Source organism: Chiloscyllium plagiosum, chromosome 9, assembly GCF_004010195.1.
Source record: "Chiloscyllium plagiosum isolate BGI_BamShark_2017 chromosome 9, ASM401019v2, whole genome shotgun sequence".
Lineage (NCBI taxonomy): Eukaryota > Metazoa > Chordata > Chondrichthyes > Orectolobiformes > Hemiscylliidae > Chiloscyllium > Chiloscyllium plagiosum.
In genome coordinates, this window is record NC_057718.1 from 41291530 (window position 1) to 41361842 (window position 70313).

Genomic DNA, 70313 nt, shown 5'->3' on the forward strand with positions numbered 1-70313 from the left:
TATCACCCTCACCTTAACCTCCTTCCACCTATCGCATTTCTCCCAAGTCCCTCCTCCCTACCTTTTATCTTAGCCTGCTTGGCACACTTTCCTCATTCCTGAAGAAGGGCTCATGCCCGAAACATCGATTCTCCTGCTCCTTGGATGCTGCCTGACCTGCTGCGCTTTTCCAGCAACACATTTTCAGCTCTGATCTCTGGCATCTGCAGTCCTCACTTTCTCCTAGTGTCAACTCTTTCCAAATCAGGAAAGCCAACTGTCAACAACCAGGATTGACAGTTACCAAACGGTACTGAATCCCAGTGACAACTGTTTGAACGAGTCCAATCACCAACTATGGAGGGATGGGTGTTTGATCAGACGTGGGGGTTGGTAGGGAGTGATCCCTGATACTGTAGCAAGGGTAATGTCTGATCCCAAACCCTGACAACATTTTAGTGATGGCATTACCATGGGCATCAGGTGTAAATGCTATAGAAAATGTGCAGAGTTGGCTGATTATGAGTAGATAGCAAGTATGGCTGATATGACTATATTGATACAATTATTCATATAGCATAAGGAAAGGCAAAATCTCCAACCCCAGCCCTGCTCCAACAGCATTACATTTAAAGGATCATCAACAAACTGCTTGATAGTTCCTGACTGATTTCAACTGATTCTTACTGATGGAAGTTTTGGAAGTTTTTGAATGCTATTTCAATTTGGTAAATTCTTTAGTGAGCGGTCTTCAAATTGTGAAGAACTTGACAAAGCAAAGATGAACAAGCTGTTCAAAGACAGAAGGGACAGAGTAGTTCTCAGAAAGTAGTTTTATCCAGTGACAAACACAGTGAACGTTGGAGAACTCAGCAGGTCTGACAGTATGTGTGGAGAACCAGAGGTAACGTTTCGAATCTGCTATGGCTATTCTTCAGGCTTGTTGCAAGAGCCAGTGTGACGTTGAACACTGATCTCCACTGCCATGGTAGCAGAAAGCTTGAACATGTAGGACAGCAACCTGGATTTATTTTTGCAATGAAGTCCAACAACCTCTCAAGTTTAAATATCTCCCTTTAAGAAGAACAGGCTTTCCCTAAGTAATGCAAGCCACTTCGAGATTTTGCACACACTATTCAGCCATGCAGCAAATCAACAAGTCAACAATCAGCTTAATTTGGCTGCCTGTTGCAATTATTTATATGAGCAAGCAACACAAAGTTTGAATGGATTTGCATCACCTAAGGTTTAAAATAATTTATTTTATTGTTTCAGCCATACATATTCAATGTGCAAAATATTTTACTTAGAATTAAAATTCTCAACTTGTTCCAGTAATGTAGTTTTTAAGGCTTGTTTTCAAAATTGTTTAAAATAGCAAAAATAAGCATTAGCTATTTTAAAGTGTTATTGCAGCAACATTACTATGCATTTTATAAACTAGGTGTGAGGTGATTCTAAATTTTTCATTCTATTTTGTATTTTGCCTTTTGTGGGAAAATTTGTCTTTTTTTTCTAAATTTTTTGTCCAAACGAGGCCAAGTAAACTGAAGGGCTACTTTCATTCAAGATAATACCATAGTTTAGATAAGTTGAGAAAACATTGAATAACAAAAATATGTTGTTGAACCAATGCCTGCCATTCAGAATTTATCATGCGTTATGATCTTAGTAGACACTGATAACTTGTAGAAAGAGATTTGAACGTCCAGTTACTGGTTGAAAGAATGATATAGCAAGATTGCAAGATTTTAAAATACTTGTTGTAACGAATGCACGATTGACGAAAAGCTCCATTGACTAAACACTTTGGGCCGTATTTTCCCAAAGGAATGGTTAAATGTGAATTCTGTGAAGTTTTATGGAGGTTTTCTCTCTGTAAACTCCCATGACTTACGCAATTCTCTGCAGCTCAGCTCATTATGTATGTACTACACCTCCACCACCTCACTCTTGCGTTGTCTTGTACTCAACAGTGCATGCTGGGCTGGGACCTTCAGCGTAATATTTAAAGTCCTGCTGTGCACCAGGTTCCACATTGCAAGCCAGGAATTGCCTTTTACAAAGGATGTAATGACAAGAATTGTTGCTGGAGATAGCCAACTGGGGTAGGTTGGCACCTCGATTTGCTGACAGGGGCCAGGGGATCCAAATGGATATGATAGAGAGGAGGGTCATCATCTTTCTTTGGGACTGTCAGTTGAGCCCACGGCATCGGACTTAGCCAGCCTGTCTTGAAGTTGTCACCCAAGTCAATGCTGTGTCTGTGGACTGCAGGGACGACCAGCAGAGCAGGAAGAAGTTTAATCACCTTCTACACTCCATAAGGGTAAATGCCACCATCTTGTCTCAGCTATCTGATACTCACTCGATCTTTGCTACTGCACACAACTCCCACCAAGTCTCACCATTGACTGCATCTTCCTTCACTCATGCTAACCCACCCCATCCTCCCAATTACTAACCTGGGGTAAGGAACTTGATCTCACTCCAAGTGGCCCTATCTTACAGTGAGACTGGGTAATGCCAGTAGGAACCCAGCTGGAGGGTAAAGCACATACAGCCTACCCAGAACTCTCCTCACAGAACTTAGCAAAGCTGTTTGCCTCTTCACCTTGAGTGAAATCTCAAACACTGTGGAAGTTCCAGTCGGGGAGCGTGACACTGTGCCTGAATAGGGCACAGTCAGGATGTCTGCGCCTTCTAGCCACAGATGCTGTCATGGTCTCTTACCCAAAACTCCAAGGAAAGCAGATTCCACTATAGGGAAAGCTTCCTCCACTCCTGCTGCATACTCCATGACCATACCTGGATGTAGTGGGAGTGAAAAGAAAACTTTCTGAGAGCACATAGTTGGAATGAGTGTATCTTCATTATGAATACATAATTGCATCTGAATATATGTTCAGTTTTCATTAACTGCTGTATGAGCTAGTGCCATTTTAGCTTCAGTTTAAAGAATGAAGCTATATAGGTTAGCAATCCTTAGTGTCCCATAATGTTTGAACCTTATCTGAAGGATAACCGTCAGCATTGAATGACAGACAATCAGATTTTGCAATGGCTTCCATTAGTTTGTAACTATTCAACAATAGTAAAAGTGTGAAAAGATTAAACAGTAAGTTGCATTTGCGTTTGGGAGTAAACAGGGGATGCTAGTCTCTGCATTATGGAAATATCTGCAGATAGAGAAAGATGACTTCACCCAACTCAGTTCCATTGAAAATGGTTGACAAAGGAGCCCAGTCAGGGTTTGCTGTGCTATTGCTGCTGGATCAAGATGAACATCCTTATATCCTTACTCAGTGAACTCCTGCAGCTCTCACAGATCCTCATTGTTCATCTCATACATTCAGCATGTCCTCCACTTGTCCAGGACAGAGCATGTAAGGGTTAACCAGCTTTTTTTCTCTCTCTCTCTCGCTTTCTCTCTCTCTCTCTCTGTACTCTCCTCCAATGAATCCCCATAACATGGCAAGCTTCAGAAATTAATGTTGAGAAGATATCTTATCGCTCTTGTTAGGCCTGTGGAAGAATGAGTTGCATTGCATATACATAGGGGATTATGATATGATTGTCCATACGGAGTACTGCACCACTGCCTGTCTCTTATCTGCACAGCATTTCATGGAAAGTGAATGACTGTTGGTGAGTCCACTTTTGCCTTGTTATGTGGGCATCCTTGACTGGAGACTGCGAATTAGGAGGCAACTCCACATCACTGAATTGTTTCTGGCCCTGGGCTTCAGACGCATCTGTTCCTCATCAATTTCTGTGGACACGTTTAGTGCAGCAAACACAAACTCAGCAGCTGCTTCTGCGCCTGGATGAATTCGGATCTGGTCCAATGAACCTATATGGACAATATCAGAAATACAACACCTCCTCAGAAATGGGATCATTTAGCAGCCATGGCACACACAAATTCAGTTTAAGTAGTGTCCTCAAGACATTCGGATATGGGAGGCCTCCAACAATAGAGTCATGGAGTTGTACAGCATGGAAACAGACCCTTTGGCCCAACTTGTCAATGCTGACTAGTTATTCCCAAACTTAACTGGTCCCATTTGTCTGTGTTAGTCCATATCCGTATAAACCTTTCCTATTCTGGTGCCTGTCCAAATAAAAAGGGCAATAGACTATCAACATGGCCCTTTCACATTGTTGCCTTGATTCAGATGTTCAAGCCATTTGACGCACATACAGTAAGAGATTGAATGTGCGGCAGGAGGAGAACTTCTTACCCAACCCTCACCTCCAACCTCCTTTATTCCAAAAACAGTAGCATTGCATATAGAATAATGGTGTGGACATTTCATAACCCAAGCTGTGAGGTGAGTTGCTCCTGAATCTGGTGCAGGTATAAAACAATAGTATTTGTCTGTGAATTGTGGGACTTGTGTAAAAAAATGACCAGTGACCTGTCATTACTTCTGCTTCACAGCAATTGCTAGGATTAATTTGGAATGTTCATTGACATTGTCTAGATTTTTTGTGGCAAGGACTTTTTGTTGACGCAGTTTGCTCAATCCATGATGTTCACATGCAGAATTCCATGATAACAGATACAATTACCTTGCACTGTGTAAGTGCCTGACTAATGCTATTGCCCCTTGAAGGGTCTCGCATCACTCATAAATAGAGTCCATGTCCTCTGAAATTTAAGAAAGAACACCCATTCTAGAGATTTTCCATTTCCGTGGCCAATTGACAATTTGGATGAGGGTGGAAGGTAACACAGGTAACATTTCATAGGATCAGTTGCAGGCTCAGCTTGTCAAACCACCCCAAACCTTCACCTTCCTTCCTTGCATTCCTTGTCAACCCCATCAGATTTGAACTTCCTCATCTTCCCACATAACCCTTTAACTGCTCGTTTCTCTATTTAACCTCCGGGTCCCAGGCATCCAGCTTAGTTTTGCTAAACATTGTTATGCTCTGCCCCTCATTGAAACCAGGATAATGGTAATTGATGATGTCAACCCTCTGAGTACTTCATGTTCTGCTGTACTCTAATGTCTCCTATGCTTATACATTGCCTACACCTCCCAATCACAATTATTTCCTCTGCATCCCAGCATGCTGCTCCAACCCCCAATATTGCTTTCTCTAAATTGCTCACCACAGCAGTGGCCTCTTATAAACCGTCTCCCCTCCATTTTCACTGAACAAACCCTCTGGGGTGACTGCGGGTATCCCTCCCCACCACACCAACCAATTTGGAATGACAAATGACAAGAGCCCTGAATGATATCTGTGCAGTTCCTCAGCTGATTTACTGGACAGGTTGCACTGGACCTGTAAGACTGTAATGATATGCATCCCTTGACTCTGATCAGTGTAGGCACCCTAATGACTGTGTGAAAATCACTGGGCTGAGATTAGATGATGCCCTTGACTAATTGTGGTGGGATCCCGTAACTGACAATAGTTGTCCTAGATTCAGTTAAAGACTACTACCATTAGACATTGAGGCATGGCAATTTGGTTGAAGAATATACAGTGTGTTTGTCACTCATGGTGCTGGTGTGATATTGTTGTAATATAGCGTCATACAGCTACATGTCTGGTCTCTTGCCTGATCAATGTTGACAACCTGCCAGACTTTGTGTCTGTGCTAAACAGGACAACAAAACTGCTATGAGTCTGTAAGTTCTGAATGAGGCAGCAGAACAACACAAAAAGTCAAGATGGAGACTGTGAGCATCCAGGTCAGTGCAAAGACGGTGGGCACCAAGAAAGCAAACTTAGCAAATGAAGTTTAATGTAGATAAATGTGAGGCTATCCACTTTCATACCAAAAATGGAAATGCAGATGATTACCTGAGTAGCAATTAATTGGGAAAGAAGGAGGTATAATAAGACCTGGGTTTGTTTGTACACCTGCCTCTGAAAATAAGCAGGTAGGTGCAGCAGCCATAAAGAAGCCAATCAGTGTATTGGCTTTCATAGCGAGAGGATTCAAGTACAGGAACAGTGATGTCAGAGCAAATTACTGCAGTTGGGATTCTGTACTGGAAACAACAAATGCTAGAGATCACAGTGGATCAGACAGCATCCATGGAGAGAGAGAGAGAGAGAGCAAGTTTGAGTTTCGAGTCTTGATGACTCTTCATCAGAGCTGATGTGAAGTGGAGAGGCGGACAACATTTATGCTATAATTACAGGGCAGGTGTGGTGGTGATGGGGTGTAGAGTGCTGGTGGAGAAAATATATTAATAGTTCAGATTAAATGATTGAAATGTGAGAATGGCAGAACAATGCAGTGTGTAACTGCCAGATTTGAAAGAGAAGACAGTCCCACTGGTGTGTGGTGGCATGTTCCCTAGTGGGACTGCTTCTTCTTTGAGGTCTGGCAGTTAGACAAACCACGATTCTGCCATTCTCCCATTCCAATCACTTAATCTGAACTGTCAACAGCTTTTCTCCACCACTTGAGTCCCAACTATAGCAAAAATGTTGTCCCCCTCCACACTTCATCTAGACTCGAAACGTTAGCTATTTCTGTCTCCATGGATGCTGCCGGGCTCACTGTGATCTCTGCCATTTGTTGTTTTCAGTGTAGGAGTAATGTTGCCTTGCTGAAATTGTACAGGTCCTTGGTGAGACCACGTCCAGAGTATTGTGTGCAGTTTTGGTCTCCTTATCTGAGGAAACTTGTTCTGGCTATGGAAGGAGTGCAACAAATGTTCACCAATATGTTTCCTGAGTTAGCAGAACTGATGCATGGAGAGACATGGATCATAATATTATATTCACTGGAGTTTTGAAGAACGAGTTGGGAAGGATCACATGGAAACCTATAAAATTCTAACAGGATAACACAGGAAAAATGTTCTCAATGACAATGGATTCCAGAGCAGGGTCACAGTCTAGGGATTGGGGTTAGGCCAATTAGGGTTGAGATAAGAATATCTTCACCCAGAGAGTGATGAGCCTGTGGAGTTTTCTGCCACAGAAAGTGGAAGAGGCAAAAATAGCAAATGTTTTCAAGAAGGAGTTAGATGTAGATCTTGGGTCTAAATGGATCAAAGGGTATGGGGAGAAAACCGGAAAAATGGACTGAATTGGATGATCAATCATGATCATATTAAAGCCTAGATACAATGGTGAAGTGGTGACTGTATTATGAGTGAATCTGAGATGTGCTATGATAATGTTGTGTGACTGGACCTTGTCAGATGCTAACCTTCTTGGATGATCACTGGGTGGTCACTGCCTTTGGAGCATGCCCTGAGATTTTGGGGTGGGGACAAGGAAGAAGCTGGAGAGGGCATCGGTGGCTGAGTGACCAGGTACCTGCATAGATTTTCATGTTGGGAACTGTTACAGTCTAGTGTTTGTATACTATGAAAATAGAAAATTGCTATGAACAAGGCAAGATTAACATGAAAACCTTATTTGCAAATCTTTTCCTAACATTTAGAATCTCATTCTCCTGTTTTGCCGTATTTTCCCAACTCCCTCATCAATGCTCAAGACATTCTGGGTCTGGGAAGTTCCCACACTATTTTCATGTTGTAGGCCATTGATTCTTTAAAGCTCAGAGAGGAAATTTCCCCTTTTATGGTTATCATACATCATATTCTCCATGGAATTAAAGTCCTTACAGTAGACAATAGGTGCAGGAGTAGGCCATTCTGCCCTTCGAGCCTGCACCACCATTCAATATGATCATGGCTGATCATCCTTAATCAGTATCCTGTTCCTGCCTTATCTCCATAACCCTTGATTCCACAATCCTTGAGAGCTCTAACCAACTCTTTCTTAAATAAATCCAGAGATTGGGCCTCCACTGCCCTCTGGGGCAGAGCATTCCACACAGCCACCACTCTCTGGGTGAAGAAGTTTCTCCTCATCTCTGTCCTAAATGGTTTACCCCGTATTTCTAAGCTGTGTCCTCTGGTTCGGTACTCACCCATCAGTGGAAAATGTTTCCTGCCTCCAGAGAGTCCAATCCTTTAATAATCTTATATGTCTCAATCAGATCCCCTCTCAGTCTTCTAAACTCAAGGTTATACAAGCCCAGTCACTCCAGTCTTTCAGCGTAAGGTAGTCCCGCCATTCCAGGAATTGACCTCGTGAACCTACGCTGCACTCCCTCAATAGCCAGAATGTCTTTCCTCAAATTTGGAGACCAGAACTGCACACAATACTCCAGGTGCGGTCTCACCAGGGCCCTGTACAGCTGCAGAAGGACCTCTTTGCTTCTAGAACAGCTGCAGAAGATCCTCTTTGCTTCTTAACAATGCACAGTTCTTCCTAGCTCTTAGTGGGCTCCAATATCCCCAATTTTATGAGTAATAATTATTAAGCGACCATCTTCAGATGCATTCCTCAGTTTTTAGAAAGTTCCTAAAATCCTCTGCCAACTATGAAGTCCAATAATTATTTATTTCCCAGACATGTCAGAATGAATCTCCCAGAACCTTTTGATGTCTGCAGGATGCTTCTCTTTCACAAGAGACCACTTCCCTCCAGCATTTGGCTATAGTTGTTCACAACCTAAAGCAGTGTCTTCTTTCTGCTGGCTATGTTATGTTCATTGATATCTGGGGAAAATTGTAAACTCATCTCAAAAATGATCATCTCTTCCCTCTTGCTGATCTCAATGCAAAGCAATTACCAGGTAGAATAGTTCATCAGTTATTCTTCCATCCTCTTTCATTTTAACTTAGAAGTAAATGGACAGTTTAACAGCAGAACTATTGTTATGATCCAAAAATAGATTGCTACATTTATGTCACAATCTGGCTAGGCACCAGTATCTTTTTACTTTAAAATAGACAAAGATCTAGTTACTTACTTCAAGTGAAGCCACAAGATTCCATGTTTCTGAACAAATGAGCAAAATGTTTATTTACAAAGTTAGAACAGTAACAAAATCTACTGGAGGAATACAAATTATGTTCTGACATTGAGAATTAACATGAGGTAAATTTGGGTAACAGGCCTGCTGTGGTTAAATATCCCATAGAGCTTTTCAAATAACAAATACAATCAAGACAGATCTCATGGATTCCTCAGCAACCCCTGGACATTAGTAACAGTGTGGATGATCAAGGTTCATTCAAACATTACAAGGGATTCCATTTTCTTCTCTATTAACTTTGAAAGTCCCTCAAAAGTCATTCCATTATCAACTTTGGTATTCATTCATGGGATGTGGGCTTTGCTGGCTAGCCAGCATTTATTGCCCACCCCTTGCTGCTCTTAAGAAGGTGGTGGTGAGCTGCTACATGGTGTAGGTTGCACCACAATGCCCTTAGAGAGGGAAATCCAGAATTTTGTCTTAATGATAGTGAAGGAACAATGATATATTTCCAAGTCAGGATGGTGAGTGGCTTAGTGTGGAATTTGTATGTGGTAATGTTCCCATTTATCTGCTGCCTTTATCCTTCTAGATTAAAATTGTCATGGGTGTGGAAGATTCTATCTAAGGATCTTTCTGAGTGCATCTTGTAGATGAAAGAAGTGGATGTTTGTGGATGTGGTGCCAATCAACTGGGCTTCTTTGTCCTAGGTGGTGTCAAGCCTTTTGTGTCATTGGAGATACACCCATCCAGGCAAATTGGGAGTATTCCATCACACTCCTGACTTGTGCCTTGTGGACAGACTTTGGGGAGTCAGGAGGTGAGTTACTCGTTGCTGTACTCCCAGTCTCTGAACTGCTCTTGTACTCACTGTGTTTATGTGGTGAGTTAATTTGAACTTCTGGTCAATGGCAATCTCAGGATGTTGATTGTGGAGGATTCAGTGATGATAACACCATTGCATATTAATAGGCAGTGGCTAGATTGTCTCTTATTGAAGATGATCATTGCCTGGCATTTGTATGACATGAATGTTACTACCTCAACAATTACTCATATTCCAGTACTTCGCTCTCCTTCACTCCACCAAATCCTGGATTCTGAACCTACTTATCAAATCTTATTTGTAGACACAACAGTTTTACACAGACAGCTAGCTGCTTCAAGTAAATGCTGCTTGTGAGCTTTGCCATTTCCATCTCAGCTGCACCATAATTTTAATTGCTCGTAGGATCCTTCTGACCCCCTCTCAGATTTTCTGAGCTGTAACTCCAACACTTAGCTGCATTACTATGTTCTAGCACTTCCTGACTCCAATTCTGTCTATTCATTGTTAATCCAGAGGTTGATGCTGATGTCTGCAAGCGTAAGTGTCTTACACCTCAATCTGCATAAAATAATCTAAGCCTTCTTTTGGTCTCTAACCATCAAACCACTCAGTCTTACTGTCAGGAAGACAGTAGAACAGACCCCATAATCTCTGCATTTACTCTAAATTAGAAGCTAAAATATTCTAAAATATAAATTCTATAAATGCAATTTGAATTTGTTCATGTAATCATGGTATTATATTGCACAAGAGGCTACTTAGTCCACGTCATTGTAGTTTATCCAAATAATTCTGCTCCTTGGCCCTTTCCCCACACTTTTTAATGACCTATTTCTTTTTGATTTTCTATCCACTTCTCTTTGAAAATGTACTATACATTTTACCTCCATTACTGGAAGAGTTTTCTTGTCCTTCCTACTACTTACATTAAAAATATTTTCATGATACATCCACTTGATTTTTTTTTAAAGTAATGATCTTAAATGTATCAGCTCCAGCTCCCAAATAGCAGGAACTGTTTCATTTAAATGGCTTTATCAAATCACTTTGGCATTTTGAACACTTCTGCCAGCTCTCAATCTTCTTTGTTATTCCATTTACCCAACTTACCCAAAGTCTCTCATCCATCACTCTTGTAAACCTTTTTAAAATCCTCTTTATAATTTTGACATAGTTCCTGAAGCCAGCTGTCTAAAACTGGATGCCATTGTCTTACTGTGGTCTAATCACATACCAAGAGAAGTATATGGTGTTATGTTGCATGGTAGCATCTCCAGGATGCTATCGAGATAACAAGTAAGAATAAGATAAATCAACCATCATATTTTGAAATGATAACAATTGGCCTTTGTATTACAGTCATAGAGTCATCCAGCACAGAAACTGACCCTTCGGTCCAACCAGTTCATGCCGACCATAATCCCAAACTAAACTAGTCCCACCTGCCTGTGCTTGGACCATATCGTTCTAACCATTTCCTATTCATGTACATATTCAAATGTCTTTTAAGCATTGTAACTGTGCGCACACCCACCACATCCTCTGAAAGTTCATTCCACATAGGAACCACACTGTGTAAAAGGTTGCCCCTCATGTCTTCTTAAAATCTTTCTCCTCTCACCTTAAAAATATACTCACTATCCTTGAAATCCCCTACCTTAGGGAAAAGACACCTGCCATTCACCTTATCTAAACCCTCATGATTTTATAAACCTCTATAAGGTCACTCCTCAATCTCCTTTGTTCTAGTGAAAAAGGTCCCTGCCTTTTCTTATAACTCAAACTTTCCATTCCCAGCAACATCTTGGTAAATCGTTTCTGAACCCTCTCTAACTTAATAATATCCTTCCTATGTCAGGCCAACCAGAACGGAACACGATACTCCAGAAGAGACCTCTCCAACATCCTGTACAATCACAACATGATGTCCCAACGCCCATACGCAAAGGTCTAAGCAATAAGGCAAGTGTGCTAAACACCTTCTTAACCACCCTGTCTACATGTGAAGCAAACTTCAAATAATTATGTACATGATACTAGATCTGTCTTTTCTACAGCACTACTCAAGGTCCTACTTTTAATTGAATATGTCCTGCCCTTATTTGTTTTACGAAAATGCAATACGTCACATTTATTCAAATTAAACTCCTGCTGCCACGCCTCAACCCAATGATCCAATTGACCAAGATCTCTTTGTAATCTTAAATATCCATCTTCGCTGTCCAATATTCCAAAAAATTTAGTGTAATCTGCAAATGTACTAACCTTCTATATTCTCATCTCAATAATTTATATAAACAACAAACAAAAGTTGACACAACACTGATCCCTGTGGAACACAGTTGTTAATCGGCCTCCAGGCAGAAAACCACCATTCACCACCACCGTCCGTCTCCTGCCATTAAGCTAATTTTGTATCCAATTGCAAAGCTCACCGAACCCCATGTGATCTAACTTTACTAATTAGTCTACCATGTGGAACCTTTTCAAAGGCTTTCCCTAAGGTCCAAGTAAACAATATCCACTGCTTTGCCCTCATAAATCTTCCTGGTTACTTACTGAAAAAACTCAATTAAGTTTGTGAGACACAATTTATCTTGCACAAAACCATGCTGACTATCCTTAATTCTTCCTCGCCTCTCCAAGTGCATAGAAAACCTAAATTTCAGAATCATCTCCAACAACTTATCCACCACTGAAGTCAGACTCACAGATCTTTCATAACCAGATGTCTCCTTACATCCCTTCTTCAATAAAGACACAACATTAGCCACTCTCCAGTCACCTCACCCATAGTTATAGATGACAAAATATTTTTGTTAGGGGCCCCACAATGTCCTTCCTAACTTCCCACAACAGCTTGAGATACATTAGATCAGGTGCCGGAGATTTATCCACTTTTATATTTCCTAAGACCTTCAACAGTTCCTCTTGAGTAATGTGAACTGTTTTCATAACCTCAATACTAATTCCCCTGAGTTCTATAGCTTTCATTTCTTTCTCCACAGTAAAAACTGATGCGATATACTCGTTTAATATCTCTCCCATCTCCTGAAGTTCAAGATAATTTCTTTAGTCTTTAAGGGGCCCAACTTTCTCTCTAGTTGCTCTCTTGCTCTTAATGTACTTGTAGAAACTCTTCAGGTTATCCTTAACCTTATCTGTCAAATTTATCTCATATCCCCTTTCCCTTCCTGACCTCCCTCTTAAGAACGTCCCTACACTCTCTATACTGTTAAGAGATTCATTTGAACCCGGTTGTCTACAGAGGAACCTCGATTATCTGAAGGACATGGGCGGGAGTATTTTGTTTGGTTAATCGAATGCTGGATAATCGAATGCCGGATAACGATTTTGCCTGTCCTCGGATGCTGCCTGAATTGCTGTGCTCTTCCAGCACCACTGATCCAGGATAACATAGTGTAGCCAAGTATTAGGACCTTGCGATTTTGTTCAGGTCATCCAAAATTTGGATAATCAAATGTTGGATAATTGAGGTTCCTCTGTATATCTCATAGGTAATTCTTTTTTATCCTTGACTAGAGCACAAAATTTTTATTAATCCAACTGGGTTTCCAAAAATAATCTCTGATGATATGTCCATGACATTCACTTGCATATTTTAAACTGCAAGATTTTGTTTTTATATTATATCAAATATGTACTGACAGATAATATATTGTACTACATTGTAAATCTATTGCTTTTCCCAGTGTCGGAAGTGGTATTTTCAGGTTACTGTTTACTTTAAAAAATCAAAATTGGAAGAGCAAAAGTAATAACCTGAAAGAGAACGCCCAAAGTGGCAGAGCTGAAATGAGAACTATTAAAGAACTTATGCTGGAATGAGACTGTACATTTGTCCACAGAGGCTGTTTGTGGCTGTCAGTTGTGCCAAATTTCATTCACTTTACTTACAGAAGTCTGATGACATTTTCACTTGCAGCATAATCATTTCCTTCTTTTAAAACAACCAAAACAGCATAGACTACAGGATCCCTCTGACAGCAATATATTACGTCTATCACTTGTCATCGACCAGATGAACATATTGTCAGACCTTCTGTTCCTCGTTTGTCAATGTTGCTTTTAAGTTGGGATTTTGATTCAAGTAGCTTTGTAGGTATTTTGTCCTGTAATCTTTTCCATAGAATAAAAAAAACTATCCTGAAATTTATGAATGCTAAACTAACCTCTAAATGGATTAGTGTAGGGTAGAACATTTAGTTTTTGTTAAGCAACATACAATATAACTAGAGTTCAGAATATATTGATGGAATAGAGAACGGGAAGAGGAATAATTATTTAAATATAGCCAACGCCAGAGATACTCATTTCTATGCTTTCAAAATAGAAGACTCCATCCTCTTGAGCCATGATACATTTGTATTACTGGAAACTTAGCTTCATAATTCTATTCTGCTGGAGAGTTTGGCAGCATCAAATAGAGCTGAAAATGTGTTGCTGGAACAGCGCAGCAGGTCAGGCAGCATCCAGAGAACAGGAGAATCGACGTTTCGGGCAAAAGCCCTTCTTCAGGAATGAGGAAAGTGTGTCCAGCAGGCTAAGATAAAAGGTAAGGAGGAGGGAGTGGCGCAAGTCTTGCACCTCCTGCGGTTGCAGGGGAAGGTGGCGCAAGTCTTGCACCTCCTGCGGTTGCAGGGGAAGGTGGCGCAAGTCTTGCACCTCCTGCGGTTGCAGGGGAAGGTGGCGCAAGTCTTGCACCTCCTGCGGTTGCAGGGGAAGGTGGCGCAAGTCTTGCACCTCCTGCGGTTGCAGGGGAAGGTGGCGCAAGTCTTGCACCTCCTGCGGTTGCAGGGGAAGGTGGCGCAAGTCTTGCACCTCCTGCGGTTGCAGGGGAAGGTGGCGCAAGTCTTGCACCTCCTGCGGTTGCAGGGGAAGGTGCGGGGAGTGGAGGTTGGGTTGGTGGGGGGTGTGGATCTGATGAGGGAGTCACGGAGGGAGTGGTCTTTACGGAATGCTGATGGGGAGGGGAGGGAAATATATCCTTGGTGCTGGGGTCTGTTTGGAGGTGGCGGAAGTGACGGCGGATGATGCGCTGTACATGGAGATTGGTGGGGTGGTAGGTGAGGACCAGTGGGGTTCTGTCCTGGTGGCGGTTGGAGGGGTGGGGCTCAAGGGCGGAGGAGCGGGAAGTGGAAGAGATGCGGAGGAGGGCATCGTCGACCACGTCGGGGGGGAAATTGCGGTCCTTGAAGAAGGAGGCCATCTGGGTTGTACGTTTTTGGAACTGGTCCTCCTGGGACACACTTTCCTCATTCCTGAAGAAGGGCTTATGCCCGAAACGTTGATTCTCCTGTTCCCTGAATGCTGCCTGACCTGCTGCGCTGTTCCAGCAACACATTTTCAGCTCTGATCTCCAGCATCTGCAGACCTCACTTTCTCCTCCAGCATCAAATAGATACTACTGTATACTTGCAACTTTTTGCCATTACCTGCCCATTTGTGTGAAAGTCCACAAACATGTTGATGGAATAATTCTGGTGGAGTTCAATGTGCAACTAAAAACCATATTCCAATATGCTTATGAGAAGTAATCATGCTCAGTATGTTCAAGTCCTTAGGTAACCTTTTCAGTATTAGATCAATAACAGGATGTCGATGACACACCCAGCTAATCTATTCTGAATGTCAAGTTGATATGTCAACATGAATACAACAGTAAGAACAAATATTGTATGTAAAAATGAACAGACACTGCTTTGTTCTTCTTCAGAGAACAAAATATTCCACCAAATTATTTCTTGTGGCTACAGATATGTCTAGGCAAAGATTTTAATTTGATCGCATAAAGACCTTTCCAAAACTGAATCTTAGATGAGGCCATCAACCATATTGAAGGCTTTCTTTGACATTGAGTTTGACTATGAGAACTATAGTGCCACAGACTGGAAGCATGGAGCTTATGAGGATTTAAAAGTAGAATTTTGGAAGAATAATATGGGTGTGGGATAGGATTAGTTTGAGCAGTAAGTTATATAGGAGAAATATAATTGTTCTGTCTGAGATCCAGCAGTGAGTCATATAGACATTAATGGCAATCCTTACTGCCAATGCACAACTGAAAAAGGGATTATTCTAAAATGTCTTATTTATATTTTCAGAAGGAATGGGGTGGCATTTTTGAATATTTTGACTGCTTCCATTCCAGTTTGATTTGTTTTGGACAAATATATTGTTAGCAGTCCAAAAATAGCAACAAAGAACTAACGGCTTTGTCACTCTTTCTTTTACCAGAATGAACCTTTGAATATATTTAAGTTGCATTTTTTTTGCCAAAGAAAATTCTGTTTCTTGAATCTATTCAATGCCTCTTTCTCACAGAATGTAATAAAGTATTACTGGGAGGCTTTGAAAATGTGTATTGCTGTGCTGTTTTGTCCCAATCTGCCACTGTTCTGGCATGGACTGAACTTTGTAAAAAGAATCAAGAAACCCAGGAATCAGGAGACCGTGAGGACATTCTCTCAAAAAGCCATAATATAAAGTATACCATAATATCCTCTTTCACTATGAAGGATGAATAGAATTTTAAGAAAGTACCTGTTTTTTTTATCTTAATGACCACTACCTTGTCTTTTACCAATAGCTTCTGGGTACATTTGATAGACAAAATACATATTGTAGTTCTTCCAGCATTTATTAAAATATCATAGCCATGAAAGGCATTTGGCTTATTGTTCAAAAGCTAGTCACAGATATGGAAACAATCTAATGTGTAACAATTGTGACTTGCACTGATTACATGTGGAAAGACGACATTCAACAATGTTTTTATTTATTGTCCTTTTTCATGATTTCCTAGATTTTTAGCCTAAAAGACCTCTAATTTCCATGTTATCCTCATTGGGAAGGAAGCTATGCTGGGACAGGACATGCAATGTCAATTCTCTTAGTAATGAAGCCAGGTTTACACTGTCGTAATTACAATGCTCCACTTCTACAGCATGTGAACAGAAATGAGAGGTTATACAATGTTATGCCCTCAAGAGAACCACAAACCTTCTTCACACATCTTTGTTTATAGAATCTCATAGAATTCTGGGGCACTACAATGGCTCAGTGCTTAGCACTGCTGTCTCACAATGCCAAAAACCCAGCATCGGGCGACTGTCTATGTGGAGTTTACACATTTTCCCCGTATTTGCATGGGTTTCCTCCCAAAGACCAAAGATGAACAGGTTAGGTTGAATGGCCATGCTAAAATGCCCATAGTGTCCAGGGATGTGTAGGTTAGGTGGATTAGCTGGATTATGTAGGATTGCAAGGATGGGTTGGGGTGGAATGTCAGTGTGGACACAATGGGCTGAATGGCCTGCTTCCACACTGTAGGGGGTCTATGATTTTTAATTATGCTCAGGAACAAAGTTGTTATATGACACAATATCTCATTGCTGCTACAACTCTTCATGTCTCAAAAGTCAAGTGACATTTCTTCCCAACATTCTCAGTTTCCCTTTCTTAACCTACACCTTGCCCATTTTTACCCATTTTTCTGTTTCTCCTGTGTTTTTTTTCTAATCCTCTCTATCTGTGTTGTCTCTCAAGGTCTTTATTGAATTTTTTGTCTTCTTCCACCCCCTCCCACACCCCAGGGGCTCTCCTTTGGCTTTCTTCCTTCCTCCTAATATTAAGGTCAAACTCACAGCTTGCAACTCAATTATGGCTATGTGCTGTGTTTACAAACTTGTGGCAATCAAAAGTGAAACCAAAACCAATAAAATAATACATCCAAAAAAAGGACAGTTTTTTTGCACTTTAGATGTCCTTTAGCAAAGATATTATGCCATTTCTGCTATGTTGCAATTTACTTCACAATGAAATATTAGAACAAAAAGACATAACACCTGCAAGTGTAATGTTCTAAGTATTGAAAAGTTCACAGAAGCAGGTGAAATTCAATACATTGTACAAATATTCTACATGGGTCCACAGAAATATTCTCTGTGGTACTATTGTGTGTGTGTGTGTGTGAGATATATGTAGCTGGCTTCTGAACAAATTTGAAATGAAAACTACTTGTGTTAGAGGACCCATGTCGGTTAATTTGGAAATCTAAATTCATGAAAACATAATAACTCTGAAATGCTGATACCTTCAAAAGGCTCTCATTTCTAAGACTACAAAATGGAAAAAGGAGAGAATAGAAAATTTGATGAGCAAGAGAGGTGGGTGAGATGGGGTGAGGGGCAAGCTCAGATCCTTAGTCCATTCCATTAGTTTCAAATGAAGATTTTAGCATACCTGAAGATACTCCCAGGCTGCCCCTTAGTCTTTGTCCACTGCGCCCTGGTAGGCCCAGCAGAACTTGCACCCACTGAAATCTGGCATGGTCACTCCTAGTGGCCTTCTGAAAGTAGGGAGGTCAGGTAAGATGGCAAGGTTGAGGGTGTTCACTATTAAAATTAGGTATAACAGTTTATCCAGAGAAAGAGATTTAGGGTTGGCAGTGATGTAGTGGAATTACAGAACAGTGAATTGAGATGAAGTCTGAATTCATTGAAGGTGACCCAGGATTTATCCACCAAAAGGGCAAAAACCTTAAGTGCAATCCTTTGGAAAACTCTAGACTCACAACATGTACATAGGGCAAAGCAGTCAGCAAAAAAAGTCTGGGTTGGTTTTCTACTTTTTTCCTTATGATTAGTTCACGATTACAGGAATTGTCTGGTAATACTTCCAATTATTTGAATGGAAGTTACATTTGATGGTTTTGATAACATGTGATTGATTTATAACACTAGCCTTAATAGCTGCAGAATTGAATATCTACCTCCTCCATTCAAATAAAACTGTGTTGCTTGGTATTAATAGGCTGGATTACCAGGGTTCATAGGCCACAATCTGGATCCTCCAGCCAACAAAACAAAAGTCACATACTTTATCAGCTGTATTCAATTTAAAGCAACAGCCAAGAGACAAAAACAAATTGTAACCCAGTCTTCTGCTTTTCCATTATTTTTCCTTCACCAGTTGTCTTTCCTTATTGCTATTTGTAGATCGGATAGCATAATTAATTTAAAAAGTGTGATGAATCAAATACTGTAATCATGTATTGAGCCTCTGTTAATTCAGTTCTCTTTTCAATGCACCTCCAGTTGCTGATGTATTTCCGAAATTTCTTCTGAAATTTTTCCAGAGGTTCTGTATCTGTTACACTCACAGCCAAGTATCCGGAAAAACATGCCAGTTAGTCCTAGACAGTGTTTGATTTCCTGCTTCTTTGTCTGTTATTAATGTGAATGTATCTTTCCTATATTCTGTTCCACTCACTGGGTGGAATTTGCTGTGTGTCTGTTCCACTTGTAGCTAACATAGTGCTGCCTACTTTTATGGAAACTTACTATTTGAGTCTGGTAATGACAGCCATAAGTTTGGTAACATTCTTTCATTCCAGTCTAAAGTACAGTTCTGTGAACTGGAAATTATTTCAGTTGTGCAATCCTAAGGCCTCATAGCCATTTATTAATATTAAATTTGCAGATTATTTATTAAAAATTTCCCACTTAAACCATATTAGCAATTTACCCACTCACCTTGACTCCATCCTCTCCACTTGCACAGACCTTCCCACCTACATCCTCTGATGCCCTCGCCATAATAAAAATTTCCAGTTCTTTGGCCCTAACTGCCTCCAATTCACCATGGATATCCAATCCCTCTATACCTCCATTCCCCACCAGGATGGTCTGAGAGCTCTCAGCTTCTTCCTTGACCTGAGGTCTGAACAATCGCCAACCACCCCCACTCTCCTCTGCCTGGCTGAACTTGTTTTCTCACTGAACATTTTCTCCGTTAATTCATCTCACTTCTGCCAAGTCAAAGGAGTGGCTATTGGCACCCAAATGAGTGCCAGTTATTCGTTGCCACTTTATGGTGTATATAGAATGATCCTTGTCCAATCTTACACTGGGCCCCTCCCATAACTCTTTTCTTGGTACATCAAAGACTGCTTCGGTGCTGCTTCATGTACCAGCCAGGACCTTGAAAACTTCATTCATTTTGTCTCTAGTTCCCACCCCTCTATTACTTTCAAATCATCCTTTTCCAACACTTCCCTTCCTTTCCTTGATCTCTCTGTCTCCATTTTGGGGAATACACTGCTATCCACTACAATGCCACGGACTCCCATAGCTACCTTCATTACAGCTTGTCACATCCCATGTCGTGCAAGGACTCCATTCCATTCTCCCAGTTCCTTCACGTGCATTGCATCTGTTCAGATGATGTCACTTTGCAAAATAGCACTGCTGTCATGGCTTCCTTCTTCTATAACCTTGGTTTCCCACCCACTGTGGTTGACAGGGCCCTCAACCGCACCATGCCTCCTCCCTTGCCCCTTTCCATCACTCACAACGTGATCGTGTTCCCCTTGTCCTCACCTTTCATCCCACCAGCCTCTGCATTCAAGGATTCATTCTCTGCCATGACAGACAACTCCAGCACAATGCCACCACCAAACACATCTTCACCTCACTCTCCCATCTGCATTTCACAGGGATCGTTCCCTTCCGGACACCCTAATGCATTCTGCAAGCGCCAACACCATCTTCTCCTCTCCAAGGACCTTCCCATGTAAGGCAGAAGGTGCAACACCTGCCCTTTCACCTCCTCCCTGCTCACCATCCAAGAGCCTAAACAGTCTTTCCAGGTGAAGCAGCATTTCACCTGCAACTCCTCTGATCTTGTGTATTGTATCTGCTGCACCCAATATGGCCTACTCTACATTGGAGAAACCAAACACAGACTGAGTGATCATTTTGTGGAACACCTTCAGTCAGTGCACAAGCATGACCCCAACCTTCCTGTAGCCAATCATTTTAACAAAGCATCCTGCTCACATGCTCACATTCGGTCCTCAGCATGCTGCAGTGTTCCAGTGAGTCACAGTGCAAACTGGAGGAACAACATCTCCTCTTCAAAAAACACACTTTACATCCTTCTGGATTTAATATTGAGTTCAACACCTTTAAATCGTGAACCAACTTCCATTTCTTCCCTTTCTTTTAGCTTGTTGTCAGATCCTCCACTGCACCCTCCCCTGGAACCACCACCACTTCCTGTCCTTTCAAGTCTGGTGGAAGACACACCATTGTTCTGCCATTCTCATACTGTGATCAATTAATCTGACCTACCAACGCCTTTTCTCCACTAGCACCCTACACCCATTACCCCCACCCCACCACACCCCCCAGACTATACATAAATGTTGTCCCGCTCCACACTTCTTTTCAGCTCTGATGACGAGTCACCTAGACTCGAAAGTTAGCTCGCTCTGTCTCCATGGATGCTGTCTGACCTGCTGTGATCGTCACCATTTGTTGTTTTCCGTTCACTGTCAATTTATTAGATGTTTTAGCTTGACAATCAACTTTTTTACTGACTACACCTTCATTTTCATGTATCATTTAAATGGAATTATAAATATCATATAAAAGAATGCCTTTGCCCCTTTCTTTCCTGTTTATTACCATGAGGGTCAGAAATTCCTTTATTAACAAGAGTCGGAGGATGCCTGTTTTATTCAGTGATTAAGAACCCTTTAATACAATTCAAAGTTGCAAAGTCACACACTCTTGCAGTATTGTTAGTGGCTCATTATTTCCAGAGAAAACAGGGAGTTTCCCATTTTTTATAAAACTGGGAGTACCACCTGCTCTTTCTAAGTAGCACCTCGGCTTCTTCATCTTCACTCCTATGCCTTTGTGTTTTTTTCATTTTGTGTATCAGGTTGGTGTTAAAGACAATTCATCATACAATAAACATATTAAAAGCTGTTCTAGGTTTGACCACTGCAATGCTTTAAAAAGCATAAACTTTTGTTCTGAACATTTTTAACCCCATGTATTGTAGTGTTATGGTATCATCATATATCACCTCTCTATTCCAACTCAATGATAAAGTAGGTTACTGTAAGTTCAAGAAGGGAATGAATAACTCATAAAATTGGTATAATAAAGGTAATTATTGAAACGTTTTAAATATATATTTAATTATACCCATGGTGTCCTGTCTGACAGGCAGAAACTAGGTAAAATGAAGACCAATGTAGTAGGGTGACAACCTATACCTTAATTAGGACCAAGTGATGATTGACGTAAAATTGAATGTCTCAGTCAACCAAGACTGCCACTTTCAACATGCTCTTGATCTATTCAATATGTTAATTAAGGTTCCAAAATCTGTTGTCAGACCTGTCTGGGAAACTAGGCTGCACTATGTAGACATTGGGCCTATTTCACTAAGATTTCAAAGATGTAATGAAGACTAACCGACAGTTGCCACCAAGGGGTAAAGTTTAAAATCACATCATGCCAGGTTATTGACCAACAGGTTTATTTGGAAGCACAAGCTTTCGGAACACTGTTCCTTCATCAGGTAGCTATTTGATGATGGAGCAGCAGTCGGACAGCTTATGCTTCCAAATAAACCTGTTGGACTCTAACCTGGCGTTGTGCGATTTTTAACTTTGTCCACCCCAGTCCAGCACTGGCTCCTTCACATCATGACCAAGGGGCAAGTTTATATACATATACTTACTTTTAAAAATTACTTTGGTGTTAAGTTGGAATGTTCTTTTAAGATTCAAACACTGTTGAAGGCTTTGATCAAATCCTCTCTCACTGCCCTTTCTACCTGGAACTTGACTACAGAGGCCACTAGTGCAGATGCAAAGGATATAAAATTTGATTTTCCAGTCGAACAAGCAGAGGGTGCAACAAATACTGGCAGCTCATGCGATTGCTTAGCTGCTGCTCGAGGCAAATATTTCTTGAGATCCTCAGGCTTTCATCTTCATGCACGAAGCTAAATCATTGCAGGTAATGAGCATCTGAAAATTGACCGAAATGAATTTCCAGTATCTAGCATTAATAGGGCACAACGTTATGTGTCACAAAGCTGGTCCTTTTCTCTAAAAGCTGGTTTCTCAAGGATACTGTGTCTTTGGTTTTTTTCAGAGGGGCCGTAAAACAGGCCGGGCTCCGAAACGACTGGTTTGGCACAGAGATGAAAAGGGTGTTGTAAGGCCTTTTTGTTTAAACATAAACAGATGAAACTTTAGGCCAAAGTTTTCCCGATTTAGAAGTGACCTGTATCATGAAAGGCAAGTGGTCAGTTCTGGCAGCTGAATTCTTGTTGTTAGTCAGTTCAGTTCAGCAGTGGGCTGTGTGGAAAAAGGCTGCTAGATTCTCTCACCTTCTGCCCTCCTAACTTTGACCTGTAAGCCTCTATTTCAGTTTTACTCAATGTTTAAGAGGTTTGTTTATTGGGACTGTTGTGTATTTTTGGAACAGCATAATTAAGTCTAGTTTGGATAGACTGAGTTCTGTGGATGAGGTAAAAACAATGACTGCAGATGCTGGAAACCAGATTCTGGATTAGTGGTGCTGGAAGAGCACGGCAGTTCAGGCAGCATCCAAGGAGCTTCGAAATCAACGTTTCGGGCAAAAGCCCTTCATCAGGAATAAAGGCAGTGAGCCTGGAGCGTGGAGAGATAAGCTAGAGGAGGGGCCCTAAAGGAGCCTTCCACATCCATCAAAGTTTTACTTGCACATCCACTATAACCATTTATTGTATCCGTTGCTCCCGATGCGGTCTCCTCTACATTGGGGAGATTAGGCGCCTCCTAGCAGAGCGCTTTAGGAACACCTCCGGGACACCCACACCAATCAACCACACCGCCCCGTGGCCCAACATTTCAACTCCCCCTCCCACTCTGCCGAGGACATGGAGGTCCTGGGCCTCCTTCACCGCCGCTCCCTCACCACCAGACGCCTGGAGGAAGAACACCTCATCTTCCGCCTCGGAACACTTCAACCCCAGGGCAACAATCTGAACTTCAACAGCTACCACATTTCCCCTTCCCCCACCTCATCCTAGCTTCTAACCTCCAGAAACTCGATCCCCTGACCTGTCCGGACTTGTCCGGCCTGCCCAGCTCCTTTTCCACCTATCCACTCCACCCTCTCCTCCCTGACCTATCACCTACATCCCCTCCCCCACTCACCCATTGTACTCTATGCCCAGTGATAAGGGCAGTGTCCTGCTCCTCAGAGCCTCAGGCAGATGCAGTAAGGGATCACCTCCCCAGGGACAGAGCCCAAGAAGTACTATCCACTCTATGCACAGAGCTCCAACATAAAGTACATCCATACAGGTTAACCTGTTCCGGGAATACCTTTGCATTAAGATATAATGCCCTCTGTCCTACCTGTTCTCCTCCCATGTTGACTAAAAGCTCAGTCCCATCAGGGTTGAAGGCTACATAGGTGGCTACAAGCACACGGAGGCGATTGTTATAATCAGGCTGTTTCACTGGGAGATGACCTGCAGCGAGGGCGGGGGGGGGGAAAAGAGAGAGAGAGAATTAGTCAGAAACTACAGAATACTGAAATGTCTTTATAGCCAGAGAATCTCAATTAAGCTGAATCTAGTCAGTGACAATACTTAACTGCAAGAGAAGCTATTCAACTATAAGAGGATTAAATAGCCTCTTTCAAGATCCAAACATGTATTTTCTGGCACAAATATTGTTGAAGTGATCACAGAAATGGAGAATTAGGGTCATGGATATCTCTGTTCAGAACAGATAGTTACACATTTCCCCAGCGGTTCAAGTTTCAACCATAACTTTGATATAAATGTGATGAAAAATCTTTAAAGATACATAGCAGAAGAATGTAGTATGATCAGACACAAAGGGGCATTTCTGTTGGATTAACAGATTAGCTGAAGGCTTTATCTTTTAGTGATACTGGTACACATTGCACATCCTCTCAGTTACCTTTCACTGGTACCACTAACAAACCCATGAGCAAATCCCTGCTCTAATAATAGCCTGTTCAAGAAAACAATTAGCATCTTGTAAAGATGACCTATACACAATGGTTAGCACAAATGTTTGTCTTCTATATATTCTCACACACAAAAATCCCAATAAATCTCTATCCTTTAAGAATTAAAAACCCATGACTTTTGACTACTCAATCCCTGGCACCTGCTTATCATGTGTTCCTTATACAATCTGAGAAACATTAGGGGAAATATACTATTAAAGATGCATTATGAAGTTTTCATTCAAGACTCATTTTAATCAAAATCTAACCATGGAATGAGTTACAAGTAGTGTGTGCGTTTTGGACATTGGGGACACTGATGAGAACAGAAATAGAAACTATTGGAAAAACTCTGCAGGTCTGGCAACATCTGTAGAGAGAAAAACACAATTAACGTTTCATGTCCAGTGATCCTTTCACTTGACAAAGCTTCACATCAGATTTTATGAAGGCAATTCAATCACAAGTGTTGAAACTGCCTGAGTATCACAGACCTCAATTTCTATAATGAAGAACATACCATCTCTCCATTGTCTACACCCTTAATCAGTTCAGTTCAAAGCCAGAAACTTGATTTTGTTCTGGATTGGGTGAGGATTCCACAATGTACATTATCAGAATCCAGCAGATACATGACAAAGGCTGCTAACACAACATGAGCAATTAAGAGAAAAAAAAAATCACAAACTTGTAAAATAGAAGTGGCCAAATCTTTGAGGCCTGTAAACATATCTGAGCACATGCATCAAAACAGAACACTGCATACCTGCCACATAATACTGAACAGCTCCATCCGGCACAGATTTGTACCTGTCACAAAATGTGTGCAATCCAGGAGTTGAGTTCTGCTTTGCTGCTTTTCTATCAAAAAGCAAAGTAATAAATGGTTACACATAACCTAGGCCAAAAACTTCAGGCAACAATGAGAACAAATTAGTTAAAAGAAACTGCAGCAATCCTCCATTCAGTTGAGAAAAATTGCTTTAACCTGAATCTTACTTTATGCAAATCTACTGATCATGAACTGTGTGATTTGAATACTGTAGTGTGACATGGCCTTATATGCTGATGATAAATAGAAGGGAGCAGATCTGTCCATGATACCAGAGTGCAATACCCTCTGACAACCAGAACATAGGAGATGGCAATGACGTCAGACACAAAAGAGAGAGAGAACAAGATGAACTATTTCACGGTTTCTCTTGCTCGTGACCCTCTACCCTCCATGCTTGAAGCCAACCTAGGATATATTTTCTTTCTCATCAAGTCAGACCTGAAGAACAACCAATCCAAATGTTAATGTGGCATTCATTAATTTCACCATCGTCAAACAGTTTTGGGGCTTCAGTGTGGTAGTAGCTGCAGAATTTGTTTTGTAGCTGTGAATGACAGATTCAACACAAGTTTAAGGATTCACATCCCAACCCAGGACTAAGTAGCTTGCCTGTGATAACTGGTTTAAACGTTCTGGGTCAAGAAGAACAGAAAATTGTTAAAGGTCTTCAGTGAGACAAGCCCTGGGCTCAAAGTATAAAGTCCTAGTAAGATACTGTGCCAACACTCACTTTCTTGGCATATATACAAATAATTACATTAGAGTGAGGCAAGTGCAGCCAATGTCTCAAGAAGCGAAAGCCAAGAAACATTGGTACACATTGCACATCCTCTCATTTACCTTTCACTGGTATCACAAACAAACCCATAAGCACATCCCTGTTCTAATAATAGCCTGTTCGAGAAAACAATTAGCACCTTATAAAGATGACCTATACATAATGGTCATTAGGAAATTAGAAATAGGGCTGTTACAAATTTAAAGAAAGGAGACAAAGGTAGTCTGCACAACAGGGAATTCAGTTTACATATTTAATGAGCATAATCCAGAATTTTGTCCACCTAAAAACACATAGGCAGACACGCTGTAGTGGTTCTCTGAATATGGCTCGAGGATCAACTGTCAAAGCAGCAGACACAGTCTTCTGAGCTTTATAATAGAAGTAATTCACTGTCCAAACCAGACAGGCCAAACTTGTGCTGGCTGTCGAAGTGAGATTTGAGGCACTGCACTTACAATTACTGCAATAATGGGTTCTCCAATACTCTGCCTGGTGGGACAAATTTATAAAGTGTAAAATTATGACATTTCTAAATTACAATTGCTGGGTGAAAGAGCACTTTCTGAATGGAATATTCTGGACAGCTTGCATACATTGCTGTCACTGTACCAGCAGCTTCCACCCTACCTGTGATTATGAATCATACGAATGTCATAAACCCGCACAAAGGGACCACTTGCCCCGACAGCAAGATAATTATTGTTCTGAGGATTAATGGCTAGGCATTTCGCTTCCACGTGCTGCCCACAATATTCAGTGAGGTCCACCAGTACCTGTGAGCGCTTACTGCTCTCTCTCAGGTCATACTGCCTGCAACAGGAAAGGAAAGATGATACATTAACAGAACTGAAGGCAAGTACGCAGAGGATGGTGCATGTGTGGAATGAGCTGCCAGAGGAAGTGGTGGAGGCTGGTACAATTGCAACATTTAAAAGGCATCTGAATGTGTGTATGAATAGGAAGGGTTTGGAGGGATATGGGCCAGATGCTGACAGTTGGGACTAGATTGGGTTGGGATATCTGGTTGGCATGGACGAGTTGGACCGAAGGGTCTGTTTCCATGCTGCGTATCTCTATGACTATGTAAATGGTGGGCCTCTGGGCTTGGGGGAGGAACAGATGACCAGTAATGAAAGTCTGGTACAAAGACAAAACAAATCTAATACACAGTCTTAAAATTCAAGATGGAGTGATGTGAATATCAAAGACATTGATGACAAGTTGAGGGGTGTGGATGTCTCCCCCACACTATATAGTGTTGCAATGAGTGGCCATTGAGTTACTACTAATAAACTGCACCTCCTCCCTCACCTCTATCCAAGGCCGCAAAGGAGCTTTCCACATCCATCAAAGTTTTACCTGCACATCCACTAATATCATTTATTGTATCCGTTGCTCCTGATGCGGTCTCCTCTACATTGGGGAGACTGGGCGCCTCCTAGCAGAGCACTTTTGGGAACATCTCTGGGACACCCGCACCAATCAACCAAACCACCCCGCGGCCAACATTTCAACTCCCCCTCCCACTCTGCCGGGGACATGGAGGTCCTGGGCCTCCTTCACTGCCGCTCCCTCATCACCAGACGCCTGGAGGAAGAACGCCTCATCTTCCGCCTCGGAACACTTCAACCCCAGGGCATCAATGTGGACTTCAACAGTTTCCTCATTTCCCCTTCCCCCACCTCACCCTTGTTCTAAACCTCCAGCTCAGCACTGTCCCCATGACGTGTCCGGACTTGACCTACCTGCCTATCTCCTTTTCCAGGAGAAAGTGAGGGCTGCAGATGCTGGAGATCAGAGCTGAAAATGTGTTGCTGGAAAAGCGCAGCAGATCAGGCAACATCCAAGGAACAGGAGAATCAACGTTTCAGGCATAAGCCCTTCTTCAGGAATTTCAGGGTTTCCTGAAGAAGGGCTAATGCCCGAAATGTCAAATCTCCTGTTCCTTGGATGCTGCCTGACCTATCTCCTTTTCCACCTATCCACTCTACCCTCTCCTCCTTGACCTATCACCTTCATACCCTCCCCCACTCACCCATTGTACTCTATGCTACTTTCTCTCCACCCCCACCCTCCTCTAGCTTATCTCTCCACGCTCCAGGCTCACTGCCTTTATTCCTGATGAAGGGCTTTTGCCCGAAACGTCGATTTCGAAGCTCCTCGGATGCTGCCTGAACTGCTGTGCTCTTCCAGCACCACTAATCCAGAAATGAGTTCTGTGGATATTCTATATTCTATTCTTTGGATTTCACTCCTTACTTTTGTGAATAAGTTTTTGTCTATTTTAAAACCTGGTAGTCAACCTAGCTAACTTACTCTGTGTATTTTTCGCTGCATATTTACCGAAACAAATAGCGAAGTTACGGTCTGGGCTGCCCACTTAAGAATGTTTTGAGTGATCTGGCCTGGTCCATAACATATGGATCATACAGTTCAAGGTGCTGGTCAAAAGAAATGGTCAAAATGACTTTGATGGGGCCTGGATGCACCACTGCAATCTACAAAAGTATGCTGAGCCACTGGCCTCCTGGGCTGCCATCACTGGCCTCACCACAACAATGGCCACTACCTCACTTTGGACTCACATTGGGTGACCTCAAGATTTGTTGCACCTGCAAATTGTTAAATAAATGTAGAACATAGGCACAGAATGTGTTCTCTGCTATGAGCACACAAATATTAATTAGCATTGTGAAATTATTTTATTCATAACTTTAATACAGGCAGGTAAGCAGAGTAAAAGTAGGACATATTTACATGTTAGTTTTGCGAGTAATACAAAGATTGTTGGATTTTAAGTCAATTGTATGGGTTGCTATGCCAGCTGTCTGCCCACATATCACCCTAAATAAAAACCGAAATAACTGCAGGTGCTGTAAATCAGAGACATAAATAGAAATTGCTGGTAAAGCTCTGGCAGCATCTGTGGAGAGCAATCAGAGTTAAAATTTCAGGTCAAGTGAAGCATTAACTCTGATTTCTCTCCATAAATGCTGTCAGACCTGCTGAGCTTTTCCAGCAATTTCTATTTTTGTTTTAAGTATCACCCTAATTTTGTTTTGAATAATTTTGATCGATCCAGGTAGTGCAAATCGGTTAGTGGAAAATACATGTATTAGGAAAAAAATTATTTTCTATAATTTCTGTCTTTTAACACAGTTTCCATTGTTCACCTCTCTAAATTGAGAATTCAGAGTTGCCAAGCTGTAAGCTGTCCATGGAATGAAGTTTAAAGAATGCCAAATTGTCAGGTACTCCTCAACTATTTTCTTTTAGTTCCTCTGTTCTCATTCAGATTTGTTAAAACCTTTCTGACAACTGTTGCTTCTATTGGTTAACTGGTTCAGGAGAGCTATGTTGGGTTTTCCATGAGGTTCCTCCTATGTTGCTATTTCTTAGAAGAAGGAAAACAGAGCTCGACATCACACAGCACCAGCACTGCACTTACTGGCATTTTGTAAATGTAGCCAAAATTTTATTTTATGATCTTTGCTTCCTGTACACTTGGCCACCTGAATTTTAAAATCTAACCTCATCAGCCTTGTGTTTGAAAGAAGCATACGTTTTTCCCCAAATTTCTGTGACTTTTACAAATCCAATAATTGGTTAAAATCATCTCTTATGTTGCACTCGATTGGAAATTGGATGAAAATCTTTGCTTGAGCTTTGAGCTTGAACAACAGGAAGGGTTCTGAGGGACATGGGCCAAATGCTGACAAACAGGACGAGATTCATTTAGAATATCAGGTTGGCATGGACGTGTTGGACTGAAAGGTTGTTTCCGTCCTGTATGACTCTAAAGGAAGATATCAGTTGTTTGTTTTACATATTTACAGACATTGGATTGACTTGTGTTGCCAATTGTGCTCATTGGTCCTGAAATGATGCTAAAGCATGGAAGTTCAGAAAGGTTTTAAACTTGATGGTGACTCCTTGAGGTGTTTGAACTGGGGACTGGTGTGGGTAGTCAGTGGCTTGCGAGCCTGGCCAGACCACGTGTGGAAGCTCCTTGTGCTGATTTACTAAAAGATTGTAATGCTTATTTTTTTTAACTTTATTCTCATTTTTTAACTTATACCATGAACACCTATAAGTAATGTCACTTTTCTTCCTTTCTTTTTCCCTTTATTTCTGTATTTCGCATCTAAGACCTAGGTACTTTGCACCTAAGTGATGCCATATGGGGCGACATTGCAAACTTTTCACTGTACTCCAGTACTTCCGTACTTGAGTGCATGTGACAACAAAGGATATTCTAAAATTCAAAAAAATCACGTCCAATCAGTAACAGGTCTGGCTTGAACATGCGTCATAGCTCAGTCACCCTTGTACTGCTGTTTCTCTGTCCAATAGTGTATCCTAGTTTGCAAGTTCTATTGTCACATTACCTGTGAAAGGATAGAACGTACCTATGGTGCAACCTGTTCTACATAATATCACTCCAGTGGTCCTGTTTTCCTTCCTCTAAGAAGTGACAACATGCGAGGACCCTCATGTAAAACCCATTATAACTCTCCTGAAACAGTTAACCAGTTGAACTGACAATTGTCAGAGAGGTTTCTGCAAATCTGAACGAGAACCAAGGAAACAAAAAGAAAATGATTGAGGAATATCTGACAATTTGTTACTCTGCATTCTATGGGCAGCTTAGTGCTTCGCAACTCTGACTGCTCTATTTAGAGAGGTGGACAATGGAAGCTATGTTAAAAGGTATTAAATATTGCTGTAAGACATGCATTAACTGGTGTGCACTACCTGGATTGACCAAAATGGTTCTGAAAAATTATTAGGATGATATGTGAGCAGGCAACTGGCATAGCAACCCATATAATTGACTTAAAACCCAATAATCAGATGCTGTCAAATGTAAATGCAAAATACGCATTTATCCTACTTTTACTGGTTTCCTGCTTCTACAAAAGTTAGAGAAAAAATAATTTCACAGTGCTAATTAATATTTCTGTGTTAATAGCATAGAAAAAATATCGTGCTATGTTCTACGTTTATTCAACAATTTCCAGGGAATCCAACCTTAAGGATATGTTATGTTATAAGCTACAGGGTAACATTGTTGATGTTTTTCATTTCAGAATTTTCACAATGTAGGGTTTCTTTACTGAATGGTTCCATTTTCAATGTTTCTCCTCACTTGTAACTCTCATTGAATGTTAATTGAGTTGAGAATCCAAAACGTAAAAGGCAACGTAATCTTTCCAAGCTTGGTTTTTATAATTATTAGCACATCATTCACAGACTTGCAGATGCAACCGAAAGCATTCTTTTAATTTAGCATTTGATGACTGAGGAGCTTTAACAAGCATTGGAATTTGGGCGCGGAATGGAATAATTACTAAAATATAATTGCCGCTTGAACAGAGAAACACTGTTTAGCTGTTTAATCATTAATCCAGTTGATAAGAAAAATCCCCATTTGACCTGTTTTCATATAGATGGCAGTGGCTCATTTCTCATCGGGTCTCGGGCTATAAATATTTTGGCATGCTTCAGCAAATTTACAAAGACTGGAAGCTGCTAAAATGCAGTGCCCACAAAATGTCTTTACACCAGCACCTCTGGCAATGTACACCGTAGATCACTTAGTGGCAGCAGTGTCTGCTTGGCAAGAGTCCTGTAAAAAATATTTGAAAGGATGTGTGAACTTCCCAAACTCTTGCTCATTGGGTCACAACCATCAAAGAGGCCAAAGATTGCTGAACCCAAGCAGGAATGGAATCCGTATACGTTTAAATAGAACATGCATTTCATCCATGGGAACACATACTTTACCTAGTAGCATCATTCTTAAGTGGCAGAAGTTAAATGTTGCTAGTCCCAAAAGAACTATAAATGGGAAGAGGAGCACATAGCTCTGGTGTTCAGATATAGAAAATAAATGAAAGGAATTTTGGGAAAAGATAAATGTAAATACTTCTCAAACAAGTTGGAAATTTTATTTTTGTCGTCAATCTTTTTTTTCTCTAAGATTTACAGTCAATATTCTTGCCATCCCTTTTAAGTAAAAAACGTATCCCTAAATTTCGTGGGGGTGCTGACAGTGCTATTGCCTGTGTGACTGGAGGTATTTTCAAAAGCTCCTAATTTTGAATTCTTTTTCCCTCTGTTTGACTGATATCTGATGCATGATGGAAATCCATCTTAATGAGATGGGGTTTTAAAGTTTGATTCTCTCATTTGAAAGTTGTCATGGCTATGGATCACAACCTCAGATCACCTATGGTCATATTGAGCTTTAAGTAGAATATGTGATTTTTTTTTCAAAACAAAGGAGATGCAGCTAATAACTTGACTCAATAGAAATTCAGAATCTATCTGAAGACAGAGAATGTTGCAACTGACAAAAGTATTGAAGAAGCTTCAAAGGACAAAAATGTATGACAAACTGTATTTGCGATCTGTTGGGAGTACCTAAGATGGTGAACATGATAGTTATAAAAGAAGACAGCAGTCTGGGTAAGAGACATTTTGCATTCCCTTAATTTCAAGGATACAAAGAGACTGAGGTTAAAAACGAGCTTCAAGCTTCATTCGTAGATGTTAGAGGGTTGACATTTTAGTATGTGGGGTATTGTGCTGGGAGATTCACAGCTCTGATAACAGCTCTGATAATACCTCTGCACAGTAGTTAAAAGTAAGGAAACAATACCCCCTCACACTCTGAGTGCTGACAGTCACCTACTATCAAAAGGAATCAGGATAAGAGTTCCAATACGCAAACAAAGCCAAAGAATTTCAAAATTAATGATTTGACCACCAAAGTCAACACTACCAGTAACACCCATTGTTAGCAGTAATATTTTTAGCAGTACTGCTATTATTTGCAGTAATAGCCGTAACAGCAGCAATATTGTGGGTGGTACAGTGGCTCAGTGGTTAGCACTGATGTCTCAGAGCACCCGGAACGCATTCAAATTCCACTCTCAGGCAACTGCCTGCGTGGACTTTGCACATTCTCCCTGTGTCTGCATAGGTTTCCTTTGAATGCTCCGGTTTCCTCCCATAGTCCAACATTTTGCGGGTTTGGTGGATTGGCAATGCTAAATTGCCCATAGTGTCCAGGGATGTGTAGGCCAGGTGGATTACCCATGGTGAAATGGAGGGTTAGAGGGATGAGGTGGGTCTGGATGGGATGCTCTTTAGAGGACCGATATAGATTCGAATGTTTCCACACTGTAGAGGTTCTATGATTTTAGCAAGTTTTGAGAAGATTTGAGCTCACGTTGAGGTCTTAGATGTAGGTTTGCTCGCTGAGCTGGAAGGTTCATTTCCAGATGTTTTGTTATCCTACTAGGTAACATCTTCAGTGGGCCTCAGGCAAAGCAATGCTGAAAATTCCTGCTTTCTATTTATATGTTTGGGTTTCTTTGGGTTGGTGATGTCATTTCCTGTGGTGGTGTTATTTCCTGTGGTGAAGTCACTTCCTGTTCCTTTTCTCAGGGGTGATAGATGGGGTCTAATTCGATGTGTTTGTTGATAGAGTTCTGGTTGGAATGGCATGCTGCTAGGGATTCTCCTGCATGATTTTGTTTGGCTTGTCGTAGGATGGATGTGTTCTCCCAGTCGAAGTGATGCCCTTCTTCATCCGTATGTAAGGATACTAGTGAGAGTGGGTCATATCTTTTTGTGGCTAGTCGGTGTTCATGTATCCTGGTGGCTAGTTTTCTGACTGTTTGTCCAATGTAGTGTTTGCTACAGTCCTTGCACCATATTTTGTAAATGACATTAGTTTTGCTCATTGTCTGTATCGGGTCTTCCAAGTTCATTATCTGCTATTTTAGTGTGTTGGTGGTGAGTTTGTGGGCTACCATGATGCCAAGGGGTCTGAGTAGTCTGGCAATCATTTCCGAGATATCTTTGATGGAGGGGAGAGTGGCTAGGGTTTCTGGAAGTGTTTGTCTGCTTGTTTGGGTTTGTTGCTGAGAAATCGGCGGACTGTGTTCACTGGGTACCCATTCTTTTTGAATACACGGTATAGGTGATTTTCCTCTGCTCTGTGTAGTTTCTCTATGCTGCAGTGTGTGTTGGTTTGTTGAAATAATGTTCTGATGCAGCTTTGTTTGCGGATGTTGGGATGATTTCTTCTGTAGTTCAGTATTTGGTCCCTATGTGTTATTTTCCTGAAGACGCTGGTTTGAAGTTCCCCATTGGCTGTTCGCTCTATTTGACATTTAGGAATGGCAGTTTGTTGTTGTTTTCCTCCTCTTTATTGTACTTATATACTTATATAGTTAAGAATGCTGCAATTTGAAACATTTTCCATTGCTGGCACTGTGAGGATAGCACTCTTGGGTACAGCATGATTAAATATAAAACTCCCACTGCAATGACCCAACAGTGTACCTCAACCTCAGATTAGCAATGCATTCCCTCATGATTGTTGTATGTTGACAATTCCCACACCAGTCTGTGTAAGAATGGCAGCTCAGTGGAAATATTGCTAAGTCTTTTTTTCCTGTGGGCCCATGCCCACTCAAGACTGGATTCAAATGATTCAAGCTTATTTGATGCAGCCATTTTGGGAGGTTTCCTTAAAAGAAAGGTTGCAGTTACTTTGACAAGTGTTCTTCATTAATGGATGGCACCAAGGCCAAATATCAAATTATATCACAGTTTAATTTAGGAGAACATGGTTCTGAAATGGATATTTCTATCATTTGCCCGTGCACCAGTCTTCTCAAAGATACACCAAGAGTCAAGGCCAGGTGGAAATCGATAAGTAGTTTCATTTCAGATCACGTAAACAAACAGAAAAACAATTAAGTTTGGACCCACATAACTTGCATTTATTAATGTCTCTGCTGGATGCTGTATTTGGTCATGAGCACCACTGTAAGACACTTTCTGCTGCCGTGGCGATAGCTGGGCTCAGCCATTCTCACCCGAGAGTCTACAACTCTCGGCAAAAGGTGCCACTCTGACTTTCTGATTACCCAATCCTTTTAGATAACCATTTATTTTAAACAAAGGAAAGCACACAATTCTTAATTTTATAATGATATTGTATAATCAACAGGTTTGAATTTGGCAAACCCAATTGGAAATTGGAGCAGAGACTAACTCCAGAAGCTGCCTGTGGGGAAGTAAGCTGCTTGACAGACATCCAAATTCCACCAATTAGGTAAGAATCATTGCAACCTCCGAATGCCTTGCAAGACACAGTCCAGATGGAGAGAGCTGATCTTTATTGAACTGCTTAATGGACCAGATATTAACAAAACTGGTATAACTATCACATGCAGTAGCAAAGGCAATAGCATAATTAGTGAAGAAATCATTCAGATACCATCAAATTCTTGATCAGATTGGCTGATCGAGCAAAGAAGGCAGAGTCTTCAAAGTCGAACAAGACTATGTTCATATGGAATGTCCAAAGGGTCTGATCAGCATTTCTGATGCAGGCTTGTTCAAAATTGCATCTTTTATACAGCGTTGATTTATGTTCAAATCAATGGGAAGCATTTGTGCAAACTCAGAGAATTTCTTTCTCTCCTTAGGTTGGTTAAATTATGGGCCCTTTTTATTCAGTCATTAAAGATTAAATAGAATTTGGCCAAGCCCTGAACAATGTGGGCTATGATGAGAGGTTTGGGAGCATCATGGGAGAAGTTGAGTGAAGTTTTGTCAACATTGGGAGTAACAAGTCGCATTTTCCAACTGAGTTATGGATGTTGAGACAAGATTCTCCAGGATTCTAGTAATGGGAACTATTGCTCATTATCACCCTCATTGTTACTTAGTGTCTTCTGATCAGAATGCAATCTCCAGTTCTACCACCCACTTGGTATAAAGTAGATGCTAAGAATTCTCAACGTGGAAATCATAGTGGATATCTTTCAATCCAGCTTACTGCTTGCTCCTCTGAACCTCTCTCTTAGACATTGGGCACCAACATCCTGAGGCATGCTCCATGAGCAATGCCTGCACTCACCTCACATCCATGGATTGTGGCACTCAACACATTACAGCATCTGTGCACATCGTGGCACATCTCCAATCCACTTACAATGCACTCTGCATTTTAACACCGCAGTTTGGAATTCACTGGCTTTGGAATGTTTCTTCAAGGACACTCCATTCAGAAGGACAGATTGCCAGGTCATGGATTTGCCACCATCAAAGACCCCTCCCACCCTAGTAATGCTCTCTTCCTACCTCTTCCGTCAGGCAGAAGTTACAGAAGCTTGAACACACACACCAACAGCTTCTTCCCTCCTGTTATTAAAGTGCTGAAATGGACTTGTCCAGTTTCAAATAACATTGATAATGCTAATGTTGATCTTGCTTTGTGCACCTCCTGTGCAGTTGTAACCTTGTATGCCTCACTCTATCTAAGCACCCTATGATCTGTATGCCCTTGTTTGCTATGATCTGCCTCAAAAAGTGTGGTGCTGAGAAAGCACAGCTGGTCAGGCAGAATCCGAGGGGCAGGAGCGTCGACTTATCAAGCATGAACTCTTCATTAGGAATGAGTGGGTGGCACAAGGAGGCTGAAAGATAAATTTGTGTGGGGGGGGGTGGTGTTGGTGGGGCTGGGGAAAGGTAGCTGGGAACGCGATGGGTAGATGAAGATCGAGATAAAGATGTTAGGTCAGAGAGGAGGGTGTAGCGTACAGGTGGGAAGGAAGATGGACAGGTAAGACAGTTCAAGAAGGTTGTGCTGAGTTGGAAGGTTGGATCTGGGATAAGATGGGGGGGATGAGAAATGAGGAAACTGGTGAAATCGATATTGGTCTCATGTGGTTTGAGGGTCCCAAGGCGCAAGGTAAGGTGTTCTTCCTCCAGGCCTCAAGTGGCTAGAATTTGGTGATGGAGGAGGCCCAGGACTCGCATGTCCTTGGTGGATTGGGAGGGACAGTTAAAATGTTCAGCCATAGGACAGTGGGGTTGCTTAGTGCGTGTGCCCCAGAGATGTTCTCTGAAACATTCTGCAAGTTAGCGTTCTATCTCCCCAGTGTGGAGGGGACCACACCGAGAGCAACGGACACAGTAGACAAAGTGTGTGGAAGTACAGGTAATTCTCTGTAGGGTGTGGAAGGATCCTTTGGGGCCTCGGATGGAGGGGAGGGGGAAGGTATGTGCGCAGGTTTTACACTTCTTGTGGTGGGAGGAGAGGATGTGCAGGGTGGGTTGGTGGGGGCCGTGGACCTAAGAAGGGTGTCGTGGAGGGAATGGTCTCTGCAGAATGCATATGGGGTGGGGAGGGAAATATATCCCTGGCGGTGGGGTCTGTTCGTAGGTGGTGGAAATGGTGGATGATGATGCGATGTATCCAGAGGTTAGTGAGGTGGAAGATAAGGATCAGGCAGGTTCTGTCCTTGTTGTGATTGGAGGGGTGGGGTTCAAGGGAGGAGGTGTGGGAAATAGAGGAGATGCATTGGAGCATTTCGTTGACCACATGGGAGGGGAAATTGCAATCCTTGAAGAAGAAGGCCATCTGGGATGTTCTATGGTGGAATTGGTCCTCCTGGGTGCAGATGCAGTGACAGCAGAGGAATTGGAAATAAGAGATAGCGTTTCTACTGGAGGCAGGATGGGAGGAGGTGTAATCCAGGTAGCTGTGTGAGTTGGTGGGTTTGAAGCAGATGTCGATGTTTAGTCGGTCACCAGAATGGAGATGGAGAGGTCCAGGAAGGGGAGGGAGATGTGCGAGATGGTCCAGGTGAACTTAAGGTCAATATGGAAGGTATTAGTGATGTTGATGAACTGTTCAACCTCCCTGTGGGAGCACGAGGTGGCATCGATACAGTCATCGATGTAACAGAGGAAAAGGGGGGGAATGGTGCCAATATAGCTGAGGAAGGTAGACAGTTCCACATACCAGATGAAGAGGCAGGCATAGATGGGTCCCATGCGGGTGCCCATGGCTATCCCTTTGGTCTGGAGGAAGTGGGAGGATTTGAATGAGAAATTGTTGAGGGTGATGACTAGTTCAGCCGAGGAAAAGGTGGGGAATGGTGCCGATATAGCTGCGGAAGGTAGACAGTTCCACATACCAGATGAAGAGGCAGGCATAGATGGGTCCCATGCGGGTGTCCATGGCTATCCCTTTGGTCTGGAGGAAGTGGGAGGATTTGAATGAGAAATTGTTGAGGGTGATGACTAGTTCAGCCAAAAGAATGGGTGTGTCAGTGGAAGAGTACTGATTGGGTCGGCAGGACACAAAGAGACAGAGGGTGGTGGTGCATACAAAAACATGATGGACATGCAAGAGGCCAGAATTGGAGAGCCCAGACACCTTGAACATCTGCTGAGCTGGAATAGATTACAGAGATAGGGAAAGGCAAGACTATCGAAAATGTGAAGCTAGCTGCTGGATGAAGAAGACCTGCCAGATTTAATATTGAGGGCCTATACTTTGGGCAGCTTTCATCTATTCCTAGCTGTTCTGGACCTAACCTATTTGGGCCTAATTTTTAACCTTGGATTTTTTTTTTCTCTTTTTCTGATGTTTAAAAAACTGGAATATGACATCAGAAAAGAGATAAAGATCCAATTCTTGTAATTTTGAAAATGGCTTCTGCCCCAGATTTATATTTTGTTCTAGTTCTGAAGGTTTTTTTGGTTTAATTTGGAGAATTGCATTTGTACACTGTGACTTGCCATAGTCATGTGACCTCATGGCTGCTTTTGGTTTAGAGGAAAAGGCCATTAAAGTTTATATATGGAACAAGTTTATCTCCACCCTTGAGAAGAAAGGGTGGTAGATTCTCAACCTACTGTGAAAAGTAGCAATGCTTCAGAATTTGTTAACAGGAAATATACTTATTTCAACACAAGAAAACATGGTTATTTTTAACTTGGGCTGAATTGAAAGATGTCACTGCTTTCAGGTATTACACTCGATAACTTACTTGTGAACTCATGAAGCTCATGTTCAATTTTAACAGGATGATTTGAGTGGCCATGGCTACTTTTCTCCTTACATTAGCTGTTCCAGTTGCTTCAAAATCAAAACACACTGTGAGTTTGGACTTTCAAATACTATTGTTAAAAAACGGAGGGGTGAGGTCTGTTGGCGATGAAGTTGTCTGGCTCCATTGGTTTCATGTACCTACAAAAATAAGGGCTTCCGATACCACTGATCCTCCAGGGATTGACTCCTTTATATAATGACTGCAAGTGCAGCATAGTCTTTCACTGTCTAAGCTAACACTGCTGTACAGTATTAATATTAACATTCCACAAACCCATCCAAAAACCCCATGATGCTTTGGTATTGAGGGAAATTCCTAAAACACAACGAGTTCACAGGATTTTGGAATGGTGAAAACTTGTAATGTCCTGCCGACACTCCTGAAGTACAACCTCTATTCCAGTTAACAAAGAATTTGCTATTGTTGGATACATCAGCTATGTAAGTCCACAAATCAGCACTGTTTCTTGAAAAACAGAGCCGCAGTGTATCACTACATTTTTCAGCCTTGACATATATACTTCAGAGTTTAAGGCCAAGAATAAAAGTTGTCTCCAGAGAGTTTAAAGACAAAAATTTAGCAAGCTCCTAAAGTCATTAAACACATTTTAGCATTATGTGCTGTGACAGTCTCGTGGATGATTAAACATGAAAGGCTAAGATTAATACAACATGCTATTTGCTCTGTGAATTCAAGCTTCCAAAATTATTTGAAGCATTATATGCTGCTCTCATTTCATTTAGCTCAAATAATCAATTGAAACTAGATAGTAATTGGAAAGGAGTTATTTCCTTGTTCCAATGTTGCTCTGAAGAGTAAATTTTTACTTGTTAATGCTGATTCAACCTATTTCAGTTTTAAATTTCAGATTTTAATCCTGCAGTGTTTCAGAAATTGAATTACCAGCAGTTACCCCAATATGGCTAAATCTTGATAAAGGCAGAACTAATTTATGAAGAAATGTTATAAATGGATCAGGATTTCTAGATAACAAACGAAGTTGGGAATATTGCACCAGAACTTTATGTTTGGATTAGGTATAAATTCTTCCAATCTCCAGTGTATCTCAGTGCTGAATTGAGGCAAAGTCACTAAAGGATCAGTGATGTTTTTGAAGCTAATCTGCTCTTGTCAATTTGGTTGGGAGAAAGAAGGAGGACATTAAAAATGCACTTCATTTTAATCAGCCTTTGTGAGCAGTCCTTTATCAATAAATAGGAGTATAAGGAACATTTCCCAGCTACGCCTGGTTAAGGGAACCTTCCCTGCTGGCAACAGATATTGGGAATTGAAATATGCCAAGCAAAAAGTCAGACATAAAAACGCACACACATACACACAAATATAAACACAAACACACACATACATGCACACACTCTCACGCACACACACATCCCCTACAGTTGACTCACAGGCCCTTGTTATGGATTTAGATAGGCAGTTAAGATGTAGGCAATTAAGATGAATGAGGTTGCTTATTCACCAGTTAAAGTGACATTTCTGGAGAGAAAGCTGAGCTTTGCACCCAGAGACTATAGGTTCCTAACTTGTAAGTGCAAATTGGGGTCCAATTATGCTATTTGATCCCAACAGCAATGTTTATTCTGGCTTCACTGGGTGACCAGCAGGATGGCAAGTGGGAGGGAGAGATTACAGTAATCTTTTATCAAATTAAGGGCAGCACAAAGTGGATTGGGAACTAAAGAGAGCTGACTAGTAAGTTTCCTTGCTTTCTCTTTGGATCAAGGGAAAAAAAGAAACTACATAGAACTTAGCATCCCAGTTACTTGATCATTAAAGTCTTGGCAATTAAAATCTCCACTCATGGTAAATAATGAGACTGGAAGATCAGTAACTCTTTTTGGTGCACTTTCCTGCTGAACTAGTATTAATTTTTCTTCAAAGCGCTTGAACAATACCGTGAAAATATCTTAACCACTCCAGATCATGGACAAACAGATAATAAATCAATAATTGGTTTCAATTTTATTACAGAAACTTGGTTGGATGACGTCAGTTTATGTAGAAAAGCTGATTGCACATTTGTGTATAATATTCCTTTGGAATAGCATGTAGGTAATGAATAGAAGCTGAGCAAGTTTGGAATCCTTGTGAATGTGGGAGGAAAGCTGTCTAAGAAAACCTAAGAACTGTATTAAGTATGTACTGGAACAGCAACAACTTACTTAAATTCCAAAATGCCTTTAAAGTTATAAAATATTCCAGGTTTGCTTAAAAGAGTAGGCCAATAGAGATGGAAAAGATTGAATTCCCAATGCTATTGAAGACCTTGGTTGAGGAAACAAATAAACAGAAGTAGTCCATTCAGCATCTTGAGTATGCTCTGCTATTCTAGATCACAGGTGATCATTTACCTATGGCACCACATTCCTGCACTAACCCTTTATCCCTTGATGTGATTATTAACTAGAAATATATCAATCTTTCTCTTGAATGTACTTAATGACTACACTTGCATGCAGACACAGGGAGAATGTGCAAAAGGCCCCAAAGATTCATTCCAAGTTTGGCAGAGGTTCACCTGCATTTCCTTCAACCTGATTTACTGCATTCGTTGTTCCAGAGGTGGTCTCCTCTACATCAGAGAGAGGGAGCACAAACCCAGGCACCAGTACATGGAACATCTATGGTCCGTACGCTCCTATCAACCCCAAGTCTCGGTTGCCAGTCATTTGAACTTCCCCTCTTACTCCCCAAATGACATGTCCATCCTAGGCTTCCTCCACTGGCAAGATAAGGCCAAACCCAAATTGGATAAAGAACACCTCATCTTCCACTTCAGGAATATGACAATGCTGCTCCTTTAACAAGGTTCTGTTGTCCTTGGTTTTTTTTAAGTGGGGTTGTAAAAGGCAGAGATTCTGATTTGTCTGGGATTTGGGATCTTTGCTATTGGCTAACAAATACTGTCCAAGCAACAATCAGGCAAGAGGCTTTTAGGGTTTTGTTTTTTGAAACAGTTATACAATGAAAGGGGAGCGGCCAGTTCTCTCAGTTCAGGGATTTTTCTAGTTTGGTTTAGTTTTAACTGGGGACCCAGAGAAGCTGCTTGAATTTACCATTTTGCAGGAAATCAGAATAGCTCTTTGTTAAGTTGCAGGAGATATTGTGTCGGTTAGGTTTTCATGTCGTTATTCTAAATTCTATTTTCTTTTGTTTGTGTTTCATTCCACGATGTTTAAATAAATTCTATTTTACTTGAAGCCAATTGGTTTGACCAGCTGCATCACTCATGGGATATCCACCTTACATATGCCTGAAACAACAAGAAATGTTAGGGTCTGGGTTGGAAGCCTTCGCCAGCTTCCAAATTTCCCCAGATCCCGCCCTTCATCTCTGCTTTACTGCCTTTGCCTGACCTAATCTGTACATCTTTCATTCCACCTATCCCTTCCCACTGACCAATCCCAATTACCACCCACCTGCATCCACCTATCGCTATCCCACCTATGTTTTCCCAGCCCCATTCCCCTTCCTTTATTTATTTCTCATCCACCTTCCCCCTCCTCAGTCCTGATGAAGGGTCCCGTCCGAAACACAACTCTCCTGCTTCTATGATGCTATGTTTTTTCAAGCTCCACATTTTATCAACTCTTATTTTCTCTTTGGCTTCCTATAAAAGCAATTCATTCACCCTGGTTACTTACCCACATTCAAGGGGGTCAGTCCACCCAGTATTTCCCTCGCATCGTGCTTAGTTTATCTACTGTTTCACACTTACCCTCTTTAATTGGAATGTCTTCACTATCCCTCTCCTTTGTGAAGACAGGTCCAAAGTACATATTAAGAACTCTGCTGATTTATTCTGCATCCAGACATAAGTTGTAATTTACATCTCTCATAGGCATTTAGTTAGCCTCTTGCTCAAAAACATCTTTAGATTTTCTTTAATTTTACCAGCTAATATTTTCATATCCTCTGTTTGCCATTTCAGAAGTTTGCTTTCTACACTTATCTGAGCTTCCTAAAGTTTTTTTTAAGATTGTCATTAACTCTACTTTTCTGCTATATCTTACCCTGCTGTGGTTCTGTTCACCGAGCTGGAAGTTTTTGTTGCAAACGTTTCGTCCCCTGTCTAGGTGACATCCTCAGTGCTTGGGAGCCTCCTGTGAAGCGCTTCTGTGATGTTTCCTCCGGCATTTATAGTGGTTTGTATCTGCCGCTTCCGGTTGTCGGTTCCAGCTGTCCGCTGCAGTGGCCAGTATATTGGTTCCAGGTCGATGTGTTTGTTGTTGGAGTTTGTGGATGAGTGCCAAGCTTCTAGGAATTCCCTGGCTGTTCTTTGTTGGCTTGCCCTATAATGGTAGTGTTGTCCCAGTCAAATCCATGTTGCTAGTAGCCACACACGCAGACGACAAGCAACATGAATTCGACTGGGACAACACTACCATTATAGGGCAAGCCAAACAAAGAACAGCCAGGGAATTCCTAGAAGCATGGCACGCATCCACAAACTCCAACAACAAACACATAGACCTGGACCCAATATACCGGCCACTACAGCAGACAGCTGAAACTGACAACCGGAAGCGGCAGGGACAGGCCACTATAAATGCCGGAGGAAACACCACAGAAGCCCTTCACAGGAGGCTCCCAAGCACTGAGGATGTCACCTAAGACAGGGGACGAAACGTTTGCAACAAAAACTTACAACTCGGCGAACAGAACCACAGCAACAACACATTTATGACCAAAACAAAGTTACTCAAATTATGAAGGAATGAGGAATGACGAGAGGATATTGCAAATATATACATTGATATTTTCCTTTGAAAAATACTGAGATACGCACAACACACACGCATACACACGCACGCGCGCACACACACGCACAAACACACACGTATTGTCGATAATAAACTGAAAAGCAAAAGATCTGCAATGTTAACTTGAAAGAACATTGTCCAAATATAGCGGACAGCTGGAACTGACAACCGAAAGCGGCAGATACAAATCACTATAAATGCCGGAGGAAACATCACAGAAGCGCTTCACAGGAGGCTCCCAAGCACTGAGGATGTCACCTAGACAGGGGATGAAACGTCTGCAACACAAATTCCCAGCTCGGCGAACAGAACAACAACAACGAGCACCCGAGCTAGAAATCTTCTCACAAACTTTGAAATCCATAACTATTGTTTTTCCATAATTTTTGCACTTGGACATCTACCTATGGCTCCTCTGACCCTTTCTTACAATTTGCCTATACTGAAAGTGGGTGGCAAGGCCAACTAACAAGCTTGACAAATTTAGTGGGATAGGACAACGAACTCCAAGGGAGAATACAAGTCATTTCTGCTAAGTTTGCATACGTGTAAAACTCCACCATCAATCTCTGTTTCTATTAGGACAACCTTTTCTCACCAATTTTATGAACCAGAATGATCGTACTCAAAATTAAATGCTGAAAATATATATGTAAATAAATATGTATTAAAATATAAAATATAGCAATGGTTTAATATTTACTTTTCAAACTTACTTAAGTTTTACATAACAGTAGCTATTTTAAAAACTTATTTATTGGCTGAATTAAATAGAGTTTTGATTGACAAATAAGTCATAGCATATATGAGAAAGTAGAGCTGAAGTCAGAGTTGGATTAGCCATGATGTTATCAGATGAGGAGGAGGATCGAGGGGCCAAATGGCCTACTACTGCTTTCTTTTGTACAAGAGAATGATCTGATGACGTAAGATACAGGGTGAATGCAAGTACCTTCCCTTGTTTGATCTAAATTGTGCAATTGAGGAGGCCCGTTAAGGAACCACTTTGCACTGGTATTTTACCATTATTGGGTGTTTTTCCTTTGCCTCCACCCAACATGTGTAGAGGCCATCAGACTAACAGTGGTAGACATCTGCACAGCGGGCCAGGGGAGCTGGAGAAACCATGCTTCACTGTGGCCCACTCGGATGAAAAGCCATAACTCAGCTTGTGAATAAGTTTATGAGGGGTTTTCCCTTCAATTGGATAGCCCTGCCAAATTCAGGCTACTTTTTAATGTATCACTTCTACATAGGGAGAGAACGATGCTTCCATGCTGAGGCAGTGCTCACCTGCCTGCCTTGGCAGTGCCCACCTCTACCAATAGGGCAGCCCTCTGACATTACTGGGCCCTTCTGAAATAGTAGGATTGGGGCCCACTTACTGTCCAATTATGAGGTTAATCCAGGAATATGTGCTGATATAGACAGACTTGGAATCCATATGAAGGCTGAACCCCCGTATCTGGAGGTCCACCAGAACATCTGTCCATTTGTTTTGGCTTTAACAAGATTTCGCGACATTGATATTGGGGATACTGCATGGCATTTTGCCATTTCCATTATAAAAATTTCAGTTGATGAAATCAATAATTGATTTTGAGAACTGTGTGAGCTAAAATAACTGCAGCAACTTGAAATACTGCATCTAGCCAACTGGCATAGTGTCATTAGTCATATTCTGTACTGTAATTGCACATCCATTTGTGTAGAACTTCATATCTCTGCTCTAGTAGGTCAGATTATATTACATGCATGAAGTCCTGGTCTTTTCTCTGACAAACTAATTATACAGCACTTAATAACAGCACATTGGTGCCACAAACAGCTATGGATTATAGTGCTTGATAGAAAATTCAAGTGGAAATAATAATAGGCAAGTTTCGACAAACAGTGAAAGAAATGTATGACAGATTGTAGGTGGAATCTCTTTTAATTAAGTTTGTGTTCATTGATTGCAGGTGTGCAGCGAAGGGAAACTGATATCTATGTAACTTTGAAATGGTGTTATTTCACTTTGAGGCCATTAATCCAGCTGGATATTTGTCTGAAGGTAGATCCAGGTCTAAAGACCTTAAATATTGGCCTCTCCATGTATGAGAGACCAAGTGTCCCGTCAGTGATAAATCAGCGAATTTGGACAGTGGTGAAGCAAGCTTTTCAGCCTGCTCCTTCGGCTAGTCAGGATCATAAATACTTCCAATCCAAACAGCATCAAGAAAATGCATTAACTGCCTCAAAATAGATCTTTTAAAAAAATTATGAAGCGGTAAAGCGATCCTGATAACTAAAACTGATATCTACCATTGTGTGAGAGTGAGCAGGTTTGAAAGGAGATCTGAATTTAAGCAGATTGAATGCTAATTGCAGTAGACTATACTTTCTACTCACAAGGTTTACTCTGGAGACCCAGTGTTTCACAATATTGAAGAGTAATTAAATTTCTCTCCTGGAGCTGTAGAAATACCAGACAGAAATTGTAATCACATTGATGCACTGGGATAAATAATTCATTGAAAGCTAAGGCTTTTTTGACAACAACTGAAATCAGTGAGGATAAATGGATTAAATTCATAATATCATTCTAAAAAAGTATTGAGGATAACATTTTGAATTTTTTTTAATATACTTCCCTTTACTGCTTTGGCAACGCTTAGTCAATATTCATCACCTGTCTCCTCCGCACATATACATCTTGAATCAGATGCCTTCTCTCTTTCAAGCATTGACAAAGTGTTCGTAGTTCCCTCAGAATGTCTGGGACTTTACTCTGAGAATGTACTGGTCTGGAAAAAGATAAAAGTTGCAGAGCAATAAAAGATCATGCCATGGGGGATTATAGACACTGACTGCTGTAACAATATTACATTTAACCAACCATTAAATGCCTGAGCGAAACAAAATACCCCCCATGTGCACTATGTGGATGAAATATTTAAATATGTACGAAACAATGGTTTCTCTTTTCCAACTTTGGTTTCTGTGCTTGAATATTTGGAAAATGATTTTTTTAAAAATAAGAAATAATGACCTGGATTTTCCTGTAATAGGTACATTGGTGGTAACTTTGTAAGGTGGACATGAGTAAGACTATCTTCTGGTGGTGAATTAACAGCAAACCATAAATGTAAAATCATTGGGATATGTGGAGCATAGTAAATCAAAAATGGCAAAACAAATGGCTAATTCTGAGCAGATTTCCTTCTCTGGTTCATCCAAATTAGACTTTAGCACACAATTTAAAGTTTACAAGGCTTGTAATGAATTATATGCCTACACACAGCAGGTTTCAGCACATCAGTCTGTTCCTGTGACCTCAGATGTATGTGTCTGTCTGTTTCCCAACACGCCTATCTCCCAAAATCAACTTTAATCTATGATATCAAATCATTTAATATATTGTTCATTGTTTGAACATTACTTTATTCATTCATGGGCATGAATATGTGCATCTCTGGCTGGGCCACCATTTATTGCCCATCTCTAATTGCCCTTAATCTGAGTGGTTAGAGCTGGAACCATCTCAGATGGCAGTTAAAAGTCAATCATATTGCTGTGGGTCTGGAGGCGTGTGTAGGCCAGATCAGGTAAGGACAGCAGATTTCCTTCCCTAAGGGACATTAGTGAATCAGATGTGTTTCTATAACAATTGATAGTTGGCATTGGAGTGGTTTTATTTTCAGACATTTTAATCAAATTCATCTGCCATGGTGGGATTCAAACGCTTGTCCCCAGCGGGTTCTGGACTCACCCAGAGACTGCCTTCTTTTGGTTAAAAGTAAGGAACTAAAATTCAATAAGGTCTGCTCGTGGGCTATGAAATCACAATAGATAATTACCCTGCAACCTGCAAATGTGATGCAGGCAGCATGTAAACTTGGTTCTGTGTGCCCGTATCCATGAATGCAGTTTGCTAAACACCCTGCTGAACTGCTGCAAATTCACCAGAGGATCCTACATCATACGGAGCTAGTGTCAGTTAAATCTATCATGTACATCTTAAAGGTGAGGTGCATTTTGGCTGCATCAGCTGGAAAAGGTGCATGCAGAAAGAAGATACTGGAGCATTGGAACAGAAGGCCAGAGAGTGGCTCTTGCTTTCCCAACTACAGCATTGAAGACCTGAGTGCAGGAGGATGAAAGGTAGAGAGAGGGAATTCTTTGTAGGAGATCAGGAGACAGTCCAGACATCCACTGTGAAGGTAATGGGAGGACAGTGTCACAAAGACCAATGCCGGGAATCAAGCCTGAGAACTTTGATACTGAACTAGAAGTTCAATGATTTCACATGAGTTGTAGAGGTCAGTGCTATAGGCAACAACTGCTCTGCCAACCTTATATATTTTTCAATATTCCTTGTTCCCATCCCTCAATTATCAACAATATACACAGGAATCAGGACTGATGCCTTAGATTCATGTGCTTCAACTTATCCTCACACATATATCTCGATTGCTCAGAGGAAAGGAAAACTGCTTTACGGAGTGAGACCTCGAATTTTTAGTGGACAGAGTGGTGGAGAGACAGGCAGACCTTTTCCCAGCTGTTTGATAGAGGAGGCCATACCAAAAGACGAAGCTAGTTTGGACCAAACTGCAGCCAGGCTCAATGCTGGGACCCAAATGAAGCAGGGCACCAGCGATGCAGGAACAAGATCAATGCTCTTCTGTACATTGTAAGAATAATTGTCACCATTTGCTGAGAAATCAAGCTAAGACTCACAAGATGCATCTTATATAAATTCATGAGATGCAGGCATGGCCCTGTGTACAAAGTGACCAGTAGGAGCATGCAGGTCATAGGTGTCCCTGAGTTCCAAAGTGTTGAAGGGCCAGGATGGTGTGAGAGTTGATCCAAAAGCAGGAATGAGGATGCAGTGAGGCTAGTGGCTTGTCAAAGTCCACTTGCATGAAAGGTTTGAGGATCATGGTGGCTGTGGAGAATGCAGTGATGTTGTTGTAAAGAAGCAAGTCAATGATGGCTGGGTCAAGCATTCAATGAGCTATAGCTACCAGATACCCACTGTGATTTACGCAGAGGTGGGTACTGCAGAAGATAGAGATTAGAATTAAGATTAGAGTGGTACTGGAGACACACAGCAGGTCAGGTAGCATCCAAGAAGCAGGGAAATTGATGAAGGGCTTTTGCCCAAAATGTTGATTTTCCTGCTCCTCGGATGCTACCTGACCTGCTGTGCATTTCCAGCACCACTCTAATCTTGACCCACTGTGATTTACCCATCCATGAATTTGCACCATCTAGTTTTACAGTGAAGGAGAGGACACTACATAAGGCAAGTTGGAGCTTTAGAGAGATTTAAATGCTTGGAATAGGGTTGTCACTGTTCAATGGCGAGGTTCCGACTTGGCCATATACGACTTGAGAAAATCAGAAGGTATGTTCTCAGCATCCAGAGCCCGAGATTGTCCATTTTTCCCTTACTGTTTATACCACATGCAGGAGGAAAAACTTCCAACTATTGTGACATCCTCACTGACATGCTGTTATATGACAGAGTGACACAACATGTCCTGACATTCTAACTGGCCACTTACAGTGGGTTGAATTTTGTGCAGCTTGCATGAGCAGGATGAGAGGTGAGGGTGTCAAGTGCAAAATGGAAGGATCATGGCCTTCCATTAATGGGGAAAGTGGAGGACATTCTTTACGACCAAAGAGCAATTGTGCCACTTAAAGTTCCTACCATCATTGACATTTTAACAATGAATGGGGCCCTCTTTTGTATGGGGAGAGACTGACTGTTGAAGCTGATGGCCTCCCTGTGGCTTGATATGAATGGGGCACTATGCTGGGCAGGGCACCTGAATGGTAATGACAGCACATGCAGCAGCTCCTCTACCACACCCCGGGCAGCAAGTCAGGGTGCCACCGTGGTTAGCACTTCTGCTTCATAGCACCAGAGACCCAGGTTCAACTCCAGTATTGGGCGACTCTCTGTGTGGAACTTATACATTCTCGCTGTGTCAGATCACCTGTCGGCTTTGGGTTTCCTCCCACAGTCCAAAGATGTGCACGTTAGGTGGATTGGTCATAGTAAAAACCCCAAGCGGGGTTACTAGGGTGGGGGAGTGGGTCTGGATGGGATGGTTTTTGGAGGGCTCGTGCAGACTTGATAGGCTGAATAGCCTTTTTCTGCACTGTGGGGTCCTAGCTCTGACCCCACTTATCCTGCTGTGAGGTTTACAGCTGGGTGCAGTCGTACCAGTGCCCACTACTACCTGGGGAACTAAAATAATTAAGTTTCTTTTCAATGGGGAGCATAGTTGAACAGTCTCTGCAAAATATGGAGAGGTATGATTAATGGAGTAGGTTACTCACACTACATTTTCATCCTTCTTTTGATGACCTTTGAGCAGTTTCTGTGCCATAGATATGGAATCGCATAGTGCAGCAACTCATGAAAATTTGGGCAAAGATGTGAAAATAAAATATATCAAATCACATTCAGCATTCACAGAGAATAAACTGTAGTCACACCACAACGGGAGGTTAGTATGGGCTCTGAGAATCAAGGTTAAGGGAAGTACACAGCATCAGGTCAAACTTTCAGTTTACTCTTGATACCCTTAACATTCCTTTGCACTTGACCTCCAAATGTCTTATGATAATGTGAATGGCCAACAGTTACACACTGGAATATTTTGTCATTGTATGCTGCATAAAATGCCAATGAAAACTGCAAATGTTAGATTCATTTTGTTGTTGCAACCACATCATCTGGTCTTTTTGCCAAACTGTATTCCCCCCCCGCGCCCCCTTTTAGCTTAAATAGTAACTATTCCACATAGACTGCAGCATTAACCAGAATAGAAACGATTGCACAGAAAGCTATCACGTATCAGAAGGATTCCGACAGTTTTGAAAATCTGGGCACGAAATTTAGAACAAAAATGACCATTTTGTGTGCATTGTTGGCTATTTTACACAAGGCACCAGGTTCCTGTGCAGAAATCTGCCAGGCTGGTTGCTTGGCATGGGCCACTTTCACCACGTTGAATCTGCGATGATGCCCTTAGTGTGTTTTAAATTCCCAATTAACCTGGCTTGTTGCTAAGCAGAGTACCCGCCACCGGCCCAGTTGGTACAATTGCAGTGGGGAAGGAAATGGCAGCCAGATGGTGGGCAAGCAACGCCCAAGATTTAGCAAGTGCCCCCGCCTTCAAATTCATCGATAAGGGAGCATCAACTCCAGCTTGACAAGTGATTTTTGATTTCTAAGTTAGGGAGTCACCTCCGATGGTCTACCAGAGAGGGTTTTAGAGCATTTGCTGTGAATATCTGCTTGAAGTATACAGATGCATGAGAAAAACAGTTGCTCCCAGAAATGCATGCAGAAGCAGCAAACTCTTTGGAAAACAGTTGAACAGAGAGAATAAGCGGAGATGACAGAAGCACAGAACAAGCAGCTGGAAGATGAAGTAGCAAGCAGTGGCAAAAGGGGTCTGTATATCAGTCATAACTACCAAAAGTGTTCAGGACCTAACTCCCCAGCCAGAGCTCAGTGAGGGACAATGTAATTGACATTTACATGTCAGCAACGATATCCTGTCTGAAATCTGCTGCAGCCAGAACTGCAACTTCGAAACAGAGCAAGGACACAATTGCCAATGACTGTGAAGGTCATTATAACTATGAATTAGAATGCATCCACCTCCTTTTCAGTTTGGAGCTTGGGATATTTGCCACATCTTGCTGTTTAATTGCATCTGTTGCATGAAGGAAGTCCCTGATACTCTTCATTCAAAACAGCAAGCTCCATTTCATTCTTTCTTGTCAGAAAGCAATAGGTTGAATGAGTAGGCAGCTTTGAAAAGCTTACAAGCTTTACCAAGGTGTCAGGTGTCACTGGCTGAATGCATGTCACTTTTTGGGTGCTGCATGTCAACCCTTTGGTGTACTGCATCCGCAACATAAGTCCTTCAACATCCAAGTTATGTCTAACTATAGGCAGTGAATCAAGATTTGTACAAGGCTTTCCATACATGAGCCAGTCATAATATGCCTTCTCTTCAAGAGTTGCTTTAAGAGCTGCTGGATGGCTTTGACTGGGTGCAGTTAGCTTCAATCAGTGATACCTTCTCTCAATGTTGAGAGCCATACTGTGGCATGTAACCACTCAACAGTATTATTACTGCTGCCACTATGTTACAAACATAGTATGCAGAATGAAAGAGGTATGCCTTGTATTTTTGGAGGCTATTTAGCTTCTCTTAGTTTTAAGATTTGATAAGTGGACAGACCTTTGTACAAGTTTAATCTGGAAATCTTCCTCTGTTTTCATTCTTAGCAATCATCAGAAAGAATAGAGCCTTATTCCTGCTTTTTAAAAAAGAATTCTCTGTATTTCTCCAACTAGTTTTTGTCCGTCCTCTTCCCTCTTGTACAAATTGTGGCTCCTGTCAGTTAATAGATCCACAGGTGCCAGGTGTCTTTCAATAACCCACTCAAGTGGACATTCTTGTCATTCATTGCATTTCAACCAATATAATGAATGCTTGAAAATTATTCAATAACAGTGAAACCTTATTCTGTCCTTACCTGGCATTCACTTGTATCCCAGGGCTTCTGGAGAGCAAAAAAATATAAGAATCCAAATGCAAGCCAACTGCAGCAATTGCACAGTCTTTCTGGCTTAGGTTCTCAGCTCAGCTCTGCCAGAGACTGAACCTGGAATTTCCTCGGGAGGTTTACACTGTCCTAACTGACCGAGCATGGTTAGGGAAATTGAAAGCTGCCCTTGAAGGGCAACCAATCACTTCCTAAGTCTCCCTTTAAAAATAACTTGACTAACTTACATGTAGTTTCTGAGGAAATAATAAGGAGGATTGATGAAGGTTGATGAGGTCTATATGGATTTTAGCAAGGCTTTTGACAAGATCCCACATGGCAGACTGGTTTACCAAATAGAAGCCAATGGATTCAGGGAAATGTGACAAGCTGGATACAAAATCGACTCAGTGGCTGGAAACATAGATGTTTTTACATCTGGAAAGCTATATATAATGGCCTTCCACAGGTCTCCATATGAGATCCCCATGCTTTTTGTGGTCGATATTAACGATTTGGATGTAAATGTAAGGGGCATGGTCAAGAAGTTTGCATGCAGCACAAATATTGGTCATGTGGTTGAAAATGAGGAAAAAAGCTGTAAACTGCAGGAAGGTTTCATTAGATGGGTGACGAAGTGGCAAGTGGAATTAACACAGAAAAGTGCAAGATGATACCTTTGGGAAGCTCAACAAGATAAGAGAATACACAATGAGAGGTTACTGAGAGATGTAGAGGAAGTGAGCGTCCACAGACACCTGAAGCAGCAGAACATTTTGATGAGGTAGGTTAAGGAAGCATATGAAATACTTTCTTTTATTAGCCAAAGTATAGACAAATGCCAGGGAGATTATTCTGAAACTGTATTAATCATTAGTTCAGCCACAACCTGAGTACTGTGTGCAGTTCCGGTCACCTCATTACGGAAAGGATGTAATTGCACTAGAGACAGTACAGAGGAGATTTATGAGGTTATTGTTAAGACTGGAAAATTGCAGCCATGAGGGAAGATTAAATAAACTGGGGTTGTTCTTCTTGGAATAAAGGAAGCTGAGAGGAAATTTGATTGAGAGTACAAAACTGAAAGGGTCCAGTGAAGAATGAATGGAAAGGGCCTATGTACATGAGCAGAGAAGTCAGTAATAAGGGTGTATGGAATGAAAACAATTGGTAGAAAGATTAGAAGTAAGGTGAGGAAACATGTTTCATCCAGAGGATGCCAGATCTGGAATTCACTGTCTAAAAGTGTAATAGAGGCAGTAAAGCATAATCCATTTAAATGCTGCCCAGGTATGAACCTCAGGTGCTGTAGCCTTCTGTGCATTGCAGCAAATGCTGGAACCTCGGGCTGGACTGAGGGATTTTGTTTTGTACCGGTGCAGACATGATTGGCCAAGTGACCACTTTCTCTGCTCTAAATTTTCTATAACTTCTGTTTCTATAGCACACTGAGTTGGGGAGAAGGACACCATCTGGAAGCTGGAAGGATCATTCTTTAAATATGGAAGCCTGGGATCTAAGAACTTTGAAAAGACGATAGCTCCATTAATCAATGCACCAAACCAGGTAAGCAGTTGAGAATTTCCCACTGGGTGAAATTAGCAGGAGGTAGGGGGTCAGAAGAAGCTGAGTTAGGTAAGTTTTAAATTTTTGTTTCTTCCTTTGTGTGGTGAAGTGGTGCAGAATTCTCCTCCAACACCGACTGAGTACAGTGAATTATGGAGACTGCTCCTACAGTCACTGTCAGCAGCCTCTTGTCATCATCCAATGTTCTGCAGCTATTGAACTACTGTTTCTTACCAGTTTCAGTTAGGGAGCTGACCAATAACACATGGATTTGTTGCTGATGTCCTGAACTCTTGGCCTCAGTGTGGACTCGGACTCTCGGCCTAAGCGTGGATTCAGTGTGGTAGTCACTTGACCCAATGTAGTAATCTCTTGGCCAGTGTGGCAGTCTCTCAATCCAGTATGGTGATGTCCTGGCCCAGTGTGGGTGTCTCTCACGCTGGTGTGGGGGTCTCTCGGTGGCCCAGTGTGGCGGTCTCTCAGTGTTGAGGTGTGGCAGTCACCTGGCGGCCCGGTGTGGCAGTCCCCTTGCCCAGTGTAGCGGTCCCCTGTATGGTGTGACAGTCTCTCGGCCCGATGTGGCAGTCTCTGGGCCCAGTATTGTTATTTATGGCACTGATTATTACTATGCAGTCCATAAAAATGCTTTTGAAAGCATTTTAACCATCAGAAAGGCCTGGAACATTGATAAGATTTTATAACTGATAGCATGAGAGAGGACAAAAGGTGAAAGGAGAAGTTTTAAAAAAGACCCGAGGGGCAACTGTTTTTACACAGAGAGTGGTTCGTGTGTGGAATGATTTGCCTGAGGAAGTGATGGATATGATACATTTATAACATTTAAAAGACATTTTGGATAAGTACGTGAATTAGAAAGGTTTGGAGGGATGTGGGGTAAATGCAGGCAAGTGGGACTGGATTAGGTTGGGAACATGGTTGGCATGGACTATTTGGACCAAAGAGTCTGTTTCCATGTTGCATGACTGTATGACTCTAAACTTTAGTCATATGCATGTGCTGACAGGAATTCCTATTCAGTTCAACCAGATATTGCCATGCTTGGGATCCCAGAATAGCTGCTACTGCAAAATCACGGTGCAATTTAGTTTAAAAGTGTTACTATTAAGCATTATTGAGTATGAGAAAGTATTATTGGGCAGCACTTAAGCAAGTAGGATATAGCACTGGATGATGAAACTTAGGAGCTGCATTATTAAGTTACATCAGAGGCAGGATGACTAAGTGATTGGTAAAGAATGTAATATTTGTTTGGACATATGTTCCCATCACTAGCCTTTTCATTAGAGGCAAATTTGGACTGGTCTGAGGTGGCTGAGAATGGTTGGCACAGTGTTGCAAATATGAGGTTTCTAGGATTTCATCTTTTGGGAAAGTATCTCATTTATAGTAAAATGGAGGAATGAAGAAATATTGTGATCGGTTCTTATTTCTGTCTGACAGCAAACTTGAACAGCTTTGTTTGTTAAAGTTTAAGGGACGGGGAATCGAGTTGATTTACTAGGGAGAAGGTGCGCAATATTTACGGTTGTAAACATTGACCTGAGCAACTGTGGATACATTGTTAATCTCCAAATCCCAGGAAGGTGTAAGGAACATCAGGTTTCATAAACATTGCACTTTATATTGTTTACTTAATTCCAAGATAGGTTGGAGTTTGGGTAGGTGGGGAAAGGTTGCCCAGAGGGTAGATAATGGGCATTTCCACCACACAGGTCCCAAGTGATTCATGTGTCATGGGGATGGGTTTTGAGAAAGGGAGAGTCCATAGGATGCCATCGTAAGATCAGGATGCAGGTTATGGTTATCCCAAATACAGAATTACTGGTCTTCACAGAGTGGGTCTGCAAGATGATGAGAAAGAGTGAGAGAATAGAAGCTGTACGTCTCCATGATTCACCACTAGAAAAAAATGCAGATAGAAGCCTAAAGGAATTCAGTTTGAGAGAGTCTAAATGAGGCTCAAAGTCTTACCCAGTTTTTGCTCAAGAAAAGTATCTCCAATTCGTATTTCACGGTGACAGTCAGTTCTGGCATTAGGAGTTATCCAGCTGAGAAAGGAAAGTAAGTGAGACAGGTCCTCAGGAGCTGAGGATTTCTGACAATTGCAAAATTAAATGGAGGATTATTTCCAACAGTTTACATTGTACATTGCTTCCAGAAATAGTATATAGTTGATACTGCCTTTAGTTATTTTTGTTTATAGTAAAGGCCTTAAAATTTGGAATCCTGGAACTTGATCCTTTCAGTCATTCACTGAAAGTTACAAACATATGAATATGAGAAGCATGTGTAGGTATTCCTTTTTATTCATTTATGGTATGTGAGCTTTGCTTCTGGGGCAACATTTATTGCCCATCTCTAGTTCTCCTTGACAAGGTGATGATGTATTGCCTTGAACTGCAGTAATCATTTGATGCAGATACACTCACAATGCCATCGCCTCCCTAAGTACATCTAGACTGCTTTACCATTCAATAAATCATGGCTAATTTGACTGGAGCCTCAACAGTTTTCTCCCTACTCCCCAATAACCTCCGACTCCTTTGTTAGCCAAGAAACTAATGTACCTCTGGTTAAATGTATTCAACGACCTTGCCTCTCCCATTCTCTATGGACGTGAATTACAAAGATCCACAACACGAGGAGAAAATAAGTTATCCTCATTTCTGATTTAAATGGAAGATCCCTTACTTTTAAACACTTTCCCTTTGTCCTTGTCTCTATCACAAGGGGAAACATTCTTTCAGCACTCGCCCTGACAAATCTTCTCAAATGTTTCAATAAGATCACTTCTTATTCTTCTGAACTCCAATGGATATTGTAAGGACAATATAAATTTTAGTTGAAATATAAACTGGAAAAGGGAAGTTTGGACTGCTGTATTGCAAAGAATTAATTTTTTTTAACATCACGAAGGAAAAGGGGAACAGTTTTGCATTCACCCATTGATTGCACAAGTGCATGCAACTGTCGTTGAAGCTGATTTGATACTTTTCTGAGACTAGCTGATACTATGTGCATTTTGGATAAAAAAATTAACTGCCCAGCAACAGCTTTTGGATTAGTTTTAAGTAGCAGTTTGTCACAGAACTGAGAGAAAGCAGCAATTGTACCCAGACCTCCAAAAGCCTACAAGCAAGCCAGATTGCTCTTTTCATCTGAGTGGGAGAAAACAATCATTGAAAGACTCTGCAAAGAAAAGCTTTTAACTCAAGCCATGTCCTAGCTCAATTGTCCAGCTACGGAATTGATCGCTTATGTTAACAACAACATGATACCATCCTCAAAAACCAAAAAGAAATTTGTTCTACTTGTGGTTTGGCCTATTGATTCATAGAGATTGTTCCTTTTTGCCTATATTTTCCACCCATGATATTCTGCCATGTTTGCCCTACTTGACAATGAATGTGCGTGTGTTTGGATGGAAAGGAGATGTAGTTTAAATTGGTTAATTCATAATACAAGTTACCACTTGTTAAAGGATGCTTTGTCATAATAATAGAAGTTTTTAGTTTTTGTTAATGAAACTTGATGTGAATTTTTCTCCTCCCAGACACTAATCACAGTCAGACAAATTAATGATCCACGTGATTAAATTGTTCATTTTTATAATTCTGATGACTTGTGGATTAGGGAGCTTGATTTCCAGAGCCCAATTCCCATTAGGGTCATGACAATACAAACTCAGTCTGTCTAATCTTACTGCATGAGATAATCTTGTCATTGTCAATCTCCTCATTCCAGAAGAAGGGCCTATGCCCGAAACTTCGATTCTCCTGCTCCTTGGATGCTGCCTGACCTGCTGCGCTTTTCCAGCAACACATTTTTCAGCTCTGACCTCCAGTATCTGCAGTCCTCACTTTCTCCATTGTGAGTATTGGTTGAGTAAACCTTTTCCAAATTGCTTCCAATACATTTACCTCTTCCTTAAAAAGGGAGACCACGATAGTATAGAAAACTCCAGCTATCACCTCAACAATAGTCCAAATGACTGTAGCAAAATATCGCTACTCTTATATTCTATTCCCCTTGCAATAAACAAGATTCCATTTATGTTCTTAAACTCTTGCTGTACCTGCATACTGACTTTCTGAGATTTTCTCACAGAAAGAATATGAATGCTTTTTGAAAGCTTTTGGTCTTTATGAGGTTACCTCCTCAACCACCTGATGAAGGAGCGGTGCTCCAAAAGCTAATGCTTCCAAATAAATCTGTTGGACTATAACCTGGTGTTGTGTGGTTTTTGACTTTGTCCACCAAAGTCCAACACCGGCACCTTCAAGTCATGGGTCTCTATGGGGATTGTAACAATGGTTACTTGCCTGCAAGTAGTGAATAGCTTAATGAGACCACTAAAGGACAATGAACTTCGGCCGACTGGTATTTTATACAGGGAGTGAACTCCCAAAGAAAATCTGAGGCACATGTAACAATAATATTAGTGAAATTTAGATGGTTCATATTTCAAGTGTGAGGAGAATAATATTATTTTCCCAACAATTACTCTTGTTCTGGTGCTGTATCAAATTCAGGAAAGCTTTTGATTAATTCCTCTGCCCTGCTATAATAATTGATGCTTGCTCTGTGCTTTGTTTGGCATGATTAAATATATGATTTTTGATGTCTCTGCAAGTCTGTCATTGTTGCTGTGCTTGTAAATTATTAAACACCAAACCAGTTTCGATGAGATAGTTCAAATTGTCGTTATCCTAGATGAATGCCATGCATTAGAAACCACAAAAGTGTTGAGAGCAATTATGGCATTCACATTCCTGGCAGTGTGTTAGAAGAAGAATGTGTGTTTGCTATCGACCAGTGGCAGTCTTGAATGCGTCTGGGAGCATGCAGGATAAAAATCTATCAAGGGCCTCATGTGGGACTTGAGTATTTGTGCAGTGACTTCAGGTCCCAGGAACCCTGGCCATTCCTGAAAGGGCCAAGCTGCATTCAAAATGGTTTAGTAATGAGGCTGGAAATAGCATATCAGATACTACTAGACTGCATACTTGAGGTCCAAGGATATAATGCTATAACTGGAGATTGTTCCCAGAACACAATGTAGTTTGAAGTTAGCTGTAAATAACTCTATAATATCTTTAATCCATCTCACACTGCATAGATTTCCTGAATGACACTGTTTTCTAAATTGTATGCAATTACTAATGCTAAAGATTCTATTCTGTGCAGTAGCACACTCATTCATTTCCTCAACTGGTCTCAGGTTTCCTCTACCACTTGTAGTACATTAACACATATTCAACTTTTAATAAAATTTAGTGTTTCCTAACCCTGAGTTCACCCCATGTTAAGTCATAGGCTTTGGTTTTAAACAACTAATTCCAAAAAGAAATGCTTCCAACACTTACTGCCAATACATTTCTTTCATAAATATTACAAATTATTCTCTTGCTATCTCAAAATCTAAAAGGTTTTTTCTTTATTGTAAAACGTCACTGGTTTGACAATATAAAAGGGATATGTTATAGTGACCATAATCTTATATTCAATGGTCATTATATATATCTGAAGGTTTATACTTTGTACACATTTCATATTATCAGAACATTTCAAAAGATTGAAAAGCTACTGAGTTATTTTGTCATCTCAGATCCTGTTATTTTGTCAGTTAACGTGGCAACCAATTTCTGAAAATTTTGTTCTCACAAAACAGCAATGACCAGTAAATCTGTTTTGGTGATGGTGGATGGCAGATCAATGTTGGTCAGGGCACAGAGAAAATCTCTGGCTTTTCTTCAAAAAAAAAATTTTACAAACTACCTATCAGTTGTCTTAAAAATAGCACTTCCAAGGTAGCACTCCCCTGTACAGCACGAAAGTATCAGGCCAACGTGTGTGCTCAAGTCCAAGAGTGGGTGGGACATGAACGTTGAACATTCTCACGGAGAGGCATGCTGACAAATGTATGCGTAAATATATTTTCAATTGTTATTATTACTGTCAGGCCTAATAAGAAGGTCATCAATGGCTCCAAAATAACGATGATGAGAATGATTAAGGAGTCTTTACATGCAGTATCACATTGCTCACGTTTACCTATTATGTTACTTATGAGTTTGTTTGCTGGAACTGTATTCTATTACCAGTTCCTAGATGAAACATATATCAGGCCCTATTTTCAGGAATTAAGCCCAACACTGCGCTGACTGTGTGGCATTCTGATACAAAAGTGTGGTGCTACAACTACTGTTCTTTGACTTCTAATTCAGTTGGATCAGGTATCAAGGGAGAACTTCTATTAATTCAACGTCTCACTGGAGTAAAAATTGTTAAGGACCCTTGATCCAAAATGGGTCAGCAGTTGACTGATTCCTCTGGATAATTTTGTTATGTGTCTGGATCAGGGTTATAGAACATAGAACATAGAAGAATACAGCGCAGTACAAGCCCTTTGGCCCTCGATGTTGCGCCGATCCAAGCCCACCTAACCTACACTAGCCCATTATCCTCCATATGCCTATCCAATGCCCGCTTAAATGCCCATAAAGAGGGAGAGTCCACCACTGCTACTGGCAGGGCATTCCATGAACTCACAACTCGCTGAGTAAAGAACCTACCCCTAACATCTGTCCTATACCTACCCCCCCTTAATTTAAAGCTATGCCCCCTCGTAATAGCTGACTCCATACGTGGAAAAAGGTTTCAGGTTCACTGATTATTATTCCTTATACAAAAGTAGACAATGGTGAAACTCCTTGTATTGATCGTATGAAAGGAGCTGAGTCCAACAATATGATTTATCCCCATATTTGCTTTCTTTATGAAGTAAAATATCTTGAACACTACTTGATGCGGAGTATAGCAGCTTTTATCTTCTGGGATGCAATTTAAATCCAGTGCAGAGCAGAGACATGAATTCCTCCTCATGCACGGTGCTGAAAAGCCACTCTTTCTTAGCTTTGTTCAACTTACACAAAATATAGGAGTGCAGATATTTTGTTGTATCAGACCAGGGGGGATTAAAGACTTTAAATAAATCATACAGTTGAGCCCCAGAATAGTGATTTGTCTTTCCTGTTATTAAGAAACCAAGATGAAAGATCAAGACTTGGAGTGAGGAACACCAACAAAATTTGAAAATATGCAAAAAAACTGAAATAAATCAAAAAATATGCTCTAGGTGACACCCAGAGATTTATTATGAGTATGAGACAGAGGAACCAGAATAAAGAAGGGTGTGACTCATGCTAATATCCGGCACTTTTATTACTTTTGACATTGGAAATTCCTAATTCTCTGGATGTCATCTCATAAAGAAAAAGTGGCATCATAGGTTGCAAATGACTTTTTGAGCAGAAAAAAAAATGATGATGATTCTGACTAAAATGATATTTCACTTGTCACGATTTGCTTGGGAGACTGTGCTGATGTTTAGCCCCATGGTTCCTGGAGTCAACAAAATGTGAAGACTGAATTAAGTGACCTAAATGTCCTATTTACCTATTTATGTGATTCATGTTAAATTAAATACAAATCAGGCTATTATCAAGAAAATAGTATAAGGTTGTAACCAAATTGATCTGAAGCAATATCAAAAAGGAGGAAAATGAATGAGTGATTTGTGACTATACAACTTAAATGTTTCCCCTTTTAATTCCCTTGTACTCCCCACCCCTATACTCAGATACAGATATAGCTCCCACCCCCCCACCCGCACACACACACAACACACAGACACACACACACACGCGTGCGCATGCACACAGACACACACACACTCAGACACTCACACAGATATATACAGAAAACAGACATGACACAAATATTGTGGGTGGAGAAAATAGAGAAGTCGGGAAATCCCACTATGTATCACCACTTCAGATCATCAAGCGAGGTGAGTTGTTCCCACGATTCTTTATTTGCACAATGATGATCAGTTTTTAGTTCATTGGTTCGTTGAACTCTGTCTTTCATTTTCCCTTGAGTTTTAGAATTTTTCAGCACTTTTGTATCTCATTTCCTTGCTCTTTCAATGGAGAATTGGAGAGAGCAATGTCACAGAGTAAAGGACTCGAGAGAGAAATGTTGCTGTAGCCAGCTTCTGGAGGTTTGTCCTTGTTTGTGTTTTCATTTATCTCACATTATCTGTGTTAAACTGTAGCTGGAACAATCAGAGTGGTGTTACTACGCTGAGCTGTCCTGAACCCACAACAGATGGTGCCACTTTGTCTGGGTTCAATGTTCCCGAAAAGTAACATTGGGCTGAACCTTACCAGAAATCAGCAAAGTGTAATTTCTAATGCACTTCATGGGGAGTTTCTCTCCATGAGCATTAACACATTTTCTTGTGATATCTTCCGAAATGTGTCTTTATAAATTATAGACTTAATGGTAAGGTCCTGAGGATTGTTGTTGAACAAGGAGACCTTGGAGTGTACATTCATAGTCCCTTGAAAGTGAAGTTGCAGGTAGATAGGATCATGAAGGCAGTATTTGGTATGCTTTCCTTTATTGGTCAGAACATTGAGTATTGGATTTGGGAGGTCATGTTATGGTTGTACAGGACATTGGTTAGGCCGCTCTTGGAATATTGTATGCAATTCTAATCTCCCTGCTATAGGAAGGATGTTGTGAAATTTGAAAGGGTTCAGAAAAGATTTACAAGGATGTTGCCAGGGTTGTATAGTTCGAATATAGGCAGAGGTTGAACAGGCTGGAGCATCAGAAGCTGAGGGGTGACCTTATTGAGGTTTATAAAATCATGAGGGGCATGGATGAGGTCTGGAGATAAGGTCTTTTCTCTGGGGTGGAGGAGTCCAGAATTAGAGGGCATACGTTTAGGATGAGAGGGGAAAAATTTAAAAGGGACCTCAGGGACAGCTTTTTCACACAGAAAGTGGTGCGTGTATGGAAAGAGCTGCCAAAGGAAGTGGTGGTAACTATTACAATTACAATATTTAAAAGGCATATGCATGGGTATATGAATAAGAAGGGTTTAGAGGGATTTGGGTCAAGTGTTGGTAAATGGAACTCGATTAATTTACGATATCTGTTCAGCATGAATGAGTTGAACCAAAGAGTCTGTTTCTGTGCTGTATATCTCTATGATTTTATAACTAATTACCCACCACGCCCCTATCGCTCCACACCCCTATCGCATCCCACACATCACAAATTCCTGGAGCAAGAACAGAAATTGCTGCAAAAGCTCCATAGGTTTGGCAACATCTGTGCAGAGAAATCAGAATTAACGTTTTGAGTTGAGCGACCTTTCCCAAGATTCCTGGCACTGGCACTGTGGCTACCTTTAAAACTCAACCGTGCACTTGTTCAAGCACTAACAGTCTGCAGCTGCACCACGTGGTCCATTTTATTTACCCCAGATATGTCAAACACAGGGTAATAAATGGGGGAGGTTATGAAGGTCAGGTCAGGTCTGGAGCTGGGAAAGGGGCTTGGCTCCCAGAGGGTAAAGGGGCTTGGCTTTAAGAGCTGCAGAAAGGGTTGGGCTTGGTGCAAGTGAAGGGGTACAGGTCTGGAACAAGGGTGGGAGCTCCAATCTGGAACAGGGGGAAGGCCACTTGGATCCAGAACAGGAGAGTGGGTGTACCTCAGAAATGAAAACAGTTGGGTCCCGAAGAATTGATAGGGACCATGTCTGGAGCCAGTGAAGGGTGGGGGGTGGTCTTCAGGTACCTGCTCTGGTTTCTTTGCCAGGTTTTCCCAATGTTGAGCTTGTTTTCCAAGTTTGAATACTAATAAGGAAAGTTGTAGTGTTAAAAAAGCATTTATAAAGCATTTTAACCTTTATAAATCTCCACTGCCTCATGAAAATCTTGTCATGCTGTTTGTGAAAGGTGGGGTGAGATGATTACAATATTAAGATGGGCCTCACTGCACTTGTTGCCAATTCTGCTCACCATGTTGCTCTGACCTGAATAAGAGTCTGTCCTAGACTGATAAGCAGCAAGTAACGTCCACACTACAGAAATATCAGGCAATGACCATCTCCAACAAGACAAATTTTAATCTTTTCCCCTTGAAATTCAATGGCATTACTGTCACTAAATATCTCGCTATAAATTCTGGGGCTACCATTGACCAGAAACTGAACTGGAACAGACAAATAAATACTGCGGATACAGCTAGAATCTGGAAATTCTGCTTCAACTAACTCCCCTTCCAATTCCGCAAAGCCAGTCTACCATGTACCAGACACATGTCAGGAATTATGGAATACCCTCCATGTGACTAAATGAGAGAGGATTCAGCAGAATTTAAGTGGCTGCACAAAATCCACAACAAAGCAGCTTTTTCTGGTCAACTGCCCGACACCATTTTCAGGGTTTATTCCCTCCTTCACTAATGTGCAATTGCAGTAGTTCCGACCTTTTACAAGACGCACTGCAGCAATCCATCATGTTACCTTCCACAGCACTTTCCAAACCCACTTTCTCTCCATCCTTGAAAGACAATGGAGGGAAGTTCCCCTCCATAGTACACCCCTTCTGCATTTAGAGTAAGATCACTGTTCCTTCAATATCGCTGGGACAAAATCCTGGGATTCCCATCCGACAGCACTGCGAGTGTACCTTGAACAAATGGACTGCAGCCTTTTAATGAAGGCAGTTCACCACCTCATCTTCTCAAGAGCAGTTTGGAATGAGCAAACGATGCTGGACTCATCAGCGAAACTCAAATCCAAGGAAGATAAACAGAAGTTAAAATTAAGCATTCATAAAGCTTTGATGTGGATACTATTACATTTACTCCAATCCAGGTGCCTGTTCCTTTGTTAATTTGCAGCAATGGAGGGGGAGATTTACAATAGCTAAAAAGTGCAATTTACCATGGATTGCACCAGCATAAGTGGAAATCTTAAAAACGTAAAAAAAAATTGTCAAACAGCATCATAAAGGTTGCCATTCACTCTGTCCACACTTTCAAGACATGGCACAGCCATCTTTTCATGTGATTGGGTTCCTAGTGAATGTAATGCCCCCCCATCAAAAAGACTTAAGTAGGCCAAGGCTGAAAAATGTGGTCAAACAAGCACCACAATATCAAATCTTACGCTACTGCTGTTAGTTAGGGAAGGGTCTAATGCCTGTTTCAAGTGTAGGTCTTAGGTACATGTTTTTCTGCCTTCACCAAATTGGAGGCAACCTAATGCCCACTAAGCTGTCCATTTTACTGCCTGTTTTACACCTGAGAAATATAGCACCACCAAATTCTAGTCCAATAAATTCAGGGAAAAGAAAAGGGAATAGTATGTATATGCAGCTTGGCCAGCAAGCTGTCTTTGCTAAATCTTATTGAGAAATAATAAAACATTGGCCTTTTGATATTGTGAAAATCATATTTGGATAAATTCGGGGTGTGAAATACTCAAGACCTTGATAGGATTAATGTCATTGGAACCCGTATTGTGGGCATATAATTTTGTTACATCTTAATGAAAGAATTGAGATGATGCAGAAAAGATGGAATTTGAAACATTCAGCTGAATGGAAAATTGTATAGAAATATGCCATTCATCTAAATTAAGGGCATGACAAATGAAACCTACTTCATTCTTTTGTGCATAGGAAATGCGAGAAAGTTTCCCAGAGTAGCTTATTTAAGCTCAGAAATAGTTTGAGAATTGGCTCCTTTGACCCCAGTGGGTTTGAGCCCATAGAGTCAGATATGATGACAATTTTTTTTAATCACGTTCACTTGCTTTTATTGAATGGTTCATTCTTTCTCCCATATATTTCATTCATGCAATGAGCGGTTGTCAATTCATAGATACCAAAGGTGTTTTTGGCACATGCATTATATTCTGTTAACTCTATACCTGATAAGTATTACATTGTGCCTAACTATATATCATTATTTCATATAGAGAGAATGTGCACTACAACTTATTTCAGAATAGTAATAATAGCACTATCTCTGTTTTAATACAATCATTGTAAATCTTAGAATGTGTTTGAATGGATTACAATTGCAACTGATTCATTAGGCTTTTGGAAATGAAATTCAAGGGAGTGCTTCCTCTACCCCATTGGACTGCAACTTGAGATGTGGTATGAGCAAAGGTGTGAGAGCTGGTGGCTGTTACAGGCCAGAGGAGGTGCAACACTCATTGAGACTAATGATGGAGAATACGGGAGTATAGGCATTTTACACATCCTTTGTTACCTACTTATCCTGACTCTCTTTACAATCTTCCATCTTTGTCCATGTTTGACTTGCAGGTTGAGTCCATGGTTAAAAAAGTAAATGTAATGTTGTCATTTATTTCAAGAGGGTTGGAATGTAAAAGCAGTGAGGTGTTATGAAGACTTTATAAAGCTCTGGTTAGGCCCCATTTAGAATACTGTGTCCAGTTTTGGGCTGAGCATCTTAGGAAAGACATACTGACACTGGAGCATGTCCAGCGGAGATTCACACGGTTCATCCCTGGAATGGTAGGCCTAACATACAATGAACGGCTAAGAATCCTGGGATTGTATTCGTTAGAGCTCAGAAGGTTGATGGGTGATCGAATAGAAACTTACAAGATAATGCATGGCTTAGAAAAGGTGGACACTGGGAAATTGTTTCCGTCAGGTAGGGATACTAGGATTCATGGGCATAGCCTTGGAATTAGAGGGGGTCAATTTAGAATGAAAATGAGGAGACATTTCTTCAACCAGAGAGTGGTGGGTCTGTGGAATTCACTGCCACAGAGCACAGTGGAGGCTGGGATGTTAAATGTCTTCAAGGCAGAGACTGATAAATTCTTAATCTCGCAAGGAATTAAGGAATACAGGGTAAGTCGCGTTGAAATGCCAATCAGCCATGATTAAATGGCGGAGTGGACTCGATGGGCCAAATGGCCTTACTTCCACTCCCATTTCTTATAGTCTTATGGTAAATCATGTTTCAGTTGGTAACACTCTTGCCTCAGAACCATAGGGTTCCAGGTTCCACAGCTTGAGCACAAAGACCAAGGCTGACATGATAGTACAGTACTGAGTGAGGCCTGCACTGTTGGAGGTGCCAATGTTCAAATGAGACATTAAACTGAGGTCCCTTCAGGTTGTTTGGGTAGATGTTGAAGAACTCATGACACTATTTTGAAAAGAAGTAGAGAGGTTAGTGTCCCAGATGATATTTATCCTTCAATTAACAAAGAACAAGTTCTCTATCATGATCACATTTCCATTTGTGGGAGTTCTCTGCATACATATCTAGTGCTACATTTTCTATACTACAGTAGTGACTACAATTCAAAAATATTTCATTTGCAGTAAACAGGTTGACAGTGATGCACATGAAAAGCGCGATATAAATGCAAGTCTTGTTTTGTTCCTTATTATTCCTCAGAACATGCTGTTAACGTTTTGGAAGAACAGGAAGCTAGGAAACGATAGAGTGGTGGCTTTCTTAATGAACAATGGTATAGGCACAATAGAGAGGAATGATCTAAGTTCAGAAAACCAGGATGTAGAAATTGTTTGGGTAGAGATTGAAATAATAAAGACAAGAAGATATTTGTTGCAATGGAGTACAGGGTCCCTAACAGTACTACACATTATGGAAAATGTAGAGTAAGAAACAATAGGAGTTGATCAGAAAGATAGAGCAACAATTCTAGGGAATTTTAAACAACATCGAGACTGGAAAAATCAAACAAACAAAGGGACCGAGGATGAAGAACTCATTGAATGTTTTAGGAAATTCTTAGAACTGCAATTCTGAAGCCAAACAGGGAACAAGATATAGCAAGCTTGGTGTTATGTAAGCAATAGGGTTAATCAGTAGGCTCATTAATAGCACCCTTAAGTAGCAGCAATCAAAATATGATTAAATTTAATTTCTGTCTGAGGGAAAGAAGAATGGATTCAAGATGAGTGTTTTTAATCCAATAAGGGAAATTATGCGACCATGAAAGCAGAACTAGCTAAAGTGAACTGGCCAATTAGATCAAGGGATAGATCAATTGAGAGGTGGTGCCGAATGTTTAAAGGGATTTTTCGCAATGCACAGAATAGGTACATTCTAATGAGAAAGAAAAATTCCAAGGGGAAGACCAACTATTGGTGGTGAATTATAAAAATTAACGATGATACAAAATCTTAAAGCATATTGTGCAAAACAGGTGATAGATCAGGAGATGAACATTTCCACCCTACCTTATCACTCACCGTTCCTGAAACAACTCACTGCCCACTGAATAGCCACTGAAAGACCAACATCCCAGGTGCCTGTGGCACCTTTAAAAGACCATGTTGCATGTCGACAACTATTGTCCATTCACAGCTGCTCTGCACTAGTTCCTGACATGTGCCATAGGCATGCTAGAGAAAGGAAATTTGGCAATCCACTTTGTAGACAGGAGCTGGAGGATTTCTTGCTCAGACAAAGTGTCCCCTTCCTCACAGGACCAGCAGAAAAGGTCACTTCAACAGGCCATGACAGCCTGGTTCAAGGCTGCCATTTTCAGAAACTCACAGTACTATCAGGAGAAGTTAGTGACTTCCTCCAGCGTTAGTGCCACCATCTTCTCTCTGATACCTCTCATTCATCTGTCACTGGTAGTGTACCATCTTCCATGAAGGCTCATTCTCTGCCACTCTCACAATTGCCTGTAATATCTTTCCTAGTCACCCTCACTCATTCAACTCCTGAAGATCACAAATCCTGTATGCCCCCTGCCTACCTGCTCATTCACTTGGGACACTAGCATCAACCTTTATCTGCACCTGAAGTAACAGCTGTGCCACACACTCATCTCCCTTACTTTCTTGCCGCTCTTTTATTCCAGGAGGAAAATAGCCTGCAACGGGGCAGAAAATGTCAAGATGATTGATGATTTGCTCAACATTTGGTTCCTTATACATTGAGGAACCATAAAGGAACTGAAGCCACAATAACTGTCATATATAGACCATCTAGTAGGAGCTCAGCAGTGCTAGATTATTGAAATGCTGAAATGAAGCAACTATGTAGCATTGGCAGAACAGCATTAACCTTAGCCTTTAATCTTAACATAGACTAGGAGAGACAGACAAACACCTTGCAGAAAGATTGTGAATTTCTAGACTGTACACAGAATATTTTCCAGGATGCTTTTGGATGTGACAAAAGAACAAGCAATACTGGATGTAGTAATGTTATTAGTGGCCTAGTTGTTCATGAGCATTTGTCAAATAGTGATCATAGCATATTTGAGTTATATGCAGAATTTGTAAGAGAGAAGCAAAGATTGGTTCGCGAATTTTGGATTAAGTAAGGTAGATTTTAATGAGATGAGACAGAGACTATCCACAGTAAACTGGGAAGCTCTGTGAGGTAAAACAATTGAGGAACAGTGAAGGGTGTTCAAAGAAACATTTATTCTATTTAGAAGCACTTTGTATCCATGAGAAGTAGAAGCCCTGCCTCACAAAACAATAACAGCTATGAACATCTAAGGAGGTAGGGAATAGCACAACCTTAAAAGAAAGTGCTGATAAAAAATGCAATAAACATTACAGATCCCACAGAATGGGACAATACAAACACCAACAAAGGGCCACAAAGTGATTTGTAAGATCAGCTATAATGGGTTTGAAAGGAAACTTGGAAGGGACATAAAAGACAATAAGAAGAGATTTTATTGTTATATAAAGGGCAAGTGGCTGGTTATGTGTACTATAAGACCATAAGACCATAAGACATAGGAGCAGAAGTAAGGCCATTCAGCCCATCGAGTCCACTCTGCCGTTCAATCATGGCTGATGGGCATTTCAACTCCACTTACCCGCATTCTCCCCATAGCCCTTAATTCCTGTGACATCAAGAATTTATTAATTTCTGCCTTTAAGACATTTAGCATCCCAGCCTCCACTGTCGTCTGTGGCAATGAATTCCACAGGCCCACCACTCTCTGGCTGAAGAAATGTCTCCGCATTTCTGTTCTGAATTTACCCCCTCTAATTCTAAGGCTGTGTCCACGGGTCCTAGTCTCCTCGCCTAACGGAAACAATTTCCTAGCGTCCACCCTCTCCAAGCCATGTATTATCTTGTAAGTTTCTATTAGATCTCCCCTTAATCTTCTAAACTCCAATGAATACAATCCCAGGATCCTCAGCCTTTCCTCATATGTTAGACCTACCATTCCAGGGATCAACCATGTGAATCTCCGCTGGACATGCTCCAGTGCCAGTATGTCCTGCTTGAGGTGTGGGGACCAAAACTGGACACACAGTACTCCAAATGGGGCCTAACCAGAGCTTTATAAAGTCTCAGTAGCACAACAGTGCTTTTATATTCCAACACTCTTGAGATAATTGACAACATTGCATTCACTTTCTTAATCATGGACTCAACCTGCATGTTTACCTTTAGAAAATCCTCAACTAGCACTCCCAG

At 41.2% G+C, this 70313-nt stretch overlaps 1 protein-coding gene across 1 annotated transcript; it reads right to left on the bottom strand.

The window, feature by feature from the left end:
- Positions 1–3647: 3647 nt before the first annotated feature.
- On the bottom strand, positions 3648–26908 carry LOC122553180 (WD and tetratricopeptide repeats protein 1-like). Its single transcript, XM_043696767.1, has 4 exons — positions 26723–26908; positions 25246–25340; positions 23855–23970; positions 3648–3818 (listed from the first exon to the last, which is right to left on the bottom strand). The coding sequence occupies exons 1-4, from the start codon at positions 26737–26739 to the stop codon at positions 3648–3650; spliced, it is 399 nt and encodes a 132-aa protein (XP_043552702.1). The 5' UTR covers positions 26740–26908.
- Between the last annotated feature and the right edge of the window lie 43405 nt (positions 26909–70313).

Bases quoted from the DNA above. Each gene is read 5' to 3' on its own strand.
- LOC122553180 (XM_043696767.1), bottom strand. The intron at 23,971-25,245 runs GTATGCAGTGTT...CCCTCGCTGCAG, and splicing joins TGTTCAGTATTATGTGGCAG to GTCATCTCCCAGTGAAACAG. The intron at 3,819-23,854 runs GTAGGACAGAGG...TCATTGGACCAG, and splicing joins TCAACATGGGAGGAGAACAG to ATCCGAATTCATCCAGGCGC.